The sequence below is a fragment of the Pelophylax lessonae genome, assembly GCF_965119305.1.
Source record: "Pelophylax lessonae genome assembly, chromosome: 1".
NCBI classification, from domain to species: Eukaryota; Metazoa; Chordata; class Amphibia; order Anura; family Ranidae; genus Pelophylax; species Pelophylax lessonae.
The window spans coordinates 381,294,571-381,366,659 of record NC_138768.1 but is presented as its reverse complement, the minus strand read 5'-3'; the positions used below and the strand labels follow the sequence as shown (position 1 = coordinate 381,366,659).

Below are 72,089 nucleotides of genomic sequence, written 5' to 3'. Positions count from 1 at the left end.
TTTAAAAAAATTATTATTTTTTTTTTGCTCATGAACGGAAGATGGAAATCAGCAGAGCTTCACCTCATTCACTAAGCTCTAGGGATAATTCCCTTGCAAAGTAAACAGTCTTTTTGCCTTTATTAAATCAACCCCTAAAAGTATCTAAAGTGCTGGGATCATTCATTATCCCACAGATCATACTATTAAACTCAAAAAGGCAAATCAGGTAGATGAAGTCTATCTTTTTTGGTTCTCTGTGTGGATAGGGACCTACCACTATCTACAGCCTAAAGTTTAAAAATGATTATAGGGTCCCAAAGCTGTCAGGTACAAGTACGTACATAAGGTAATTGATCTGTAGTCCATGCAGAAGCACAGGATACCATTCTTCCAAGATAACTGGCACATACTACAGGCTCCTTAGAACAGAAGACATATTATGGTTTAATTTTCACACTGGGAACATATATTGATAGAATGAATAATCACTTTGGAGCAACTATAATTTTTGCAGTGATGCTTCTGGCTCATTTCTGGGTCTGTTTCAGGAAGGCCTGAATTAATATAGCTGTTGGTAAAAGCACTGGAAGCCTGAGGATTTCTCCTTGATCCTGGCTAGCTGTGTGTAGCACCCTCTGGTGTGTGCTACTAGTAGTGGCAGTGTAAGTAAAAGTATTTCTCTGGCTCTAGGACTAAACCTGAGTCAATCAATTGGGTCAGGGTTGTTAGAGGCCATGGCTGGGTGACTCATCCTGGCAGCTCTCTGGTGCCTCCCCCTGGTATCTGGAATATTGGGGAAAAATCTAGAACTAGAGGGCGGGTGAGGAGGAGTTGCCTTGAATATTTAGAGGCATTTAGCCAATTCACAGGTTGGGGGCCTGGCAGGGAACAAAAAAACCTTTAGCCATGCCAGCAGTGAGTTCTGGTGGAAGATGGTAAAGCAGTTTTGAGGGAGTTGTCAGTGGGCCTTGAGGGACCTCTTACCGAGGGGGGGTTTCCTCAGGCTGGAAGCTCAGGAAAGCTGGCCTGGAAGGATCTTACCACAGGAGGCAGTGGAGGGATTCAGCCCGGAGAGGCAGTGGGAAGGAGCAAGCAGAGACAATGAGTAGATCAGCATGGTGCAGGGACGGACAAGGGGAGAGACTCCCAGTTATAGCAGGTCTCTCTTGAAGACCCCGGTGTACCAAGTCTTCATCTAACCTTGCCCTGGGGGATAGGTGATATCCATGTGTAGTGTGCCAGTCGGCAGGACTGGGGAAGTGTGCCAGTCAGGAGGACTGGGGAAAGTAGACAGCCAAGTGGCCTGGTATTTTCTGCAGCGGTAGAACTAGGGTGACCACGTGTCCCGCATTGCCCGGGGACAGTCCCGCATTTTGTAGGTTGGTGCCAGGCACCTTCATTCCAGGACAATACAGTGTCCTGGAATAAAACTGAGACAGCCGATGCAGCCGTTTGCAATTCTGCATCGATGCAGAGAACGGCTGCATTGATTGCTGATGACCTCATACCAGCGCATGGCTCGGCACCCTGCCTCTCCTGGAGAAACACAGCAAGAGGTTCCCCTTCCCCTTCCGTGTTGGGCGATTTCACAAAGGAGGAGCCCTGGAGCCACTGACTTCACCCCCAGCTGCTGGTGTTCAGTGTGTCTTACAGCCGTGGAGCCCCGAGCTTCCTGACTCCTGGACGGAATACTGGATACTGCAGTGCTCAGTCCTCCTCCTCAGTGTGTTACAGACATTAAGTACATTAGGTACTAGCAGTTCACTATGGGTATTAGCTTTGTGCATTCACTGCATTGTGCATGGAGTTGTACATATCAGGTAGGGGAAGCTCATTTTAGATTTGTCTTGAGGCATTTTTTTTTTTATATGCAACTTTAGATATAAAGAGCATTTGTTTAATGTATGTTAGCTTAACAGTGAAAAAACAATTACACGCTTTGAATCTAAGCGGCTGCCTGAAACTGCAGTGTTAGACTAACATGCCATAAAGAAATGCTTTATTCTTTTTTTCTTTTTAAGGCACTAAAGCTGCATATAAACCCCGCTCCGCTCTTGAGCATGGCCACCCGCCAACTGCATTGTAAGCCGACTGACGGCTTCACTCTTAATTAAATAGGTAAGGGGCGGAGCCACCTAGTGACATCACACAGCTGCATCGCCCCCTTGTGAAGTCACCGACTGCTGCATGTGAAGTCACCGACTGCTGCATGCTACTTTATCCACAAAGAGACAGGATGTTCCTAGCCTGTAATGGGCTGTTGCTGAATTATTTAAAGAGACTGTTTGTGGAGTGAATCAGCAGGAGCTATATACAGGAACCCGGTGTGTGCATGCGGAAAGAAAGAGAAGACCTTTGTAAATAGGGAGGAAGTTGTCCCCTTTTGTTTATTGTTCTGGACATTTTTAAGTTGGGCACCCCATAAGTCCCTACCTCATCCAAGTTATCTACCCCTAATAAAACATCAAAAAAACAATCTAAGGACTGTTTCTGTGTTTGAGTGCATGAAGAAAATGCTATAAGCCTTGCCCTGCAGTAGTGGGGAACCCTAAATCTGCAGCTCTCACAAGGGGTGTGTTACAATTGGGGTGCTTGTCCGGGTTTTGCCCATTGTAAAGCACACCTGTTGCCCCTAGCACCCGGAAACCATCAAGCCAGAGACTGTTTTTGATGTCTAAGTCTGCAAGGGGATTGATGACGGGGAGCAGGAGTTATACATTGCTGACATGTGTGCTACATTTGGGGTGCTTGTCTAGGTTTTGCCCGTTGTAACGCACGCCCATTACCCCTAGCAAACAGAAACTATCAAGCCAGAGACTGTTTTTGCTGTCTAAGTCTGCAAGGGGCTGATGACGGGGAGTCGGAGTCATACATTGCCGAACTGTAAATGCCAAATTGGTGTCCAAGTGCCATAGTCCATAGCAACCATAGGGAGGTTGCTGCCAACCAGCTATACTGCATGCCCAATGAACAAAAATGATTCTGGTTGGCCGCACGTCCTCCAAAATCACCTTTAGTTTAGCAAGTCCATAAAAACAAATCCAAAAACACAAATAGAGGGGAACAGCATCACCAGCTAACGCATTTTATGTTTCCTTAGTGCTTGTGAGCTATGACTAAGCGATAAGGAAGCGTGAAACGCTTTAGCTGGTGATGTTTTTCCCCTCTATTTGTAGTTTTGGATTTTTTTTTTATGGACTTGCTAAAATAAAGGGGATTTTACTGGATGCACGGCTAACCAGAATTATTTTTGCTCAATGGAATTTGTGATGGATGGGGCCAGCACCTGGTCTGTGTGTTAGTGAAAGTGGAGATGGGAGACTGGCCTAGAGCTGTGTTCACACACATCTATTCTGCATGCCCAGTTGCCCCAACTGTGGCTGGGATGGCTACTTGTGATACACCAGAGACTGACTTGATCAGTGAGGATTGTATTGTGTGCTGTTGTCCGCGGCAACCAAGGCGGGCGATCAAAGCCAATGATTACAAAATACAGCTGTCTGATCATGTCTGGGGAAAGTAACTGTGAGTCGGAACATCCTGCTGAAGCCAGGGGAAAGTGCATGGATGTGTCCGTTGTCACCCATGGCAACCAGGGTAAACCCGTGGGAACCGGCAGGGTTGTGTCTTTCAGCTATGAAACCACAGCTGAAATAAAAGACTGTCAAGATCCTGCTAAAATCAGTATGGTATGCACTGTTGCCCTTAGCAACCGATACAGATGGTTATTGCTGCTTGCGCTCAGCCATCCAGCCCTGGATGAGGTTGCAGGGCATGTTGCAACAAGTTCTGCACAAGGGAAAGGGGTTTTTTGGTCTCTGTAGGGCCCAGTAGTCGTTTTTTTGCCACCGTCCCGTGATACGATACTAAGGTTTGTTGGGTGCCTCAAACCCAAAAGTTGGGACTTTAAGGGCAAAGGTGAAACTATTTTTTGTAAAAAGTAAACACTTTGTTGAACTATTTACAATATAATACAAATTAGCAAGTGATATGGGTATTGTCCCATTACATGAGCATTTTAGTGACATGGATTGAGACCCATGGTGACAGGTGAAAGAAAAAGTATAGAAGTTTGTGACAAGTGAGAAGAGTGACTTTTGTCAGACTTTTGTTCTCTCTGTTGTTCCGTAAATTGGGAACTGTGTTCAGAAAGAGGTCTGTAGTGTTATCCTACGCGTTTAGGCCAGGTATGGCCTTTTTCAAGGATTAGTCACCAATTATCTTATTTTGAGTCCGTTCCATGCGTATATGTATGCCTTTTCCAGTGTTATTAGATTGCAGCAGGAACTCTAGCTGCTCCCATGCGGGTGGTGTAGTGACGGTGTGTTCTTAGACCTCTTTTATCCAGCAGTTTGGCTTTTAACTGCGGTGGTATATTACCGGTTGTGCCTTCCCTTAGGCTGTAAATCCCGGGGAAGTCTGTAGGCTTGGAGTTGTTAGCTTTAGATTTGCGGTCTGGAAATGTAGTCCGGATGGGTTGCTGCAACGTCTCTCACAGTCCTGTCCTCCGGCTCCAGCAGAGGGAGAGGACAGGACTGTGAGAGACGCTGCAGCAACCCATCCGGACTATATTTCCAGACCGCAAATCTAAAGCTAACAACTCCAAGCCTACAGACTTCCCCGGGATTTACAGCCTAAGGGAATGCACAACCGGTAATATACCGCCGCAGTTAAAAGCCAAACTGCTGGATAAAAAAGAGGTCTAAGAACACACCGTCACTACACCACCTGCATGGGAGCAGCTAGAGTTCCTGCTGCAATCTAATAACACTGGAAAAGGCATACATATACGCATGGAACGGACTCAAAATAAGATAATTAGTGACTAATCCTTGAAAAAGCCATACCTGGCCGAAACGCGTAGGATAACACTACAGACCTCTTTCTGAACACAGTTCCCAATTTACGGTACAACAGAGAGAAGTCACTCTTCTCACTTGTCACAAACTTCTATACTTTTTCTTTCACCTGTCACCATGGGTCTCAACCCATGTCACTAAAATGCTCATGTAATGGGACAATATCCATATCACTTGCTAATTTGTATTATATTGTAAATAGTTCAATAAAGTGTTTACTTTGTACAAAAAATTGTTTCACCTTTGCCCTTAAAGTCCCAACTTTCGGGTTTGAGGCACCCAACAAACCTTAGTACAAGTTCTGCACATAACAGTGCATGTGAAGTGACTGTATGGATGATGTCTGTGCCTGCAAAGTTCAGTTCAGTCAATAAGGAGTTACAGAGCGTGTGGAAACAAGCCTGCTTATCAGAGCTGCTGGTGCCAACTTGTATGGAAGCTTGGGGTTGAGCCACGCTCTAGAGGAAACCCAGCGCAACCAGCATCTTAAAGCAGAGGAGGAGTGCATAATGGAAAGTCATCTAAAGCCCTGCAACCCATTTATAAGCCTTCCTGATATGCAGATACCAGGCGGCTGGTACCAGATGGTGGACACTGGGAAACGGCTAGAGCACCAAGGAGGGATTAGCTCTCAGCGTGATCAACGGGATAGAAAAGCTATGCCTGTTGTGTTCTGGGTGCAGGAAACCTACAGCAGCAGCCAGAGCCTGACTGAAGTGTGGGCACTGTAAAGAGCCTTTAACTATGCTAATGCCCAGCGACCTGCCACCAGCGACTTATGTTGTGAACCTGTCATAAGGACTATGCTTGGAGTGGAGAGAGGAACCCTGGCCGGCCGGAAAGAATTCAGGGGTGAGCGACATACAGGTCTGTGGTCTGTTAGGAATCTGCCACTACTCCTATGGGAGAGGCCAGAAAGTTGCAGCGGTTCAGAGCGTGAGGGAGGAAGAGCCACGGCAGGATGTGAGAGATCCAGGCCAAGCTCAGGATGTCCCAGCAGAGAGGCTAGCTGCTGAAGTTCACCCTGTCAGCCCCACCTGGAAGGAGCCAGCAGTTGAGAACCGAAAATCTTCAGATGAGCCAGAGAGGAGTGGCAGTGGGGTCTCCCAGACTGGAGGTTTGGCCCCTAGAAGTTGAGACTGAGTGGTCCTGAAAGTGACTCAGAGAAAGGGTGGACTTGGGGGGATGCTCAGGAGGCTGAAGATCTGCCAACAGGAGTTCCAAAGGGTTCCCCCGAAGGAACAGAGTGGGTGGTGGGGAAACAGCAACCTGCATCTCCCTGAAGAGCTGAACAGCTACCACCTTCACAACAACCCCGTTGTGCCCCTGCCATATTCCCAATCCCCACAGAACCAGCTGTCACCAGGGGAAGTTACAGGCACGAGACAAGTGGATTGCCTGGTCCCCACAGGCCTGTATTTTACCCAGCAAAGGAAAGCCCAGGGAGCTCCCCAGGTTCTCCTGGTTTCAAAGGGAGGTGCAGAGAAAGATTGCTCTGTAGTGGGGATTGGACTTTCCCTATATGCCGCACGATGTCAAGGACATCACTGAGGTCTCCCGTGCCAGCTGGGAAGAGGAACTAGTTTGGGACTATCTGCATGTACCTAAAGCCCAGGGGGGACCTCACAACAAAGATGCTTTGGACAGGTTCCAGGTTATCCGGAGGGAGTGGAGCCTGGAAAGAGCCATCTTTCGGGATTGAGTGGTCATTGTGAAAGCTGGACGGCCCGGAAGAAGTTACTCGATTGTTATCAGACTGACAAATCCAGACATGTACTGGTGAGTCAAGAGGCTGTTGTAGGAATCCAGCCTGAAGAAGGGCAGCTGATATATTTAAGGGAATTTTTCCCTACTCTTGTGAACGGACTAGGCCGAACCCTATCACCACCCTTTCCAGATGTGGACTTTGGAGAAGATAGTGGTGGTAAGGCCTAGTGTGCTATTGAAAAAAGACTGACAATGTGGAGGGGCTTCTCCATTCAGAGACTCTTTGAAAAGCTGTTCTTTGTTTGTTTCTGCCAGCGGACTTATAACCCTCTACTGACAGAACGTACATATGGAATGTTAGCATGAGGATTGTTTTTTGTTTTTCCTCTGTTTGCTTTGTTGCAAGTATCTTCAAGGACAGCTGTCCTCCTGCTTGATTACAAAAGATTATATGGAAACTTTTTCCCTACCATTGTCGGGAGGGCTTCCCTTTAGGGGGAGGTGCTCTGGGCAGCAAATGTTTTTAGGTGACATGTGTAAAGAGGGTATGTCTTGCTAGCTGCAGGGACCTGTAGTTAGGCTGTACATTTTGCTGTGTATATATTGAAACTTTTGTTGTACATACTGTATATATTTCTTAAACCTTTAACGTATTTGTGCACAGCCCTGTCCAAGTTTGTTCCCTTTTCCCTTTCCTTTATTTTTCTTATGGGATGTCCTTTTGCTCCTGGGCACAGGAGCCATTTTTTTTTTCACATTTTTCACATTTTTCGGGACATAGCTGATTTTTAGAGGGAGGTGAGTGTAGCACCCTCTAATGTGTGCTACTAGTAGTGGCAGTGTAGTTAAACGCATTTCTCTGGATCTAGAACTAAACCTAAGTCAATTAATTGGGTCAGGGTTTTTAGAGGCAATGGCTGGATGACTCATCCTGGCAGCTCTCTTGTGCCTCCCCCTGGTATCTGGAATATTGGAGAATATTTTGGAACTAGAGGGCGAGGTGAGGAGGAGTTGCCTTGAATATTTAGAGGCCAGCAGGGAGTTCAGGTGGATGATGGAGAAGCAGTGCTAAGGAAGGCTGTCGGTTGCCCTTGAGGGACTCCTTACGAGAAGGGGGGCTACCACAGGCTGGTAGCTGAGGAAAACTAGCCTGAAAGGATTCTACCACAGGAGGCGTTGGTGGGATTCAGACCCAAGAGGCAGCAGGTAAGAGCACACACAGACAGTGAGTAGATCAGCACAGTGCATGGACAGACAAGGGGAGAGACTGTCAGCTGTAGCAGGTCCTTCTTGTAGACTGTGGTCTTTATCTAACCTTGCCCTGGGAGATCTTCATGTGTTTTGTGCCAGTCGGGCATGACTGGGGAAGTGTGGCAGTCAGGAGGACTGGGGAAAGTAAGCAGCCAGGTGGGCTGGTATCTTCTGCAGTGGTAGAACTGGGCTCAGAGTCTACAGGAAGGCAGAAGTTGTTACTTTTCACTCCACAATGTGCTACTTTATCCACAAAGAGACAGGAAGTTCCCAGACTGTAATGGGCTGTTGCTGAATTAACTAAAGAGACTGTTAATTCCCCTGGAGTGAATTATCAGGAGATGTATACTGGAGCCAAATGTGTGCAGGTGGAAGGAAGAAGAAAACCTTTGTAAATAGGGAGGAAGTTGTCCCCTCTTGTTCTTTGTTCAAGACATTTTCAAGTTGGGCATCCCATAATTCCCTACCCCATCCAAGCTATCTACCCCAAGGACCGTTTCTGTGTTTGAGTGCATGAAGAAAATGCTGTGTGTGCCTGGCCATGTAGTAGTGGGAAACCATAACTCTTGCAGCTCCTACGAGGGGTGTGCTACAAGTGTAAAGGAGGACAACATATTTCCTTCATTGTGATCATGTTAACACCTCCCTGGGAAATATGACATGCACTGTCTCCACACTCACAGTAACGGTGACCTCTCATCTCAGCCCTACTGCCAGTAGTATGTGGTGTTCTTATTATCGCTGTAGCACCATAATGGTTGGCACAAGCATTATGCTGATTTTTGAGCCTTGATGAGGCACAGATGATGACAGAGAAACTGCTGTTCTTTACAAAGAACGCTATACTGTCCCTGCATCCTTAGGCTAAGAGTGTTGGCAATAATCCATCTAAAGTCTTTCAGAACATTTATCTCAAAGATTGCTGCTTGTCGGGAGTTGAACTTTTCTTCACCACTCTCCCTGTGTTGCTCAATCTCTGCCTGAACAAATTAATGTATTTTCAGTAAACAGTAGTAAGCTGTATTGCGCTGCTCAGTATTGTGAACTAAATAATCACCTACAACACATATGGTAAATAATGAAAAAAAAAAAAAATCCACAGTTTCTTATGTTAACAGAAATATAAGTGAATCAAACTAATATCAGACAATACAATTAGTTCCAAAGTTGCTAAAATCTATAGTGTATTAAATCAAAAAGAGTCCACTATGATTGTACATCCATTCATCCGGTAAAGATCAGTCTTTAATTACATGCTCCACCACAAATCCTCTCACCTGGATCTTGGACCTATATAATAGACAGGCCCGAAGCAAAAAAAAATAAATAAAAATAAGCGTAGTGCCTCATAATAGAGGAGACAGGGACACTGTTAACTTAAGGGGTTAACTAGCTGGGATCATGGGGAGGCCAGTTCCTGGGATTGGGCAGTATAAGTGTAGGTGGGGCTATAGACAGGGTAATACAAAGGTCGGCATATTGTATTTCAGCAGACCCTCATGGAATGTGGAGTGAAGAAGCATCCCCCCGCCCTGGTGTGTGTGCAATGGTTGTTTTATATGAAAAAAAAAAAAATCATCGCTGGTTTGGCGGTTGGGGTCTTTGGAGGCGTTTAACAGTTTTTGGTAAAGTTTATAGGGGGACCCATCTAAGGTATGCCACACTCTAGTGTATCCTGGTTAATGGTGGATTAACAGGAAAGTGGTAACAAGGAGGTATCAGTGGTGAAGTGTGTGTGTCCCCGAGCTGGTGTTGCGCAGCTGGGGACCGTTTGAGTATTGACGCTGATACACAGTTTTAATTTGTTTTTGTGCCTCCCAAGACCAGCAACCTTTATGTGGCACTGGATTATATTTGTAAGGAATATACTTTGGTTTATGCCCCGCGCCCGGTGTTCAGAAATAAATATGTGAATAGATATGTGAGTATAAACTAATTTAGTGAATGATTTAAATAAATAATTTAAATAAATACAAAATTGTGCGTTTGTAGCAGCTGCTATAGAAATATGGTAAACGTGTTGTAGGTAAGTAGTCTAAAATGGTTACCTATAGAGCTTGCTATAATTAATAGATTGCAATAAATATAAATAAAGATTAAAAAGTGTTATACATAAAATTCATATATACATTTCATAAGGTGATAATAGTGACAATATGGTGATAAATACAAATGATTCCGTATATAAAAAACTCATATAAAAAATTCCATAAGGTGACCGTAGTGAATTATTGGGGAAAAAGAAGTCCAAAAGAATGTTTTCAAGGTTTAAAATCCAATAAATAATCCAATAAATAAATACAGTGAGTCTCTTGTGCAAACAGTGGTTATTTCCAAACAGTAGGTGCAAGTGCTCAGCGTAGTGATTTCTCAACCCGCTCTGTAGTGCTCAGTGCAGCTTTTATTTCCACCGTGACAAATGGTAAGATTGAATCACTTACCAAATAGCGTGGGTCATGTATGCCTTATGGCACCAAGACCAACCAAGCTTGGGTAGCCTTCCAGGCTACGATGGAGTCTCCTCGTGGCTTGCTATGGGTGGGTAGGATGGCGGGCTCCCCCTCTCTCTCCTCTCACCTCAGGCCAGGTATGAAGGAAGACAAAAAAATAGCTCCGGATAGTGTAGTATCTTGCTCGTTGTCTTTCTCCCCCTGAATGGACTGCACTCTTCTCTCCAGCAGTACTGCACTCTTCTCCCTGGGAAGATTCAACAGCTTTATCTCCAACACACCAGACCTGTCTGCTCCCCAGGATGCAGAGCTCATGAGCAATCCCGCCAGGAAGCCCTCACTGCACACTACCAATCATAGGCACAGAGGCAGCTGCACATACACACGCTGCCTGTGATTGGACTACAATCCGCACATCCCTGAGTCCATCCCTAGACCTGGTTGAGCTGTTTCCATCAGTGTGCTTCAGATTCTGCTGGCGATTACATCTCTTGGCTTGGACTTCCCTGTTCTTTCTATGCAGGTCTCTCCGCTCCCCAAGTGGGGTCTTACCCCTTTTTATATACAATACAGAGTGGAGGGCAGAGCCAAGAAAAGCCCAGGAAAACACAGTCAGCCAAACCCCTTCCCATCCAAGTAGCCTCCAAAACTACAGCTTCTCCAACCCCAACACCTGTAAAAACCTGCTTACACATATGTATAGGTTTGCATCTCTGATATATGCTAGGTATGTTCTTTCTCTTCAAACACAGCATAATGCCTGTACACAGTTTCCTTTGTGCATAGCATTGTCATACTGGAAAAGACCTCCTACAAACTGTTGCCATAAAGTCAAAAGCATGACTTTGTTTGCCCGGGTGAACGATATACTGAGGAATATATATGGAGGAACTTACAGCAGCCCTTAGAAACAGGACCTCAGATTTAAACAAAGTTTATATGTGAACAAAGTTCATGTTTATATATAAAGGGAGTGCCTGCTGCAGATGTCACATCTGGTGTGCAGCATGGAGCAGCAGGAAGGTGAGCGGGGATCAGATCAGTTCAAAGAAACTAGCTGATGGCACATGTGGGGAACTACGGAGCAATGCGGTAACGCTATAGTGGAAGGTGAATGGGCACCGAGGAGAGAGGATTGAACTGGGTATCTGCAGGGCTACTAATAAGCTGGGGGTACCAGTGACTTGGGGTTCTACTGGACCCCTTTAAAACAAATATAAAATCAACACAATCAGGGCATCATTAGTGCTTCAAAAACGCATTACAAAAATATCAAAACCACATAAAGATGCAGGTTGTTTTCTGTGATTTTTAAATCTGTGGGGGAGATTTACTAAAATTGGAAGTGCAAAATATGGTGCAGCTCTGCATAGAAACCAATCAACATCCAAGTTTTATTGTCAAAGCTTAAAAGGATTGTAAAGGCAGAAGGTTTTTTTTTATCTTAATGCATTCTAAGCAACCCCCCTCAGCCCCTCTAATGCTTACCTGAGCCCATCTCTATCCAGCGATGGTGCAGGAGTGTCTCAGCTGCCCTGGACTCTTTATTGGCTAAGACAGGAGTGCGGTGCGATTGGCTCCTGCTGCTGTCAATCAAAGTCAGTCAGCCAGTCAGGAGATAAAGTGGAGGGTCCAGGTCGCGCTGTCAAGTGGCTTGCTGTGGGGGCACTCAATAGGAGGGAGGGGCCAGGAGCACAGAAGAGGGACCCGAGAAGACCCGAGAAGAGGAGGATCTGGTCTACTCTGTGCAAAACCAACAGAGCAGGTAAGTATAACATGTTTGTTTGTAAATATATATATATATATATATATATATATATATATACATATATATATATATATATATATATATATATATATATATATATATATATATATATAAATCACTTCAATTGAACAAGCTGAAGTTAGAAGCTGATTGGTTACTATGCACAGCTTCAACAGATTCTGAGTGTTCCAGTTTTAATAAATCTCTCCCCGTCCCCCTGTGTTATGATTCTATGTAGTATTGATGGTATGGTTTATTAGAGTATAGTATTCATTTAGTTTTATTTGGCAAAAAATTGCTGCTGTTGGTAATTTTATGGTTGTTATTGTGCTTTGTTGTCATTCGTTATTGTGATTTTGTGTCGTGTTCTGTAAATCTAACCGTATTTTAACCACTTGCCGACTGCCTAACGCCGATCTACGTCGGCAGTCAGCCCCTCACAGGCAAAGTGACGTAGGGCTACGTCACTAGCTTGTGAGGGTCTAGGGAGCGAGCGCGCGCCCCCGGAGGCGCGCTCCCGCTCCCGCGTGGTCACGGACCCCCCCGCGCGTGTCACTCTGTCGGGTGACACTCTGTCACCGTGTCGGGTCCGCCGGTCACTCTGCGATCGGCGGGGGAGAGGGAGAATGTCAGGCAGCTTGTGTAAACAAGCCACCTGTCATTCTCCTTGCTGTTAGGATACTGATCACTCGGATCTAGTATGTAGATCCGTTGATCAGTGTCCATACAGCTCAAGCCCCAGCCAATCACAGTAGAAAGCACGCCCCTAGGGATACACACAGCCCCTCCCTCCCAAATAAAGTTAACCCCTTCACTACCAGTGTATTTTTACAGTAACAGTGCATATATATAGCACTGATTACTGTAGAAATGTCACTGGTAACCCCAAAAGTGTCAAAAATGTCAGTCAAGGGTCCGATCTGTCCGCCCCAATGTCGCAGTACCGCAAAAAAAATTGCAGATCGCCGCCATTACACGTTAAAAAAAAAAACAACAAAAATGACAGGAATCTTTCCCTTTGTTAGTAAACGCGATAACTTTTGCGCAAACCAATCAAAATACGCTTTTTTCGATTTTTTTTTACCAAACATAGGTAGCATAAAACAAATTGGCCGAAAAAGTAAAAAAATTTTGATTTTTAAATTTTTTTTTGGGGAATTTCATATAAAAAAATGTGAAAAATATTGCTATTTTTGCAAAATTGACGCTCTTTTTTTGTTTATAGCGCGTGATCAAAAAATCGCACAGGTGATCAAATACCACCAAAAGAAAGCTCTGTTTGTGGGAAAAAAAGGACGCCAAATTCGTTTAGGTACAGCGTCGCACGACCGCGCAATTGTCCGTTAAAGTCACGCAGTGCCGAATCGCAAAATACCCCCTGGTCGGAATGGGGGTAAAATCTTCCGGGGCTTAAGTGGTTAATAATCTTCCAATGGGAAATAATAAAGTATTCTAAATCTGAATATTAAAGCAGTATGCTCTTTAAAGGACAAGTTCACCTTTGGGAACATGTTATACGTTTCACCCATTTCCCAGTACTGCAGCTGTCGCCTGCTGACCCCCTCCCTGTAACAGGAGTATGAGGAGAAGTTCCCTGTATTAGCTACCACTATTTGAAAACAGCGCGGTCGTGTGGGGCTCCACCCATATGGCCGCGTCATTCTGATACACAGTTTTAGGTGTCTGAATGAACTACAAGCCCTGACATCCTTAGCAGCTGTTGGCTTGTAGCTCTCAATGAACTGTGGAGCACATGGTAGTTCATTGAGTCTTCCTGTCAGCGAGAAAGCTGAAACACTGACAGTGTGCAGGAGACCTACATGGCATCAGAGATCTGCTAGATTTAAAGCCGCAACCGGCTGAATTTTGTTCCATCTATGCCCAGGTTAAGGATTGAAAGGTAAAGTTGAAAAGTAGCCTAGAGCGTCACACATTTCCTGGAAATGAAAATACCAAATATTCAAATGCCGTATATTATATTTATTTAACGAAATAAATGAAAAAAACATTTAAACATTTTTTTTTTTAGTCATGACATAATAAATAAAAATGAGAAAAAAAAAACACTATATTGCCTTTATAATATTGCTTGCTATAAAAACTAACACTGTATTACTGAAGGTGCACTTGAGTAGGTTGCAGCTCTGTTTGCATATTTGTCGATGTCTTATATTTAGGAAAAAATACAGAAATAACTACACACGTGATATTTTAAACTCGTATTCTACTTTTGGATCTCCGTAGTGGTGTAAGTCAAGATTTTCACCTTTAACACAAAGCCAGAGGTTTTGGTTATCTTTGCAGCAAAATTGATATGTTTCATTGCCAGCATATTTCAGAATGAAGAGATGTGTGCTGTCATTTTGCTGGTCTTGAATTTTCTGAAGAAGAAAAAAATATATATTAATACTAATGGCACAAATGATTATTCATCCAATAAGACATTACATACAGTGCCTTAAAAAAGTATTCATACTTCTTGAAATTTTCCACATTTTGTCATGTTACAACCAAATATGTAAATGTATTTTATTGGGATTTTATGTGATAGACCAACACAAAGTGGCACATAATTGTGAAGTGGAAGGAAAATGATAAATGGTTTTCCAAATTTTTTACAAACAGACATCTGAAAAGTGTGGCGTGCATTTGTATTCAGCCCCCCTGAGTCAATATTAGTAGAACCACCTTTCATTGCAATTACAGCTGCAAGTCTTTTTGGGGTATGTCTCTACCAGCTTTGCACATCTAGAGAGTCACATTTTTGCCCATTCTTCTTTGCAATAAAGCTAATATCTGTCAGATTGGATGAGAGCGTCTGCAAAGAGCAATTTTTAAGTCTTGGGACAAATTCTCAATTGGATTAAGGTCTGGACTGGGCCATTCAAAAACATGAATATGCTTTCATCTAAACCATTTGACTGTAGCTCTGGCTGTATGTTTAGGATCGTTGTCCTGCTGGAAGGTGAACCTTCGCCCTAGTCTCAAGTCTTTTACAGATTCTAACAGGATTTCTTCTAAGATTGCCCTGTATTTGGCTCCATCCATCTTGCCATCAACTCTGATCAGCTTCCCTGTCCCTTTTGAAGAAAAGCATCCCCACAACGTGATGCTGCCACCACCATGTTTCACGGTGGGGGATGGTGTGTTCAGGGTGATGTGCAGTGTTAGGTTTCTGCCACACAACATTTTGCTTTTAGGCCAAAAAGTGAAATTTTTGTCTCATCTGACCAGAGCACCTTCTTCCACATGTTTGCTGTGTCCCCCACATGGCTTCTCACAAACTGCAAAGGGGACTTATTATGGCTTTCTTTCAGCAATGGCTTTCTACCTGACACGCTTCCATAAAGGCCAGATTTGTGGAGTGCATGACTAATAGTTGCCCCGGGGACAGATTCACCCACCTGAGCTGTGGATCTCCTCAGCTCCTCAAAAGTTACCATGGGCCTCTTGGCTGCTTCTCGGATTAATGCTCTCCTTGCCCGGTCTGTCAGTTTAGGTGGATGGCCATGTCTTGGTAGGTTTGCAGTTGTGCCATACTCTTTCCATTTTTGGATGATGGATTGAACAGTGCTCCCTGAGATGTTCAAAGCTTGGGATATTATTTTATAACCTAACCCTGCTTCAAACCTCTGCACAACTTTATCCCTGACCTGTCTGGTGTGTTCCTTGGCTTTCAAGATGCTGTTTGTTCATTCTAACAATCCCCTGAGGGCTTCACATAGCAGCTGTATTTATACTGAGATTAAATTACACACAGGTGCACTCTATTTACTAATTAGGTGACTTCTGAAGGCAATTGGTTCCACTAGATTTTACTTAGGGGTATACAGTAAGTAGTAAAGGGGAATGAATACAAATGTACGCCACATATTTCAGATGTTTGTAAAAATTTTGAAAACCATTTATTATTTTTCTTCCATTTCAGAGTAATGTGCCACTTTGTGTTGGTCTATCACATAAAATCCTAATAAAATACATTTACATTTTTGGTTGTAACATGACAAAATGTGGAAAATTTCAAGGGATATGAATACTTTTTCAAGGCACCGTAAATGCATATACAAAATATGCAGGACTCAAATCCAATTGTAGTTCTTGGTTGTGAGTATCTCGATCTGCAACAGTTAGCCAGTACATAATTAAAGTAGCTCTTAACCCCATCTCTAAAATATAAGGTAAGATTTGACATAATGTAATTTCAAATTTTATTTAAATCTTTTCAAATTTACATTTTTCATCAAAGAATACTGATCATGCCATGGCACTTCCTTTTATCAAGTGATATCAAGTGATATTTGTCTCCCATTTTATCTCCTGCATTCCCATCCTGTCAAAAGTGTTCTTGGTTGAAATCAAAACAGCTGCCGGTGATTACATCTCTTGGCTTGACCTCCCTGTTCTTTCTATGCAGGCTGCTCAGCTCCCCAGGCGGGGCTTTCCCCCTTTTTATATACAATACAGGGTGGAGGGCAGAGCCCAGAAAATCCCGGGAAAACACAGAGTCCGCTTAACCCCTTCCAATCCAGGTAGCCTCCAAAACTACAGCTGCCTTAAACCCAACACCTGTAAGCACCTGCTTACACATTTGTATAGGTTTGCATCTCTGATATACATTTACAGTCTAGGTTTGTTCTTTCCCTTTTGGATTATTTTTGAAAAATAAGAATATTGTTTAGTGTAATTTTAACATGCAAGCACATTTTTGCCAGTGAATCAAATGCAAGCAGTCTGTTTTTTAATTTATTTTTGGTATTCGTGACTATAAACACAACCTCTTATATTTGCTCCAAGTTTCATGAACCAGCATCAATGTTTTTAGAGCCGTAAAGACATTAATGTGGATACAAAAACCTCTGGTAAATATACTGTATATAGACGTTGCAGAAAATCACCGATTGAAACTGTACCTTGAGGTGCACTCCTTTTGGGGATTCTGTGTAGGCTAGTTGGAATGCATCGTTGCTGGTATTGAAAAGCAAGGCTACTACATTGTCTCTCAGTCCAGTGGGGTCTGCATAATAGATTATGTCACATTTACCTGGATAACATGAATAATATCCATTATTTTTGGATATGGTTTTACCAGCACAAAATATCAAAGAGATCTGTTTTGTATAAATTCTAGGTTCCTGCCAATCAATGCTTGCAAAAGAAAAAAATACCTTTGGAATCAATCTACATAGAATTCACAGTTATGTATAGTACTGTATATAAATGTCATCATTCATGTAGAGAGGCTGGTGTTGGCGAAATAATCTTGTTAGATGCCTGATAACTCCCCTGTTAATGCCTTTTTCTGCTTTTTGTTATCAGATGGATTGTACCATCTTTGTTCAGGCATCATCCAAGGTTTAGCATTTACTTCCTTGATTCATGCACTGGCTGAGAAATGACACAATGATGTGAATACCAGTTCCTGTATTTTTTCTCAAAAGCCTGGCATAGATCAGCCCTCAGTGCTTCCTTTCAACTGTTACAAAATTACAGTGTGATAACTTTTCTCTAATCAATCACTGCCACCAGCTATAGCCAGCAACACTGATAATTGTACTCTGATGGCTGGGAAGGCTCCCATGCTGGTAGAATTCAATACCACAGTGGAAGGATTCTCCCATCCACACTGTCAAGACACAGGGTCAGGGGTCCTGCAGCCTCATAGGACAGTCAGAGTAGAATGAAAATTCCTCCTACAAGCTTTATCCAGACACTGATAGAAGTCACAAGCCTGCTATATACTGCTTATGAGAAAAGGTATTTAGATATTCACTAAAATAATCATAGGCGTGCGCACGGGGTGTGCCGGGTGTGCCCAGGCACACCCTAATCACCCTCAAGCCCCCCGTGGCCGCCGCCCCACCACTTTGTCTGCTCTGCCCCTGGCTCACTGGCTGGCTTCGGCTTGGCGGCTCGGCCGCTCAGCTCCAGACTGAATCCGATCCAGCCGGAGCCGCCCACTGCGGAGTGGTGGGGGGAGAAAGGCGTGCGGTGCGGACTGATCACTTGGTGAGGGACTGTCTGGGGGAGGGACTTGCAGCGGCCGCCCAGCGCAGCGCGGGAGAGAACAAGGCCAGCAGAGAACCAGCAGAAGAAGCCGGCGAGGTGAGGACGACGACAGGACATCACACTAGGACAGCAATTCAGCAAAGAAGGGGGGGGGGGGGGGGAGAGGCCAGAGAGCCTGAAGTTTGGTGACGCCGGTCTGTGGTGCTGCAAGAAAACCTTGCCTCAATGCCTGGGGACAGGTGAAAAAAAAGGTAAGAGTAGTAGTACTGACTGTACTGTACTAGTGACTGAGAAGTAAAGGGGATCTATTTTATGGGGAACCTGCCCTTGCCTCTCCTGCTGTAAGGGGGGATCTATATGGGGGACCAGGTCCTCCATATAGATCCCCCCTTACAGCAGGCCAGGGTGACGTGAGGTCCCCCATATAGATCCCCCACCTCATCCTGGCCTGCTGTAAGGGGGATCTATATGGGGGACCTCACCCGGGCCTGCTGTAAAGGAGGATCTATAAAGGAACCTGCCCTGGCCTGCTCTAAAAAGGATCTATGGGGACCCTGCTCTAAAGGGGATCTACACAAAAACGCAGCCAGGTGACCCATGGTGGCCATCTTGGGTCAGCTTTTGAAGTCCCCGTTCCCCAGGTTTTGGCGCACAATTGTGAGTGGGTAGTGTAGGGACAGGTACCCCATATGTTAGGGACAGTACTAGCAGCAGGGAAAGGTCCCCCATGAGTAAAAGTAGCAGAATGAGTTTTGGGGTGTAATTCCACATATGCCCATGGCATGTGTAAAAAATTTCTCATTAAAGTGACAACTTTGTATAAAAAAAGAAAGCCTTTTTTTTGTAATTGTACAAAAACTTTATGGACTCGACATGCCCTCTGCAAATACCCTGGGGTGTCTACTTTCCAAAAAGGGGTCATTTGAGGGGGGGGGGGGGTCTGAACTGTCCTTGCATTTTAGGGCCTCCAAAACTGTAATAGGTAGTCGGGAAGTGAAATGAGGAAATTACACCATATGAAAACTTGAAGGTGGTCATTGGTTTTGGGTCCCCGTATGCAGCTAGGCTCTGAAAGAGACTCACACATGTGGTATCCCCATACTCGGGAGAAGTAGCAGAACGTGTTTAGGGGTGTAATTCCACATATACCCAATGCATGCGTGAGAAATATCTCATTAAATTTCTAGCTCAAACTTGTAGGCAGGTGCAATCCGCTGCTTCCACTGTAGGTGGTTCCCTACCAGAGCAACATCACAACTTGGAGAAGAAGTCAGGGGAAACTTGGTTTTTCTGTAGTTTCCTGGTTCCTGGAGACAGTGTTTTGGTTGGCTACACTGCATCCAGATGACTCTTGTCCCTGCTCCCTAGGTTTTGGCGCACAATTGAAAGTGGGTAGTGTAGGGACAGGTACCTCGTCTGTCAGGGACAGGTACCTCGTCTGTCAGGGACAGTACTAGCAGCAGGGAAAGGTCCATGAGGAGAAGTAGCAGAATGTGTTTTCGGGTGTAATTCCACATATACCCATGGCATGTGTGACAACTTTGTGTAAAAGGAAACTTTTTTTTTTTTTAATTTTGCAAAAACTTCCATGGACTCGACATGTCTCTCAGACAATACCTTGGGGTGTCTACTTTCCAGAAAGGGGTCATTTGTTTGGGGGGGATTTCGTACTGCCTTGGAATTTTAGCACCTCAAGAAATATGATAGGCTGTCAGAAATTAAAAGCTTTCAGTATACTGTATATACCATAGTTTGTAGATAATATATCTTTAGCGCAAACCAATAAATGTACACTTATTGGGGTTTTTTTTTTTATTTACATGCAGCAGAATACATTGTGGCCTAAATTCATGAAGAAATTAGATTTTCTTGGATATGCTTTATAATAGAAAGTAGAGAAAACATTGTGGTTTTATTTTTCAACATTTCAGCCTATTTTTTGTTTATACTGTATCTCAAAAAATAAAAACTACCAAAAGAATGCTCTATTTGTGTGAAGAAAAAAGATAAAAATTAAATTTGCATATAGTGTTGCATGACCTCGCAGTTGCCAGTTCAAATAGTGGAGTGCTGGATAGCAAAAAATGTTCTCGTCATGAAGGGGTAAAACCTTCCTGAGATTAAGTGATTAAAAAACAGTTTGATATCACTTTAGATAAGCTGACAATATTTACTGATGACTGTAGAGATTTTCTAAGCTCACTGCAATATAAAACAGGAAAATCAACGTATTTAACAAGACCATTTCTCGTTTTAAATACATCAATCAGTCTAGGCTAGCTGTATCTAGTTTCAAGAATTTAGAGCAACTGACCTAAATCAAACATGTAAAAAGTTATTGTTGCATATAGGTTGTGATTCTTTAGCTCTATTTGTTTCATGTTTTATTTATTTATTTTATTTTATTTATGTTTACTTTATGTTATGTTTGTACAGGGATTAAAGTGATTGTAAACCCTCACCTTGTAAAACAACCCATTCTGTTTAAAGCAGAAATGAAAGGCAACATTTTTGTGTATACATATAAAAACCTTTAGAAATACCATTTTCCTTTTTTTTTTTGATAAGGCCTCTTTCACACTAGAGCGACTTGTCCCGTGATTTTGGGCCGCAAAATCGCATGACAAGTCGTTTTCCATTATTTTCAATGAGCCCCATTCATATCAGTGCATTTTGAAGTCGCACCGACTTCAAAGTAGTTCCTGCACTACTTTGCCACGATTTTAATGCATTTTGAGGCATATAGCCTTGCCCATGCTTTCAAAATCGCGGCAAAAATCGCGCCGCGAAATCGCGGCAAAATTGCGTTGCAATAGTGTGAAAGGGGCCTAAGTGATCACATTTTCTCTGTTCTCTGGAGAAAAACAGAAGAAGTACACTGAGTTTCCCAGTCAAAGTTTCTGCGGGACATGTCAGGACAAGTCTGATCATTGGAGCAGCGCAAGCTGAGTTCCAAGCATAGCTAGAGTTTTTTTTATAGGACAGCAGAGGGACTGACAGAAACACCAGGGATTTCACACTAAGGAAGCAATACAAAGAAAATAAGATACTTTTTCATACAAGTACATGGTACAGTATCAGGAATATGAAATTATGGGTTTACTGTACATACACTTTAACCACTTAAGCCCTGGAAGATTTTACCCCCTTCCTGACCAGGTCCTATTTTGCCATAACGGACAATTGCGTGGTCGTGCGACGCTGTACCCAAATTAAATTGAAGTCCTTTTTTTCCCATAAACAGAGCTTTCTTTTGGTGGTATTTGATCACCTGTGCAATTTTTACTTTTTGCGCTATAAACAAAAAAAGAGCGACAATTTTGAAAAAATAACAATATTTTTCACATTTTCTTATATGAAATCCCCCCCCCCCCCCAAAAAAAAATGTAAAAATCTAAATTTTTTAACATTTTAGGCCAATTTGTTTTCTGCTACATATGTTTGGTAAAAAAAAATTGCAATAAGCGTATTTTGATTGGTTTGCGCAAAAGTTATTGCGTTTACTAAGGGAAAGATTTTTGTCATTTTTATTGTTTTTTTTTAACGAGTAATGGCGGCGATCTGCGATTTTTTTTTGCGGGACTGCGACATTGCGGCGGACAGATCGGACCCTCGACTGACATTTTTGACACTTTTGGGGGTACCAGTGACATTACTACAGTAATCAGTGCTATACATATGCACTGTTACTGTAAAATTGACACTGGCAGGGAAGGGGTTAACTTTATTAGTGATCAAGGGGTTAAGTTTGTCCCTAGGGGCGTGCTTCTTACTGTAAAGGGGTGTGGCTAGTGATGTAACCACAGAGACATACGATCCTACATAGCAGGATCGTATGATCTCTGCAGTTAGATCAGGGAGAATGACAGGCGGCTTTGTTTACATCAGCTGCCTGCCTTTCTCCCTCTGCACCGGGTGGACATCGGGTCCGCCGGTCACACGCGCAGACATGTTAGGGAACGAGCAGGGGCGGGAGCGCGCCTCCGGTGGCACGCGCGCGCTCGCCCCCTACAGGCTCACAGGCTAGCGACGTAGTACTACGTCACTTTGCCTGTACGGGGCTGACCGCCGCAGTAAATGTACTTGCGGCGGTCGGCAAGTGGTTAAAGAAGAACTATAGGCAAAGCTTTTTTTATTTGGATAAAGCAAGTGAGGGTTATAACCCCTGTCAAATTTTTATGCCATCTGTGTCCCATTGCAAGATTTCCCTTCATTTCCTGTCCCATAGCCAAACAGGAAGTGAGAGGAAATCACTGCAAATTAAGGAAATTCCTTGGGAACCCCCAGGTCACCAGAACTAGTGTCCTCTTTGGAAGATTTCCCCTCTATTACTTTTCTAGGGACAACACAAAATTGGGGATTTTCTTTTACTTTCACTTTGAATGAGGATGGTAAACAGGAAAAAAAGAGAGGGAGAATCTAACTAACGGGGGCACCGACGACAATAAAAACCTGACAAGTGTTCTAATCCCTCTCCACTCTATCCAAAACTAAAAAAAAGTTTTGCCTTTAGTTATACTTTAAGGCATTTCCAAGTTCTCAAAAAACTTTAAGATGGTTGGTGGTGACAAAAGGAAAGAAGACCTAATAAATATTTTATTTAACACTGGTATTAAATTGGAACAAGGAGGGAGTTTGCTCGTGGCAGGTGATCCAAGGAAAAGTGCCACATCCCTAATAAGAATACACAGGAAAAATTCCCCTGGATTTGGGATTTTTTAGGCACACAAATGTAATTGATTCAAAGATCTATGCAAAAATTATATTATTTATTAAAGTGAAAAAACATATGAGTGTATAAACAATAAAAGCATTACAGGCGTTATATAACCATCAAGAAAATAACCATGAAACCATCAAGAAAATAACCATGACCATAAGATGACAGGAACCAATGCCCAATATATTTCGGAAAGTCAATTTCCTTCTTCAGGGGAGGTTCAAATTGGAAAGTGTTCTGACAACAAAAAACAACAGAAAAACAGAAAAACACTTACATGGTTAATCTTGCGATAGGTGTAAAGCCTGTAGGGTAGCTAAAAACAAAGCTGGTTCACCGCAAATGTGGATTCACTGTCATGAACAGATATGTCCCATAGGTCAGACAAGACCACTATATTGGAATAAACCGTGGTATGATTTCAAATGTAGACCCCCTGTCTCCAGGTCAGTGTGGCCACCTGAAGTCCCAAAAGGAAGGCCGTAACGCCAGAAGACTGACAATATGGACCAACTAAAAAGGGAAATATATAGTAAATAGGGGATATATTAATTGTAAAGTGAGTGGGAGGCATCCTTCCTAGATGATGAGACCTTGTCTCTGTACACGGACCACATCTCCATGTGGACGCGTTACATTGATGACGTGTTCCTCATCTGGGAGGGTCCCCTTGAATTATTATACACATGCCTGGAAAGAATGAACAGGAACGATTTCAACCTACTCTTCACTATGAATTGGGATGCTAACCGCGTCACGTTCCTAGATGTTGAGATTTTCAAAGGAGAGGATGGTACCCTACACAGTAGCCTTTATCGATGGTATTCCCCGCCTACGGCGGGGAATACCATCCTCCATGGCTCAAGTTTTCATCCTGAGCCATTAATCCGATCGATTTCAATTAGCCAATACTTGCGCTTAAGACGCAATTGCAGCGACTTGCAAAAATTCCAACTCGCTGCAAATGATTTGCGCGAAAGACTAACACGAAGAGGCTACTCTAAAATGTCTCTCAAGAAAGCGTATAAAAGGGCTCTCCTTAGTGATAGACGGGAACTTTTAAATCCTTGTAAACGTAACAACACCAATGATAGTAATAACATCAGGATAATCACCCCTTACATGTACCAACACAAGAAAATCAAAAAATTAGTGACCAAACACTGGCACTTATTAACTTCTGATCCTATTTTAGGACAATATCTTCCCAGCACACCAGGTTTTACTTACAAAAGAGCTCCGGCGCTCCGTGACAAGCTTGTCCGGAGTGAATATAATAGCAGGGACACAACGTGTTGTAAGTATAAGGGTACCTATATATGTGGTTCATGCCACTACTGTGGCTACATGTTGACCAAAAAATTTCCCAGTCTACCTAATGGCCAAATCTTTAAGGCACGACATTTTGCGAACTGTCGCACGATCGGTGTTGTCTATTTACTCCTATGTACATGCGGATGCTTTTACATAGGAAAAACTAAACAGGAGTTCTGGCGACGCGCATATCGTCATATTCTCAGTATGCGCAAGCCAGACCCTGAGCTCCCTCTGGGACGTCACGTTGCTTGTGTTCATGGGGGACAATTCCCCAAAATTAAATTCCTAATTTTGGATCGTATCCATCCCAGCTCCAGAGGAGGAGACTGGAACAAAAGTCTCCTCCAACTTGAGCTGAGATGGATACACTCCTTAAGAGCCACTGAGCCCCCTGGTTTGAATGAAGCAATGTCGTTCAAACCATTCTTAGAGGGATTCACTTCGGTGGGGGATGGAGACATAGACTTAGTCCACCCTCATCTGTACTTTATGTCACCATCAGTATTTCATCATTTCTATATTTCTATATATACCATCTTTTCATTATTAAGTGTCTACTACATTCACCCTATGTATCTTTCTCTATGTATATACTTGTCAAAGGAGTAGTTAATTCCGTTTCACTGCATAGGAACATTCACTGTCAGACAATTAATATCTAGATTCCACTGAAGTATCCACTTATTCTTACTCATTTTTGTTAATCTTATCTTCCGGATATTTTTGGGACTGTATTTTGCCAAGATATTCGGTATGAATCTAATCTAATGCCAAAGTTACAATTAACCATTATTGGATGATTTTTATATGTGCACCCCCTTTTCTCTCCTCCTCTGTGGCCCCCCCGGCACGGGGAGACAGAGCGCCATTGGCGCTCGTTGTCTTTGGCTGGTCCTGCCCACTGCACATCACTGCAGACATGGGTTGAGCCAGCCAAGCGGAAACCGGATGCAGATCTCTGCTTCCGGTTCCGTGACCCGTGCCGGTGGAGCGCGGATGCCATTTCCGGTTCCACCAGCGCTATGACGCCAGTCATGCGCACTCCTCATGGCGGGGCTGTCCTGGGGTCCACGGTCCGGGAAGCCCCGTAGGCTGAGCGCCAGCTGATGACAATCCGGCCAAGATAAAGGTACTATATAAATACATTCATTTTCCCTTCATTTCCATACTCCTTGGACTGCGCTGGCTGATCCCCAGGTGTGGTGTCCGCTTTGTCATTGTCGCACAGGTAACCTTTATCCCCTACATTTCCCTATGGGACACACTGGACTCCATCTTTTTGATGACCCAGGTGTCTGACTTTGGAGCTTTGAAACTCACTTTACAATTAATATATCCCCTATTTACTATATATTTCCCTTTTTAGTTGGTCCATATTGTCAGTCTTCTGGCGTTACGGCCTTCCTTTTGGGACTTCAGGTGGCCACACTGACCTGGAGACAGGGGGTCTACATTTGAAATCATCCCACGGTTTATTCCAATATAGTGGTCTTGTCTGACCTATGGGACATATCTGTTCATGACAGTGAATCCACATTTGCGGTGAACCAGCTTTGTTTTTAGCTACCCTACAGGCTTTACACCTATCGCAAGATTAACCATGTAAGTGTTTTTCTGTTTCAACATAGACAGATATACAAGCTATTTCAAAATAAACATATAACAATGTATGTATATGATGCTATGCTAATATTTGTGCTGTGTATTATACCTTCACAATGTATAAAGACATAATTATATTGCTGTTGTTTTTTGTTGTCAGAACACTTTCCAATTTGAACCTCCCCTGAAGAAGGAAATTGACTTTCCGAAATATATTGGGCATTGGTTCCTGTCATCTTATGGTCATGGTTATTTTCTTGATGGTTATATAATGCCTGTAATGCTTTTATTGTTTATACACTCATATGTTTTTTCACTTTAATAAATAATAAAAAATTTTGCATAGATCTTTGAATCAATTACATTTGTGTGCCTAAAAAATCCCAAATCCAGGGGAATTTTTCCTGTGTAAATTGGAATAAGGTGGTGCTTGTGACATTTACACAATTTTAACCGGTTGCCGACCGCCGCAAGTACATATACTGCGGCGGTCAGCCCCGGCCAGGCAAAGTGACATATGGGTACGTCACTAGCCTGTCACTGGCTTGTGAGCCAATAGCGGGCGAGCGCGCACCCGCGGAGGCGTGCGCCCGCCCCGGCTCGTTCCCTAAGAAGTTAGTGCGTGTGACCGGCAGACCCGATGTCCGCCGGTCACTCGCGATCGTGCGCCGTGAAGGGAGAAAGGCAAGCGGCTAATGTAAACAAAGCCGCCTGTCATTCTCCCCTGTGTAAAAATGGAGATCAAACGGTTCTACTATGTAGGACCATTGATCTCTGTTCTTACACCAGTAGCCATGTCCAATGACAGTTAGAAATAGAAACACGCCCCTAGGGACATATTTAACCCATCCTTCCCCAATAAAGTTAACCCCTTCCCTGCCAGTGTCGTTTTTACAGTAACAGTGCATATTTATTGCACTGATTACTGTAGTAATGTCACTGGTACCCCCAAAATTGTCAAAAATGTCAGTCAAGGGTCCGATCTGTCCGCCGCAATGTCGCAGTCCCGCAAAAAAAAATTGCAGATCGCCGCCATTACTCGTTTAAAAAAAAAAAAACAACAAAAATTACAAAAATCTTTCCCTTAGTTAGTAAACGCAATAACTTTTGCGCAAACCAATCAAAATACGCTTATTGTGATTTTTTTTACCAAGCATTGGTAGCAGAAAACAAATTTACCAAAAATGTTAAAAAATTTAGATTTTTACATTTTTTGGGGGGGGGGGGGGGAATTTCATATAAAAAAATGTGAAAAATATTGTTATTTTTGCAAAATTTTCGCTCTTTTTTTGTTTATAGCGCATGATCAAAAAATCGCACAGGTGATAAAATACCACCAAAAGAAAGCTCTGTTTGTGGGGACGTCAAATTCGTTTAGGTACAGCATCGCACGACCGCGCAATTGTCCGTTAAAGTCACGCAGTGCCGAATTGCAAAATACCCCCCGGTCGGAATGGGGGTAAAATCTTCCGGTGCTTAAGTGGTTAAATGCGTCACCGTAGCTTTACATTGATGTATTCCAGAAACAAATATGAAAAAGCACCTGGAGTCCCTAAAGAGTTTGCCTCAGTCTTTTCTAAGCCTTTGTTTCTAATTTCAGGCCCGATTCACATATACAGCTGCGCTCATAGATTTACATACCCTTGCAGAATTTATGGTTTCTTGGCCAATTTTCCGAGAATATGAATGATAACAGAGGACTACATCATGGATTTACGGTAGTTGGCTTCTGACACAGGTTATAATGAAACTGGCCTGATAGAACAGTACTGACTAGGCCTATCCGAGACCTTAAAAGATGAACTAGCCAGAGTTGGGGTACCCACTTCCTTGGAAGGTCTGATCCTTCTGGTCACCCAATTAGATTGCTGCTTCCATGAATGAAGAAGTGAGAGACAGTTTCCAGCTAATTTACGGTCCTTGGGTCTCTCAGGTCTTGTGGCTTCTGCCCCACCTTCCACCTCCTCCTCCTCTGAGGAACCCATGCAAATAGGCATGGTCCTTCGTCCACTAACTGAGGAGGAATGCAAGAGACGTCACTCTCAAGGACTTTGTCTCTACTGTTGGAAAGCCGATCACCAACTACAATCATGGCCGGTCCGACCCGCAACCTCACCTGGGAAGGAATCCATAGCCCCTTCTTCCTGGACGTCCACTGTTCCATCCGCCTCCTCTTATTTATTTGTTCCTCTCTCTCTCCAGTGGGGAAGTAGAAATCACCAGATAACAGTCATCATCGACTCAGGGGCCAGTGGCTGTTTCATAGATCAGACCTTGGTACGATCCCATCATCTGCCTATGCAACTAAAGTCACACCCTTTATCACTGTATGTGGTAGATTGGACTCCTATCAAGACAGGACCTGTACTACATGAAACAGGCCCCATCTGCCTCCTCCTTGGTCACCACAAAGAGACTATCAGCTTGGATATTGTACCTTCACTAATGTTTCCACTTATCCTTGGCCTTCCCTGGCTCTGCATCCACAACCCGGCCATAGACTAGATTAAACGCACACTCACCATCTCTTCCACCTTTTGCACCACCACTTGCTTAAAGGAGACACCTATGCATCTGCTCACGATGAATCCCGACCCTCCAGTCGCCTTACCAGACAAATATAAGGAATTCCAAGATGTCTTCAACAAGAAGAATGCGGATCGATTACCCCAGAGACATCCATATGACTGTCCAATCGACCTGCTCTCAGGCGCTCCTATCCCCTATGGATGCACATTCCCTTTCTCAGAAGCTGAGCTCACACACCTTAAGGAGTATATCTCTGATAGCCTCAAACCTTCCACATCCCCACCAGGAGCAGGCATATCCTTTGTTGGTAAGAAAGTTGGAGGTCTTCGCCCATGCATTGATTACCGTGCCCTGAATCGCATCACTATTAAGAACCGATATCCCCTACCTCTGATACCCGAGCTCCTAGATAGATTAAAGAAAGCGAAAATATTCTCGAAATTAGATCTACGAGGTGCATATAATCTGGTTTGTATTCGTAAAGGAGATGAGTGGAAGACGGCATTCAGGACACGTTACGTGTTACGTGTTACACTTTGAATACCTTGTCATGCCCTTTGGGCTCTTGTCACGGAACCATGAACCAGACGTACAACAACAGATAAGTGAAAATAAGAAAGCTTTATTGAAAAACAAGCTGTAAAGCAAAAGTCCAAACGGATAGCGAAACTGATGCAGAGTCTTTTGCGAAGCCAGGGGTCAGGAACCAGCAGGGTAGTCAGACGAAGCCAGGATCAGGAACCAGCAGGGTAGTCAGACGAAGCCAGGATCAGGAACCAGCAGGGTAGTCAGACGAAGCCAGGATCAGGAACCAGCAGCAGCAGCAGTCTTAGAAGCATGTGAACACAGGAGGACCAAGCAGGGAACTGAAGCCACAGACCTCCTATATATATGAGCTAGGCATCCAGCTCCTCCCAGTGGGAAGGAGGAGCCGCAGGGTAGGAGGCTACAAGAAACCCAGAAACCAAGATGGCCGCCAGCACATGTCAAACGAAGGAGAACAGCAAGAAGGTAAGACCATGACAGTACCTCCCCCTCAAGGGCCCCTCCTCCGCGGAGTAAAGAACGGTTTCTGAGGGAAGCGTGCGTGGAAGGCTCGGAGCAAGGCAGGAGCATGGACATCTGCGGAGGGAACCCAGGAACGCTCCTCTGGACCATAACCACGCCAATGAACCAAAAACTGCACCCGACCGCGGACCAGGCGTGAGTCCAGGATATTGCTCACCTCATACTCCTCACGATTGCCCACTCGGACTGGACGAGGCCGAGGAACCGAGGAAGTGAAACGATTACACACCAGTGGCTTCAACAGGGAGACATGAAACACGTTGGAGATCCGCATGCCAGGAGGAAGCGCAAGGGCATAGGCTACCGGGTTTACCCTGCGAAGCACTCGGAAGGGACCAACAAAGCGAGGCGCCAGCTTGGGAGTGGGCACTCGAAGGTTGAGGTTGCGGGTAGACAACCATACACGGTCTCCGACCTGGTAGGAAGGAGCAGGCGCTCGTCTGCGATCAGCCTGGAGTCTCTGGCGCTGCGCAGAGACCTCAAGGGACCTCTGGATCTGTACCCAAGAAGCACGTAGGACGGAAAGGTGATCCTCCACAGCCGGAATATCCTGGGGAGAGAATACCTCCGGTAACACGGCAGGTTGGAACCCATAGTTGGCCATGAAGGGAGACGTCCCAGAGGAAGAGTTCACCGCCGTGTTCCTGGCAAACTCAGCCCAAGGCAGGAGGTCAACCCAATTGTCTTGGTGATCGGAGACATAGCAACGAAGGAATTGCTCCAAGGCCTGATTGGATCGTTCTGCGGCCCCATTGGACTGAGGGTGGTAGGCCGAGGAGAAGGAGAGATGAATCCCCAACTGGGAGCAAAAGGCGCGCCAGAACCTGGACACAAACTGACTCCCCCGATCCGACACAATCTCCTTGGGCAAACCGTGCAACCGGAAGACCACTGGGCTGGGGCCACTGTAAGACAGCCGAAACCTTCTCAGGATCCATGGAGAACCCCTCAGCGGAAATGATGTAACCTAAGAAGGTTACCTGGGATCGGTGAAATTCGCATTTCTCAAGCTTACCGAACAGCTTGTTCTCTCGTAACCGTTGCAACACTCGTTTGACATCCAGAATGTGGGTCTCCATGGACTCAGAATATACCAAGATGTCATCCAAATAGACCACCACACACTGCTGCAACAGGTCACGGAAAACATCGTTGATGAATTCCTGAAAGACTGCGGGCGCATTGCATAGCCCAAAGGGCATAACCAAGGATTCATAATGACCGGTCCTGGTGTTAAACGCGGTCTTCCACTCATCGCCCGCCTTGATCCTTACGAGGTTATAGGCCGCCCTCAGGTCGAGTTTGGTAAAGACCGTGGCCCCTTTAAGGCGATCGAACAGCTCGGAAATCAAGGGTATCGGGTAAGCGTTCTTGATCGTGATGCGATTGAGACCCCTGTAATCGATGCAAGGCCTCAACTCACCGCCCTTCTTTTTCACAAAGAAAAATCCAGCCCCTGCCGGGGACGAGGATTTGCGAATGTGTCCGCGTGAAAGCGCCTCCCTCACGTACTCCTCCATGGCCTCATTCTCCGCTACCGACAGTGGATAGACTTTGCCACGGGGAGGAACGGCACCAGATTGTAACTCGATGGCACAATCGTATGGGCGGTGCGGAGGTAGGGCAACCGCGCGCACCTTATCGAATACATCCCGGTACTCCTCGTATTCAGGGGGCAACAGAGAGTCCGAGGAAGTACACAGCAACTTGACAGGCCCATGGATGCAACTAGCCCCACACTGCGGTGACCACGAGAGGATCTCGGCCGATCTCCAATCGAAAATCGGATTATGCTTCTGGAGCCAGGGGTACCCCAAGACCACCGAGTAGTGTGGAGACGAAATAACCTGGAAGCAGACCGACTCTCTGTGAACAGCACCAATGGCTAACCCCACTGGAAGGGTCTCATGAGTCACGTGTGGCGGCAGAAGGGGTCTGCCGTCTATCGCCTCAAGAGCCAGAGGAGAACCTCGAGCCTGCAGAGGAATGGAATTGGCGGCAGCGAATACACTATCAATGAACAAACCACCAGCACCAGAGTCCACCAACGCCTGGGTCGTCACCGAGCCCCCGACCCAGGAGAGGACAACAGTGATCAGTGGTTTGTCAACACGGGAAACCGGGGGCGAGGAGACTCCACCCAAGATCTGCCCCCGACAGGATCTCAGGTGCGAGCGTTTCCCGGACGGTTCGGACATGCCAACCGAAAATGCCCACCGAGACCACAGTACATGCATCGGCCCTCGCGTCTCCGGAGTACCCTCTCCCCCTCGGACAGGCGAGCAAACCCCAGCTGCATGGGTTCACCCCCAGACAAGTCATCCCCAGGAGGCGTGGGAGGAGAGGGAGGCACGGGTGGGACAACAAAGGTAGGCGCCAATCTGTTAGGAGGCCTCCGCAGACTCTCCTTAAAGGAAGGTCTCTCCCTGAGTCTGGTGTCAATCAAAATCAGGAAAGAAATAAGAGACTCGAGCTCCACTGGTAGGTCCTTAGCTGCAACCTCATCCTTCAAGGCATCCGAGAGACCATGAGAGAAAGCAGCGACCAGAGCCTCATTATTCCAGCCCACCTCTGCTGCCAGGGTACGAAACTCAATGGCGTATTCAGCTACGGATCGTGAACCCTGTCTGATGGACATAAGGAGCTTTGCAGCAGAGGCAGCACGAGCCGGCACATCGAATACCTTCCGAAGAGAAGCAACTAAACCGGAAAACTCGGCAACCACCGGATTGTTGTTCTCCCATAAAGGGCTGGCCCAGGCCAAGGCCTTGTCCGAGAGCAGCGAGATTAAGAAGCCCACCTTTGATCTCTCAGTAGGAAAGGCATGTGGCAGCAACTCGAAATAAATGCCCACCTGGTTAAGGAAACCTCGGCACTGAGTTGGCTCTCCCCCAAAGCGCTGTGGAAGGGGGGCAGAACCGGACATACCCCGAAACACCGCAGGCGCAACAACAGGTGTCGGGGTAGACTCTGGCGCAACAACCGGAGCGGCAGTAGGAGCGGGCCCAGGAGCGACAACCGACCCATCGCCAACGGGAGCGAAATGAGCCGTGCGTTCAAGCAGGGTTTGCAACGCCACGGCGAACTGACCCAACAGGTGATCCTGCTGATCAAGTCTGGCAACCAGCGAGGGTAGTGAGGATGGCCCTGTACCGTCAGAATTCATGGCCTGTGGTACCGTGCGTTCAAGCAGGGTTTGCAACGCCACGGCGAACCGACCCAACAGGTGATCCTGCTGATCAAGTCTGGCAACCAGCGTGGGTAGCGAGGATGGCCCTGTACCGTCAGAATTCATGGCTTGGTCCTAATGTCACGGAACCATGAACCAGACGTACAACAACAGATAAGTGAAAATAAGAAAGCTTTATTGAAAAACAAGCTGTAAAGCAAAAGTCCAAACGGATGGCGAAACTGATGCAGAGTCTTTTGCGAAGCCAGGGGTCAGGAACCAGCAGGGTAGTCAGACGAAGCCAGGATCAGGAACCAGCAGGGTAGTCAGACGAAGCCAGGATCAGGAACCAGCAGGGTAGTCAGACGAAGCCAGGATCAGGAACCAGCAGCAGCAGCAGTCTTAGAAGCATGTGAACACAGGAGGACCAAGCAGGGAACTGAAGCCACAGACCTCCTATATATATGAGCTAGGCATCCAGCTCCTCCCAGTGGGAAGGAGGAGCCGCAGGGTAGGAGGCTACAAGAAACCCAGAAACCAAGATGGCCGCCAGCACATGTCAAACGAAGGAGAACAGCAAGAAGGTAAGACCATGACAGCTCTGCAATGCTCTGGCTACATTCCAACACTTTCTGAATGATGTCTTCCATGATATACTAGATTCTTTCATTGTAATATATCTAGATGACATCCTGGCCTTCTCCTGCTGAACACAATGAGTACATGAGGCAAGTGCTTCTCCTTCTTCATGAGCACAGACTCTATGCTAAATTGGAGGAATGTGTTTTTGATACTGAACCAGTGGAATTCCTGGGGTACATAATACAAATGGATCCCCATAAGATCACAGCTATCCTGGAATGGCCTATACCCAAAGACAAGAAGTCTGTACAGCAATTCGTGGGATTCGCCATCTTTTTTAGGCGTTTTTTCAGAGGTTTTTCCCAGGTATGTTCCCTCATAACAGCCTTGACTAAGAAACACGACCAGTTCACATGGACCAGCCAAGCTCAAGAAGCCTTTGAGAAACTAAAGAGACTGTTTACCCAAGCTCCTATCCTCATTCAGCCCGATACCACAAGGGCCTTCTTCTTTGAAGTAGATGCCGCCAATATTGCCATTGGAGGTATCCTGTCCCAAAGAGGAGAGAAGGATGACCGGCTCCATTCCGTAGCATTCTACTCTTGGAAACTCCTGCCCGCTGAAAAGAACTACGATGTGGGCAAAAGGGAACTTCTTGAGGTCAAGGGCACTCTAGAAAAATGGCGCCATCTATTTAAAGGAGCACCCTTACCTATAACCATATTTACAGACCACCGTAATCTAGAGTATCTACGTGCTGCCAAAAGACTACATTCCTGTTAAGCCTGCTGGGCCTTGTTCTTCTCCAGATTCAACTTGCAGATCACCTACCGCCCTGGGTCAAAGAATCCATAAGCGGATGCCCTGTCACACATGTATGAAAAAACAGACTCAATAGATCACACCCAAAAAAACATTCTACCCCCACACAATTCCTAACAATACAGGTCTCACTCCTAGGTCGTATACGCAACTCAGCGGTCCAACCGCCGGTTACTGTACCTCCTCTGACCCAGAAACAAGGATTGTGGTACCACAACGAACAGCTGTATGTACCACCCTCACTCCAGTCTGAGGTAATTGGCCAGTTCCATGATACCCTCTCAGTGGGCCATGGAGGAGTTACCCAGACACTTGAAAACATTAGCCGTTATTTTTGGTGGCCTTCTATCAAGACGGACATCAGGGATTACGCCCTCTCATGCAATGTACTGTATGTGCCCGGTCAAAGACCCCAAAGATAAAACCAGTGGGCCTTCTACAACCTCCGGCAGTTCCTCAAGGGCCATGGACTGACATAGCCATTGACTTTATTGTGGGTCTACCCCTATCACACAAACACCACACCATCATGGTGGTAGTGGATAGATTCACAAAGATGGCACATTTCATTCCTTCCATAGGACTCCCATCTGCCGGCAAGTCCGTCTCCTTGTTCCTGCAAAACATATTTTGCCTACATGGATTGCCCCAAACCATAATCACTGATTGAGGTTCTCAATTCACCTCCTGTTTCTGGTTCCATTTTTGTTGTCACCTAAAGATTCAGCGCTGTTAATCTTCAGATTATCATCCTCAGATTAACGGACAAACAGAACGTACCAACCAGATGTTAGAACAATACCTTCGCTGTTCACCACGCATCTTCAAGACGATTAGCCATCTTTGCTTCCCGCAGCAGAGTTCTCCTATAACAACCACATGCACCACTCCAGCAAAATTACACCTTTTTATGCCAACTATGGGTTCCATCTATGTGCCTTTTCTTACCTGCCTTGTCCTAATACAGTACCCGATGTAGCCTCAAGTCTGAACAAACTCAGACAACAAAGGCATATGTTGTAATGGACCCTGAAAATAGCACAACAACACTACAAAGGATATGCCGACAAGAAAAGGTCCCCAGCACCCACCTATGTGCCAGGGGACAAAGTCTGGCTGTCTACACAGCATATGCATTTGTCCTGCCCCTCATGGTAGTTGGGACCACGCTACATAGGGCCTTTCACTGTAACCGAGATCATATCTCCGGTGGCTGTCCGTCTAGATCTCCCTTCCACCTACCGGCTACACCCGGTTTTCCATGTGTTCCTCCTAATACCATGGAAACCCAACAGATTCCCTTCCCGTATTGTTGCTCTACCCACTCCAGTGGTTGTAAATGGCTCTGAAGAATTTGAAGTCCAGGAGATCCTCAACTACAGACTTCATAGGGGAAATCTGGAGTATCTCATCCACTGGAAGGGTGTCATGGGTCTGACCCCTGCTACTGTTTACCTGCTTCTGTGAATTGATCTCCTTTACGACCCGGCTTGACTTTTGGACTTCCCTTGCCTTCTGCCTGCACCTGACCTCGGCTCACCTCTGACCTTGAACCTGCCTGCTCCTTTGGATTCCATGCCGCTCGCCTGTTGTTGACCCGGCCTGTGAACTGATCCGTTTGCCTGTGAGCCCCAGCATGAGAGTGGACTCGGGCATTCCAGCCTTCAGCCTGCCTGCTGTTTGGATCCTCCTACCTGCTGGTTGTCTCCTCTAAAGTATCTGGGACCTAGGAGCTGCCCGCCAGGCCCTCATACCATTCTGCCCCCCCCTGTGCCACCTGTCTGTTCTACCAGGGGCAGCGAGTCTGATACGTAAGGGAGGCCTTCCTCTGCACTATCGGGCTCATCAGTCAGGTACGTGAGAAAGTGACACAGGGGTATGACCCATAGGTTAGAGCTTTCCACAGGAGACACCCGGGTCGGCCAACCCTATTTCACACCCTGAGGTCACGTCTAGAGAGGGGGCACTGTCACGCCACTGCTGTGTACTTATCCACTCCTGGGCACCCGTGGCGTCCTCGTGGCGGAGTCAAGGCACTTGCGGCTCTCAGAGACCTCTCTCCTGGGTATGCGGCAGTTCCCTCTCTCCCTCTCGCCGCCGAGGTCTGCGGAAATAAAACGCTGTCGCGGCAAGATAATGGTCGCCATGTGGACCCGTCTTCCTCCACAGGGAGGAGGTGGAGGGCTGCTGGTCTGGTAGGGGAAGGAAGGTCAGGGACTATGGTGCAAATCAAAATGGCACCGGGTCCCTGACTTCCCTTTAAAGCTCCTGTGTGCCCCACCTACTGGTGGGAGGTGGTCGGTCATTTGATCTATTTAAACCAAGCACCCCTTCCAGTCAGTGCTTGGTTATTTTCCTTGCTCTAGTATACCTGCCTTTTGTCCTGTTTCTTAGCCCCTGTTCCTGGTGCCTGACCCTTGATATTCTGTTTGACTCTCCTTGCCTGCCACCTGACTTCTTTTGCCAGCCAATTGCCCTGACTTCGGATTGACTGACCTCGCTTTCTGCTTCTTCCAATTAAAGGCCTCCGTGCCACCACAGACCCTTCGGGACCCTGTCCCCACTTCCAAGTGCTCCTGAGGGTCGTGGTTGTAAAGGAATGCTGTTCCATTGCAATTGGGTTCCGTCACTGCTGCAAGACTCCAGGAAGGTTGTGACAACTACTATTACAAAATGTTGTGGTGAAACCTATGAACAAGACTGTATCATGGATATATTTTATGAAATGTTGTGTGGCATATTAGCATGTTTTATATTTATCTACAATATAGGGATTTTATGTAATAGTTGTGCCTCAAAAATCCCATCCTTTACATTACAATACAGAATAAACAATTTAGTTGTGGACTTCAGGTCAAAAAAAAAGTTTGCTATGTAACTTAATAAAATGCTGAAAGAGCTCTTAAATTATTCAGGGACATTTATGACCTCAGTTCAGTTGCATATCCAGGGTATAGCATGTATGGCACATGCCCATGGCGCTTTTTGAATGGGAACACCATTTGACTCAGCAGTAGGGATGGCCAGGGCTGTACTAGGCCCTGACCCTGTCTGCCCCCAAAGAATCTTGTGACACCTGTAAACTGTCTGTGACATGAGTAGTTACTATGAAGGAAGGCTGTCTGTGAGTTAGAAGACAGCTCAGTATGTGACCGAGGATGGGCTGAGACTGTACTCTGTGATCTGATGCTGTACTACAAGGAGGGTGAGCTGATCAGGAGGACTGAAAGGAAAGACAGAAAGTAGAGAATAGTGGATTCTAATTTAGAATGGGGGGGGGGGGGCTCTGATGTATAGGTGGCCTCTGATGTTTATGGTGGGTGCAGATAGGGGGGCTACGATATGAGGGGAGCTGCGATGTGAATGTAATAAAAGCGGAGTTCCGGCCTCAAATACCTTTTTAACTAAAAATACTCCTATAATACTAATCCATTGCCCTTTACAGAACCGCTATTCTCATACTTACAAGGTATTGGATTTTAGTCAAAATCTTACTTTTAAAAACGCTGTCTGAGCGCGGCCATCTTAGATGTGGGCATCTGAAGCCGCAGTTTAATCTGCTGTGTCTTTCTTCCTGATTCCAGGGAGTGTTCGGGGAGTTCTTCCTGATTCCAGCCTCCTGGGAGTGATGACAAACAGCTCCCAGGACGCAATGCAAAGGCGGAAGTGATGTCGGCGGCCGCAGAGAGGGGGAGAAGGAATCAAAAATGCCCTGAAAATAAGGTAAGGGACCCCCAAAACATCCAAACAGAAGTGCACCCTGTCATTGATCTTTAGGACTATATGTCCAATGATTCTGTGTGCGCTGCCATACTGTGAATGTAGGCAGTCGCCTACTGGAGTATGTGGTACCTTACTTTCTGTTGAGATATGGTTTGGTATGGGTTAAGAGTTGTGTAAGCACTTTAATGTGCTAGCAGGCTGCCCAGGGGGCTAGGAAGGGACTAGAGCTCTGCCCCCTTGTGGAGGGCTATAAATACAAGGGGAGGCAACCTATCAGGGTCTTTTTGGCCTTCCACGTGGGAATGTACAGGAAGGAATGCTGCAGAATGTAGTTCTACTCTTGACATGTGTCCTCCCTTTTATGGATACCCAGTTGGTGTACCTGAAGTGGACTCCTCTCAGATGGACTTTTGCTGTACGGACTTTTAACATTGCATTAATGTATCAGATGAGAAGCCTGAGTTAGGAGGAGTTGGGATTATGTTCCAAGAGAACGTCTGGTCTGACGTTCCTGGGAAAAGACGTACATGTAAAGAGTACAAAAGAGCAGGGGGGGGGAAAGGAGTTCAAGAGAACACTATAAAGGGTTAACAAGTGGTGAAAGCTGAAAAGTAAAAGGCTATATTGCCGTTTCCATGAGTAACCGGAGGAGTATTGGGTGCTATAGCTGCCAGCCAGCAGAATAGTGTGACTTAGCAGAGATAATGGAGAGTTTTGGTAGTGAGGGAGTTTCTGAGCTTAACACCCTCCCTAGCGACCGGTGACCCATACACAGGACCCACATCATGGCATGGAGCCACTGTGTATCTAGCCTGTATGTCACATAAGAGAGAGAGGATTCCTGGAAATACAGAAGCTCAGAAACATGCAGAGAGTTCACGCTTAATGAATACAGCTAAGAAAGTATGAATCACTGTAAAGTGCATTGTACACAACGAGTCAATTACATGGAGGAGAACTTGCTCGCTTCTATCTTGGAGTGCCGTATTAATGCTGATTTCATGAATGTGGCCTCTGCCTGTAAGCACAGGCATTAGCGAGCACAGTTTACCCCGCCCACATGCATGCCCCTTTACACAGCACCAGAGTTCTGCCTGTAGTGCTGTATTCGGGCACATGCGCAGTACAGGCAGCACTCTGGTGATGTGTTTTTTCTCTCAGTCCAAGTCTATTAGTTCCTCACAATCTACAAATTTGTATAAAAAATTCTAATCATTAAATATGGACCAGCAAATAGGAAAAGCTGTAAAACCCGTATCAAATTTGAGATTAAGGTAAATATTACAAATATGACTCAGACTGTAGTTCCTGAAGGTGCACTATAATCTCTTTTTATATAAGAATGATAATAAAAATGCACTTATTTGGTTTGTCATTGTGTCATTGTCATTGTGTCATTCATAAGGACTCTTTGTTGGACAGAACTCCCCTAAGACACTCTTCATCCCTCTTTTACTCATTTTTTACTGATAGGGAGATTAAAAGTGAGCCACTGTTTCTAAAACATTGAGAAGATGACCAAGGAATTGTGTTCTCCCAAGCTCAAAAAGACAGTATAGTCCTTTTCTCGCATCCATTGCTTGTAAATATCAAGAAAGTAGCTAAAAATTTCAGACTAGATAGTACAGGACACCCAATGTCCTTCATCAGATGTTCCCACAAGTGTCAGACCATTGTTGGAGATGCCTAGGGGCTGAAGGAACCCTTTCACATATCCATTGGGAATGTCCCAAGTTGAGGGAATTCTGGGATTCTCTAGAACTCAATGCCTCTGGAAATATCCCCAGCAGCTTACCTACTGTATGATACCCCTCTTTCCATTAGGAAATACAAGGGTTCATTGCTCAAACACCTCCTGAATGCTGCGAAGGCCTGAATCCCAGCAATGTGGAAACAAATCTTGCACCCTATTATCTCACAGTGGCAAGCTAGGGTCACAGAATTACAACAAATGAAGGAGCTCACCATGGCTCTGAGGGAGCAAGAAGAAAACGTCTAAAAAATTGGAGACCCTGGTGGCTTTTATCGATGTAGCCAGGGCAGACGATCCCTCCACTCATCTGACTGCTCCCCCCAGCTGGTGTCGGCTTGTGATCCTCTGCCATCCTACACCAGTTTAGTACACAGCTGCGGGTATATGTATATGCAGACTTTCTCCTCACCGCTGCTGACAGGAGCAGCTGTGAAGCACTGAAGCATGTACCTGTGTCCCCGCATGGGAGCGGGCTTTATAATTATCCCTCCCTCTTCTCTCTGGGTAAAAAAACTAGGAAGGAGACTCAACACAGTAGTCCTCTGGCACCAAGTCCTCTATTACAAGACACTGAAAAATAAATCAATCCTTCACAGGTGAGGGATTAATTTATATTTTTGATGGGAATTATAGTTCTTGAAAGGGGTGCTGCATCATCTTTGTTAATGGAGACTATGACTGCCGGACATCAGTTCCCACAGTTTCCTGTTTGGAGAGAAGGAGAGTTTTCACTGATTTCCCAGGCAAAAATTGAGGTGAGAGATAGCATCACTGTATCTTCAAGGTCTGATCTGAGAGACTGTGGCCTATGAGGATTCAGGACCTGATCACTGCAGTTGCCGATAGCCAAGCCCTTAGGACCTGCCAGGAAGCGGTGAGCTAAACCATGCATCCTAAATGCCCGCCACACACTGTTAGTCCAAATAGAGATTGCCCTACTTGGCAACCAGTCCCTTATCATTCTGCCCCACTCCTAAATGGACAGTGCATCACCTAAAGAAGGGCCTCACCAAGAACCAGCCAATGTTGAATTCCAGGCGCCAGGGACTTTCAGGCACCTTCAAGGGTACCCCATCCACTAAATACTCATACACCCACTTACTGTTGGGGTTGTATGCACAAAGTGTACACCAGTACCCTTTATAAATCTTCTGAATTGGTTGAGATTCTTTAGAGACTCTCCTTATCCAGCTGTAGTTTAGTTTAGTCTTGCTATAACTTTTGAGTGTCAGCTAATGGGTAATTAACCATTTCACCCTTCATAGTGTTCTTAAGCCTATATAAATACATTTTTTAATTATCCTTTTATTGTTTACTTTGCTTTAATACATTTTTTTAATTATCCCCATGCAGTTTGGGGCCTTTTTCCTGTGCATTCTTAGTGCAGTAGCCCATTACCCATAAGTCCACAGGTGTAAATGGCTTTAAATCTAAGACCAAGTGTGTCAATGGGGACCGAGCGCTTAAGAGAGTTGGGGCAGAACAGAGGATCCATCATCACCAGCAGCTCCTGCAGCGGTAGCGCTAAATTGAGGTCAAACTCCATTAACTTCTTTACCGGAAACTCCATCCTGAGCCCTAGCACTTTTAGGTATCCACTGAGTTAGCTGCTTGGATAATGAGGGTGGAAGGGGAAGTATCTGGACGAGCCTCTTCTCCCCTGCTCTCTTTCCCCCCAACCCAACCCAATCCCTACCTGTGGAATTCTGCTGGTTTTCTCCTAAGCTCTTTCCCTTTCTTTCCCTTCCCTAACCCTGTCTATCCGTATCTTAGCTTTACTCATTTTTCTAAGATACATTCTAGCCCTTTCAAATATTTAAAAAAGATAACTTAAGAGGGAAGACAGCTATATTCGTATCTCGTATAGCTTACAGTACCTTGTATGGATACCTTATGATGTCCTGCTCTACGTGTCTGTAACACGTTACACATGTCTACATTTTGATATGTTCTTTCCTATTGAATAAAGGATTTAAAGACTTTTTGTTGGCATCAGCTGGCAAATGCAGAACCAAGCAGCAGGTAATGACAAGTTAGAGTTACCTAATCACGGCAAACATTGGTCAAAACGTTCTGGTAATCTTGATTCACAATGATTACCGCAATACTCGCACTTTGTTTACTCAGGTATCATTATTAATGTCACTATCAAACACCGCCTTTGTTTGCTCCAGATCTCCTTAGCATTTCCCACAAAACAGTAATTCTATAGGAACATTTCCTTTTCTAACATGTAAACTAATTTCACTCCAGATATTTAAGTGTAAGTGATACACAAGTCATTTAGAAGTTACCTTCATCACTTTCCTCCTCCAGGTAACACACCTTTGCTTGTAAATAGTACGGATTTGCAATAACCCACTGCTGGTTGATTGCAGTTTGTATATAGCAGGTCTTGCGTTCAACTGAAATAAAAAGAAATCCGATGGTAATAAGCCAAGCTAGATATGATCCATGGCAGAGCAATAAACACTCATGATGATTAACTTTACATAACATCACTGTGGAAATAACTTGCTTATGTTGACTAAAGCAGGTCATACATTAGTAGGAAAAAAAAAAAAAGGATCAGATTCCTCCATGCACTTAATATCCCCTCCCCATTCGGGCCTTGTTATCTGACAGCGGGACCTGGCGCTGCCAATGATGCAATTCAAATGGCAATGCAGCCAGTGATTGACCAAACTTTTTCATATGACAGAAGTCAACTTCTGTTTGACAAAAGTCAATCTAACAAATAACTCCCTGTTTGACTTCTGTCAAACAGGGATGACCACACACTGATCAAAATTTGGCCAGTCTCTGCTGAACCACCTGAATTTCGATATGCTATTGGCTACTTTCAGCAGAATTCAGCTTTTAGTAGCTTAAAATGGGTAGACTACTGAAACACAATTTTTGATTAATTAGTCTGGGCAACAGCACCTCACTAATACTTGCACTGTTATGGTACCAAAAAATATATTCAACTTTTACAGGTGTTGTAGGTGGGTAAAAAAATGTCCTAGTCTTAGACTGCTGGAATTGCTTGGCAGGAGATAATAAAGAATCTAACACTTCCAGAACCCATGGTACCCCATTCACCGGTTTGATCTACGGGCATCTACATCACCACTGAGTGCTGTTGTGGCATAGGGGCTGGCAGGGCCCTAAAAGGCTTACAGTTGGAGACAAGGACAATCCTGGAAATGTCAGATTCTGCATATTCTTCATTCGTGGTTTCTTTTCAACACAGCAGACATTGGTGGCAGAGGAACAGGTAAGCATTAAAGTGTTTTTCTGGTCAATTCGTTTTTTTGGTGTAGCACCCTACAGGTAGGTGCTAGGTCAAATATAGTGGGCTTTGTCTGCCTAACAGCAGAGCCATGCTTTCCTTTGTGCAGGTAGGTTGTCATGGCTACCAAGTGTGTCTGCTGAGAGGGGAGTCTCCTCACTGGCCGTGAGGAGGCGGATGTCTCGGGGTGTCACTTGAGAATCCAGAGAGTGCTGAGCTGAGCTGAGGGGATCCGGTGTTCCGAGAGCCTGCTGAGCGTGAGAGGGGTCCAGTCCCAGGAAAGCCTACACAGGTCGTGAGTACTGCGGATTGCCCCTGGGGGTTTGCCAGAGTCAGAGGGGACAACTCTGGAAGAGGTTCTGGGATCCAGTGCCAGCTAGCTGAAAGGGGGTACCTAAGTTGAGGACCCTGAAGTTACAGAGGGGGTTGCATAGTCAGTGAACCCCAAAGAATTCCAAGAATTTTTTGGAAGATTTTTTCCAGGATTAAGTCCCAAGTGTAATTAGTTAAGCCTAAAGGAGTATCCCACTCATTCCCTTCTCCCATCCCCTTTTCTACAATAAAAACCACAAAACCAAGATGCCAGAGTCGTCCATGTCTCAGTACTCACACCCAGGGTCGCAGCTAACATGGGCTGGAGATGTAACCGGTAACAATGGCAGACCCACATCATGCCACAGGCCTAGAGAACCTGCTACATTGGTTTTGTTTTTTTGGATTGAGTGGGGAAGGGTTAGCTCTCCTGTCAAGCTTTTATTGCTGCCTGAATTGTACCATTGTCATCAAAACAGAATATGAGAGCAAATATAAAATGTAGGAGTTGTCCCCAGAACAAGAGGTGAGGGGAAATCTTCCAACGGGGGATCCTGTAACAGAGACAACAGTCTAAGAAGGGAATTTCCCTCACTGTAAGAGATTTCTACTATTTTCCTGCTGTGTCTCTGGGACAGGAAATGACAGGAAATTTTCCTAGGGGTATACACAGCAAAAATAAGTTGGCAGGGGGTTTAACCCTTCTCTACTCGATCCAAAACGAAATAAAGGTTTGGCTATACATTTAAGTGTTTTTTTTTTTTTTTTTTGCATGTTTATTATAGAGACAGTTACTTTTAATAGATCCATATAATTATCTGCATTCTTGTTTATTTTGGCTCCAAAGGATATGAAGAAGAGCATTTCGGATGTTTTTGTGAAATAGGGAGCCATCTGTCTGCACTTGTAATGTAATTTCTCATTGTACTATATGAAGCAATAAAATTTAACAAAAGCCATGACCTGTTGTACCTAGTGTTTGGCCGGTCACACTTGCCTGTCAACCACTCACTTAGGTATTAAGCCAACTGGATTAGTAAACCATTTCCTTCTGAAAGCTTAGATAGAGAACAGAGCAATATTTCATACTTTTATATTGTGGGCTCCAACCACAGATATGAACATGTTTCCATGTATATTACTCCTACAAAAGCTTTGTTTTCTTGTGATGAGAGTCATCCTGGAACAGTTTCTCAACCATCTAGTGTTTAGTGAATAGCTTTTACGTGCCAAGCATATTTTAGCTTCAATTGTTTACAACACTAATTAGTTAAGATGTAATATACTGTATATAAATAAATCAACAAAAATATTATAGCTGCTTCTCATCACCCTATATAGTAACACATTGTACACATTACGCTTTTACCTAATATTTAGAGCTGTGGTTTTACTTGCTAAAGCCACCTGCAAAGTATGTCCCAACCAGAAGATTCTCTCAAAGACCCATGTAGGGATAGACTTAGACCCTTAAATACACTGTGTAAAGGCAGTTGGGTTTTTTCTTTTTTTTTTTTTTTAAATGGAAGGGTCTGGAATAGCTGTTTAATTTATCCTGGGCATGAGCATGACCCAAACTGACTCTCCTCCACAACTCAAAGTTCAAAAATACTAAGATAGATACTGTCATTGCAACATTATTAATATTATTATTATTATTATTATTATATAGGATTTATTTAGAGCCAACGGTTTGTGCAGTGCTTTACAATGTGAGGGCAGAGAGTACAATTCAATACTTGAGGAATCAGAGGGACCTGCTTGTTAGAGATTACAATCTAAAAAAGAGGGTCAGATGCAGTGGCGTCACTAGGGTTGGTGTCACCCAGTGCGGTAACTCACGGTGTCACCCCAACCCCTTTTAATAATGTTTTTTTTTTTTTTTTTCGTAAATCATAGCAAATAACACTAAATGTAATGGAAATAGTGACATTAACAACTAGGAGAATTAAAATGACCTTTACATTACAATATCATATCCCATAGCCAGTGGCGTAACTACAACCTTCAGGGCCCCGGTGCACAAAACATGAAGGGCCCCCCTGACCTCCCCCTGAAGGCTGTGGACATGGTACAGGGGGAGATGGTTAGAGGCTGTGGACATGGTACAGGGGGAGATGGTCAGAGGCTGCAGACATGGTACAGGGGAAGATGGTCAGAGGCTGCAGACATGGTACATGGGAGATGGTCAGAGGCTGCAGACATGGTACAGGGGGAGATGGTCAGAGGCTGTGGACATGGTACAGGGGGAGATGGTCAGAGGCTGCAGACATGGTACAGGGGGAGGTGGAGGGGTCTTACCTGGCCGTGATGAGAGGTGCGCTCCACTGCTGGGCCACTGCAGTAATTTGCTTTAGATTTAAAAATGGCGCCCCGCCGGCGCCATTACGTCACTGTTGACAGAGAAGAGGCGGGACCGATTACTTAGCTGAGACTGAGAGGAGACAGGACAGAGAGGAGGTGGGGCGGAGGCGGGATGAAGTGCTTAGCTGGGAGGAGGCGGGACGGAGAGAAGACATCCTCGGGTCTGAGAGGAGGCGGAGCGGAGGCAGGACGAACTGCTTAGCTGGGAGGAGGCGGGACGGAGGTCGAGCATAATTGTAATAGTGCAGAGCTAGCTGATTTAGTCTGCCCCCGTTCCGTCTCCTCCCAGCTAAGCAATCCGTCCCGCCTCCTCTCAGACCCGAGGATGTCTTCTCTCCGTCCCACCTCCTCTCAGCTAAGCAACCAGTCCTGAATTCTCCCGATTGGCCAATCCGGGCCTGGGTGTCACCCTCCCCCCGGTGGACACCCTGGTGCGGTCCGCCCCCTCCGAACCCCCCTTGTTACGCCCCTAGTCAGATGATACAAAAGATAATATTGGTGGGGGATGAGCTGATGGAGAAAATAAAGTACAGTTATTAGGTGGGGGTAGGATAGGCTTCTATGAAGATGTGGGTTTTCAGGGATAGTTTAAAGCAGATGTGGAGTAGGAGACATTCAGACAGATTGGGGTAGTGAATGCCATCAGATTAGAGAGGCTCGAGAGAAATCCTGGAGGCAAGCATTGGAGGAAGTGACAAGGGAACTAGAGAGCAAGAGATCTTAGGAGCAACAATGACAGCGATTAGGTTGGTATTTTGAAACAAGGTTAGTGATGTAGCTGGGGCCGAGTTGTCGATGGCTTTGTAAGTTTTTGTTAGTATTTTGAATTTAATTTGTTGGATGCGCTGATGCCAGTGGAGGGATTGGCAGAGAGGAAAAGCAGACACTGAACAGCTGGTAAGGTGGATGAGTCTGGTAGCAGCATTCATGATGGACTAAAGGGGATAGCCTATGTAAAAGTAAGTCAATGAGGAGGGAGTTGCAGTAGTCAAGGTGGGAGATGACCAGGGAGTGATTTAGGAGATTTGTGGTGTCATAGGTTAGGAAGAGGCGTATTTTGGAGATGTTGTGTAGGTTGAAACAGCAAGTTTTGGACAGTGATTGGATGTGGGGCCAAAAGGAGAATTCAGAGTCCAGGATTACACCTAGCACCCTGGCACGGGGGAAAGGGTTGATAGTTGTGCCATCGATCTTGACAGAGAAGTCAGGAGAAGAGGCACGTGGGAGAGGAAATATTATGAGCTTGGTTTTGGATAGATTCAATTTGAGGAAGTGGTGTGACATCCAGACTGATATGTCTGTTAGTAAATTAGAGATACACATGGAGACTGATGGAATAAGCTGTGGCCTGTGGGGTAGAGAGATTTAGATGTCATCAGCATAGAAATTGTATTGGATTTCATGGGAGTATATCAACTAACCCAGAGAGAAGGTGTAGATCGAGAATAAGAGAGGTCCAAGAATAGAACATCCACTCTAATAGCTACTGTATACTGCTACAACCTGATATACCTGTTGCCGTCTTTAGTAAGTGACACATTCTTCCTAGGATCCATGTAGGTGATAAACATATATAAACGGTGTCAAAATATAGCTAAATCACAACACACCCCAAGTGAAATTTAAAAAAAACTATTTTTGTTATAATGTGTCTATCAAAAAATAAAGTGGCATCACAAAAAAACTTGCATTGAGCAGTATTGCGAGCCGTGCCAGCTGTGAACAGCATGAAATACATTCCTCCGCCTCGCAGTCATCAGTGTAGTAATGGACGTGGGTGAGATTCAGATGTCAGCTCCTGCCTCCAGACGCATATCGTCTTCAATAGACTTCTTCAGTGGGGTCAATAGACTAAGGGTGGGTTCCCACTAATGCATGTTCCCCACATCCAATATGCATTACAGGAGAGTGTGACTGACTCTCAATGGAGCCGATTCACAAAGCTCCAGGGCGGCCGCGGTCTGCACTGGAAAAGGGTCCTGTGCGTCTTCTGGTCGGTTTCAGCCACAAATTCAGACCTGATTAGCACCTGAAACTGAGAACAGGGATGCACCGGATCCTCTGCTGTGAACCGCGGTCGAAGCTAGTGTGAACCCAGCCTTACAGTATATTATAAGAACAATGGCTGGTTCACACCAGATGCAGTCCAGCCGTTTTTAGTCTGCATCAAACACATACAAAGTGTTTGCAATGTGTTGCATGTAAACGCAAGGGAACACATCTAAACGCACCAAAAAATGCACCAGAAAGCACATTGTCCTGAGCATTGGCTTTGTTAGCGGGGAAGCCGATGCGGGTGTCAGGCAGCTCCGATTGCCGCCTGACACGCACGATTTCTCCCTGCTGAGAGAGACGGACGGTTGGCTGATGTAAACACAGCCGACCGTCCTTCTCCCTGAAATGATCACAGAGTTCATGTGATCCTGCTATGTAGGGTCGCATGTCTCTGTGATCATTTCACAAGCCCAACCCCCATACAGTTAGAATCACTCCCCTATGGTCACATTTAACCCCTTGATCACCTATACTGTTAACCCCTTCCCTGCCAGTGTCATTATTACAGTAACAGTGCATATGTTTAGCACTGATTACTGTAGTAATGTCACTGGTATCCCCAAAAGTGTAAAAAATGTCATTTAGGGTCCGATCTGTCCGCCGCAATGTCGCAGTCCTGCCAAAAATCGCATATCGCCGCCATTACTAGTAAAAAAACAAAAAACAAAACATTAAAAATTACATAAATCTTTCCCGTAGTTAGTAGACGTGATAACTTTTGCACAAACCAATCAAAATACGCTTATTGCAATTTTTTTTAACCAAAATTAAGTAGCAGAAAACAAATTGGCCTAAAATGTTAAAAAATTTGGATTTTTAAATTTTTTTTTTGAGAATGTCATATAGCAGAATGTGAAAAATATTATTTTTGTTTTAATTGTCTCTCTTTTTTTGTTTATAGCGCAAAAAATAAAAATCATACATGTGATCAAATACCACCAAAAGAAAGCTCTATTTGTGGGGAAAAAAGGACGTAAAATTTGTTTGGGTACAGCGTTGCATGATTGCGCAATTGTCCGTTAAATTAACGCAGTGCCGAATCGCAAAATAGGGCCTGGTCATTAAGGGGGCAAATCCTTCCGGTCCAGAAGTGGTTAAAAAATGGCATGGGCACCCTCCACCACAATCAATACCAGACCCTTATCCACTCATGCAGCACAGCAAGTCAGAAAAGGGAGGGGGGGTGACTGTGCCCCCCCCCCCAAAGCACCTTGTCTCCATGTTGATGGGGACAAGGGCTTCTTTCCCACAACCCTGGCCGTTGGTTGTGGGGGTCTGCAGGAGGGGGGTTTGTTGGAATCTGGAAGCTCCCTTTAACAAGAGGGCCCCCAGTGTAAAAAAATGACAGTAGGCAGTCCTTTATAAAAAAAAAGGCCCCTAAAGTAAATGCATTGTCAATCACGACGTCCGCCACCACCACTGACCCGAAAAAAAAAAGTCAGTTCCCGTTGTCTGCCAGCTCCGCCGTCTTACAGTTCTTAAATAACTAACACCCGGTAATGTAGCCAGGTAACCATGCCCCCTTGTGATGTTGTCAGCCAGGGGCATGCTGGGCAACAACATCACAAGGAGGCGGGGTCACCTGCTGACAGCTGATGACTCATTGGATGTTAAGGATGCGGCGGCCACCTGCTCCTTAACAACCGACTATTTACAGTTTGTTATGGAAGAAAAGAAAAAAAGAACAACTCATTGAAAACTACATAAAAAATGTAAAGCTTGTGTTTTTTGGTGCAAATCCATGTAAGTCTATTACACGTGTAGCACTGCCCCCTAGAGGGTTGCTGGATATAGTCTCTTCTGGATTCCCCTGGGCTACCCGTAGCAACAGTCTGTGGAAACGTATCACTTTAAATACTTGGCTCAGACAATGAACAGTCCAGGGGATGTTGTTTTGTAGTTTGGGATGAGTGGGATACTCCATCTGGCAACTATTCACAATGGTGAGGACAACTGACTTTAGAATGGGGCAAGGCAGCCGCTTCACCCTGCCACTGAAGTGAAGACAGATTAAGTGTTCCTGCTTGAATTTCTCTTCAGGGTTCTAACTTGGCACCCCCTTTCTCTCTTACTGTGTGTGCTGACACCTGCCACTGACTCTTGACTGGAGTGGTCCCCTTCCTGGGCAGACCCCTGGGAAGCTTCCTGGTACTTACGGACACTGTTTTTACCAGAGCTGCTCTACCACCAACTTCACCAGTCAGCTTTCATGGACCTCCGGTTTCAGCCCCACACTCCTGGCTCACCAGGCCGACTGCCTGTGTCCACCATACACAGCAGCAGAAGGAGAGACAACTGTCACCCTCCTTCTGGGACCTGGCTTCCCATTCAAAGACCTCTGCCTCATGTGCTCCTGGCTTTTATACCCTATCCCATGATGCACCACTTTCTGTGCCAAACCCATGGGACGGTATCTAAGCCTGTGTATCATTGGCTGGGTTTCCTCCACTGTCCAACGTACCTCTCCATTGGATACAGTGGGGACACTCCCTCAGCCCATATGAATCACACATGGAACACATGAGCAGGCCTAACTAATGATCAGGCTCCCCCGTTAAGCAGATAAAGGTACTAGGCTTTACCTAACTAGCACCTATCTAGGAGGGTGCTATACATGCAAAATGCAATCTGCTGCAAGATAAAAAATTCCCTAACCCTTTCCAAAAGTGCAGCGGCTGAAAAACGCATAGATGTGAAAGCGTACCATCAGAAACCATGGTAAAACACTGTAGTGCGTGTCTGCAAACTGCAAAATGCATTTAAAAAAAAAACGCATAAGTGTAAACCTAAGGTAAGAGCACAGAAAAACACTTGTTGATCTGCCAGAAATGCACTCAGCTCCTAAGCCCTGAGATGAATTGGCAACACACAGCATATTATGTGTAGAGTGTTGTTGTCAGCGTTGTTCAGTTGTCCTTTCTAAACTACTCAACATATTGTCCTCTTTTATCTCTGCAACATAGACACTAAACCACTGGAGTGTGCAAAATCTGGTGCAACTCTGCTTCTAAGGTTTTATTGCCAAAGCCTAATTGAACAAACTCAAGTTAGAAGCTGATTGGCTACCATGCACATTAGATTCTGAGTGCTCCAGTTCAATAAATCTACTCCACATTTTCTGTAGTCAAAGAAAAGCACCAGGAGGGCTGGTTGAATCTCGGCAGGAACTCACAGGAAAGCCTCTAGCAATAATCACTGTGTTCTCCTGGCACTGTGTTCTACTGTGTTCTCCTCTTAGCTAGCTGAGAGCCTAAGCCATCCACCAGCTCTCTGCTCAGAGTGGTGAGGAGAACTGAGCGATCAGTTGTGTTTGATCGCTCAGTTCTCAGCCTTAGAGACAATGAGGGACAGATGCAGCATTACATTGATCCTGCATCCACCTAGGTAAGTATGATTTTAACCACTTTACAACCGGAGGATTTTGCTGTCTTACGTCCAGACCACTTTTTGTGCTTCGGCACTGTGCGACTTTAACTGACAATTGTGCGGTCATGCAATGTGGTACCCAAACAAAATTTACGTCCTTTTTTTCCCACAAACAGAGCTTTCTTTTGGTGGTATTTGATCACCTCTGCGCTTTTTATTTTTTGCGATATTAATAAAAAAAGAGCGAAAATTTTGCAAAAAAATGAAATTTTCAACTTTGTCTTTTAAAAAATATCCAATATACTCAATTTATGTCATATTTTTTGGCCAAAATATATTTAGCTACATGTCTTTGACAAAAAAAAATTCAATGAGCGTATTTTTATTGGTTTGCGCAAAAGTTATAGCGTCTACAAACTATGGTGTAAATACTGAAATTTTACGCAGCTTTAATTTCTGACTGCCTATCTCAATTCATGAAGTGCTAAAATGGCAGGGCAGTACAAGACCCCCCCAAATTACCACTTTTTGGAAAGTAGACATCCTAAGGAATGTTCTGAGATGCATGTTGAGCTCATTGAATATTTAATTTTTTTGTCACAGGTGTTTGAAAAATGAATAAAAAAAAAAAAAATTTTTTTTTTAACACAAAGTTGTCACTAAAAGATAAATTTCTCACACATGCCATGGGTATATGTGTAATTACACCCCAAAATATATTCTGCTGCTTCTCCTGAGTACAGGGATACCACATATGTGAGACTTTTTGGGAGCCTAGCTGTGTACGGGACCCCGAAAATCAATCTCCATCTTTAGGTTTTCTAATGGCGTAAATTGCTGATTTTACTCCTCACTACCCATCACAGTTTCGGAGGCCCTGAAATTTCAAGATAGCACAAAACCCCCCAAATGACCCCATTTTGCAAAGTAGACACCCCAAGCTATTTGCTGAGAGGCATGGTGAGTCCATGGAATATTTTATATTTTGCCACAAGTTTTGGGAAAATTACAATTTTTTTTTTTTTTTTTTTTTAACACAAAGTTGTCACTAAAAGATAAATTTCTCACACATGACATGGGTATATGTGGAATGACACCCCAAAATACATTCTGCCGCTTCTCCTCAGTATGGGGATACCCCATGTGTGAGACTTTTTGGGAGCCTAGCTGTGTACGGGACCCCGAAAATGAATCTCCATCTTTAGGTTTTCTAATGGCGTAAATTGTTGATTTCACTCCTGACTACCCATCACAGTTTCGGAGGCCCTGAAATTTAAACATAGCACAAAACCCCCCCAAATGACCCCATTTTGCAAAGTAGACACCCCAAGCTATTTGCTGAGAGGCATGGTGAGTCCATGGAATATTTTATATTTTGCCACAAGTTCCGGGAAATATATTATTATTATTTTTTTTTTTGTTTTTTTACACAAAGTTGTCACTAAATGATATATTGCTCACACATGCCATGGGTATATGTGAAATGACACCCCAAAATACATTCTGCTGCTTCTCCTGAGTACAGGGATACCACATGTGTGAGACTTTTTTGCAGTCTAGCCGAGTACAGGTCCTCGAAAGCCAACCCCCACTTTCAGGCTTTCCAAGGGCGTAAATTGTTGATTTCACTCCTGACTACCTATCACAGTTTCGGAGGCCATGAAATGCCAAGACAGCACAACCCCCCTCCAAATGACCCCTTTTCGGAAAGTAGACACCCTAAGCTATTTGCAGAGAGGCATGTTGGGTGTTTTGCAGATCTCACTTTTTGTCACAAAGTTTTGGAATTTGAAAAAAGAGGAAAAAAAATGCATTTTCCTGTTTTTTCTTCATTTTCCAAAAAAAATGAGAGATGCAAAATACTCACCATGCCTCTCAGCAAATAGATTAGAGTGTCTACTTTGCAAAATGAGGTCATTTTGGGGGGTTTTGTGCCATCTTGGCGTTTCATGGCCTTCAAAAGTGTGATAGGTAGTAAGGAGTGAGATCAACAATTTACGCCCTTAGAAAGCCTGAAGGTGGGGAGTGGTTTTCCGGGTCCTGTACGCGGCTAGACTGCAAAAAAGTCTCACACATGGGGTATCCTTGTACTCAGGAGAAGCAGCAGAATGTATTTTGGGGTGTCATTTCACATATACCCATGGCATGTGTGAGCATTATATCATTTACTGACAACTTTGTGTAAAAAAAAAAAAAAAAAAAGAAAAATAATAATTTTCCTGAAACTTGTGGCAAAATATAAAATATTCCATGGACTCATCATGCCTCTCATCTAATAGCTTGGAGTGTCTACTTTGCAAAATGGGGTCATTTGGGGGGGTTTTGTGCCATTTTGGCATTTCATGGCCTTCAAAAGTGTGATAGGTAGTAAGGAGTGAGATCAACAATTTACGCCCTTAGAAAGCCTGAAGGTGGGGAGTGGTTTTCCGGGTCCTGTACGCGGCTAGACTGCAAAAAAGTCTCACACATGGGGTATCCTTGTACTCAGGAGAAGCAGCAGAATGTATTTTGGGGTGTCATTTCACATATACCCATGGCTTGTGTGAGCATTATATCATTTACTGACAACTTTGTGTAAAAAAAAAAAAAAAAAAATAATAATAATTTTCCTGAAACTTGTGGCAAAATATAACATATTCCATGGACTCATCATGCCTCTCATCTAATAGCTTGGAGAGTCTACTTTGCAAAATGGGGTCATTTGGGGGGGTTTTGTGCCATTTTGGCATTTCATGGCCTTCAAAAGTGTGATAGGTAGTAAGGAGTGAGATCAACAATTTACGCCCTTAGAAAGCCAGAAGGTGCGGATTGGTTTTCCGGGTCCTGTATGCGGCTAGACTGACAAAAAGTCTCACACATGGGGTATCCCTGTACTCCGGAGAAGCAGCAGAATGTATTTTGGGGTGTCATTTCACATATACCCATGGCATGCGTGAGCAATACATTATTTAGTGACAACTTTGTGTAAAAAAAAAAAAAAAAAAAAAACAAATTGTCATTTTCCTGAAACTTAGGGCAAAATATAAAATACTCCATGGACTCAATATGCCTCTCAGCAAATAGCTTTGGGTGTCTACTTTCCAAAAAGGGGTAATTTGGGGGGTGTTTGAACAGTCCTGGCATTTTATGCTCAATTTTAGCAACACATCACCCACTCTTCTAACCACTTGAAAACCAAGCCTTTTCTGTGAGTTTTTGTTTACATGAAAAAATATTTTTTTTTCACAAGAAAATTACTTTGAACCCCCAAACATTATATATTTTTTTAAAGCAGAGGCCCTACAGAACAAAATGGTGGATGTTGCAATTTTTTTTGTTACACGGTATTTGCGCACACATTTTCCAAACGCAATTTTTGCGTAAAAAAACACTTTTTTTATTTTTTAATGCAGAAATACACTATATAATTCCAAATTGTTTGGTAAAATTTAAAAGATGATCTTATGCCGAGTTCATAGACACCTAACATGACATGCTTTAAAAATTGCGCACGCCCGTGCCGCGGCAACAAACTACGTACGGTTTTAAAAGCCTTTAAAAGTCTTTACAGGTTACCACTTTGGACTTACAGAGGAGGTCTACCACAACAATTACTGCCCTCGACCTGGCGTTCACGGCGATACCTCACATGCATGCTGAAATTGCGGTTTACATATGACACTAGACCAACGCTTGTGCGCGCATTTGCGCGCAAGCACGGGGGGACAGGGGGGCTTGATTTTTTTTTTTGTTTTTTTTTTTTTTTAATTTGCTTTCTTATGTTATTTTGACACCTTTTCTTTCATTTTTTTTTCTTTAATCATTTTTATTGTTATCACGGTGAATTTAAATTTCCTCTATGATAGCAATCTGTAGTGACAGGTACTCTTTTTAAAAAAAATTGGGGTCTTTTATACTCTAGATCTTTCCTCTGACCTTAACGCATCTGACCATACCAAAATTGGTGTGATAAAATACTTTCCCAATTTCCCAATGGCGCTGTTTATTTCTGGCGAAACAGAAGTTATGAAATGCTCGTAGCCTCCGGCATCTTAGGCCATAGAGATGATTGGAGCCATTCTCATCTCCAATCAGCTCTATGGTTAGATAATTGAACCACCGGCTGCACTCTCGGGTTAACCGGTGGGACAGGAGAGCCCGAGAAAAACCGTGGAAGGCAGCGGAAGGCGGCAGGAGGGGGGGGGGGAGTCCCCTCCCACTGCATGTAAAAGCAGTCTAGCGGCCAATTATCCGCTAGGATTGCTTTTACATGTAAGCCGACCGCTTGCTGTAAAAAACGATACCAAGATGATGCCTAAATCTACAGGCATCATCCTGGTATAACCACTCAAAGTCCAGCAACGTACCAGTACATTGCTGGTCTTTGTTTGGCATATAGGTTTTTTTTTTTTCATGCAGCCTGTGGGCTGAACGAAAAAAAAGAGAACCTATCAGAAATCAGCACAGGAATAATGCGTAGTATTACTCATCATTAACCGCCCAAACAACCACCCACTGAATTTAATGATGGGTATACACGACACTATCCACGTATACCAAAATAGGATTTTAACTGCAGTGCTGAAATCAGAAAATCACCACAGCTGCTATCAGCAAAGGTATCCATATATGCTGAGCGCAAACGCTGTTTGTGTCAGAATATATAAAATCAATGCATGGTAGCCGACGAGGGACCTGCAAGAGAAACAGGTCACAAAAGAATGAAAAAACAAACAAAGTACATTAAAAAAAAGTACATTAGGAAGAGTAGGACATATAAAATGACTGACACAACAAAAGTTTTTGGATTCTCATCATTAACCGCCCAAACAACCACCCACTGAATTTAATGATGGGTATACACGGCGCTATCCACGTATACCAAAATAGGATTTTAACTGCAGTGCTGAAATCAGAAAATCACCACAGCTGCTATCAGCAAAGGTATCCATGTATGCTGAGCGCAAACACTGTTTGTGTCAGAATATATGAAATCAATGCGTGGTAGCCGACGAGTACCTGCTAGAGAAACAGGTCACAAAAGAATGAAAAACAAACAAAGTACATTAAAAGTACATAGGAAGTGTAGAAGAACATAAAAAATGACTGAGACGACAACTATTTTTGGCTTTTATGTATTTTTTTTTTTTTCTTCAAACGTCGAGTTCCAGGTTCCAGGTTCGGGTCTCTCAAAATGACGATAGCCATCGAACATCTTTTGAGACCCTGTGTAAATGTGCCCTAAACTGTGCCGTGCTGTACCCTATGCTAATAATCCACTAGTGTGTGGTAGCGACGGAAACAGTCACCGTGGCAAAGACCAGGTCGGTCAGGACAGTCGGGACAATAATTCCGGGTGTCACGCCTAAATCCGCGCTTGCTGCAGACACGGCATCTTTTTTGGGGGTATCGTTTGGTATCGGTACTCGGGAGGTATTGCGGAAAATGCCTCTCATGCAGCCGCCTCACTGCATCTGGTTGGGGAAGTTGGGCAGGAGCACCAGCTGAATACACAAGGGCTCTGATTATCTCTTCTTGGAATTGAAAGAAGGATAATGTTCCAGCAGAAGCTTTGTATAAGACAAAAGCGTTGTAAACAGCCAATTGAAATAGGTATACAGACACTTTTTTGTACCAGCGTCTGGCCTTACGGGCAATTAAGTACGGTCCCATCATCTGGTCGTTGAAGTCCACCCCTCCCATTTTACGGTTATAGTCGTGGACACAGAGGGGTTTCTCAACAACAACACCGGTGACCGTAGTAATTTGGACTGCCGTGTCTGGGTGAATGGAGGACAGCACGTAAACGTTTCGTTTGTCCCTCCACTTCACTGCAAGCAATTCCTCGCACCTCAAGCAGGCTCTCTCCCCCGAGCTCAGTGGGGCATTCACTAGCCGCTGGGGGAAGCCCCGGCGATTAGATCGCACGGTGCCACAAGCGCCAATTTGCAATTGATAGAGGTGTCTAAAAAGTGGCACGCTTGAATAGAAATTGTCCACGTACAAGTGGTACCCCTTTCCGAATAAGGGTGACACCAAGTCCCAAACTATCTTGCCGCTGCTCCCTATGTAGCCTGGGCAGTCGGGGGGCTCCACAGTGCTATCTTTTCCCTCATAGACACGGAAATTAACTGTATAGCCTGTGGCCCTGTCACAAAGCTTATACAACTTGACCCCGTATCTGGCACGCTTGCTGGGGAGGTACTGTTTGATAGCAAGGCGACCAGTAAACTTAATCAGGGACTCGTCAACGCAGACATCTTGTTGGGGGGTAAACAAGGCTGCGAACCGCTGATTGAAGTGGTCTATGAGGGGCCGAATTTTGTGGAGCCGATCATATTCAGGGTCTCCCCGAGGACGACAGAGTTCATTGTCGTTGAAATGCATGAACCGAAATATTTGTTGGTATCGAGCCCTGGACATAGCAGCAGAGAACACGTACATTTGATGAATTGGGTCAGTGGACCAATATAACCGCAATTCATTCTTTCTTGTAATGCCCGTGTTGAAGGAAAGGCCCAGAAAGGTTTTAAACTCCTGAATCGTAATAGGATTCCAGGCGAATGGTCTGGCAAGGGGTGAATTTGGGTTGGCGGCGATGAATTGTTGAGTGTACAAATTTGATTGGTCCACAATAGATCTGAAAAGATCTTCAGTGAAAAACAGCTCAAAAAAGTTTATGGGATTAAAACCAGCTGTTTCCACTTGGATTCCGGGTTGGGCGGTGAATGGGGGAAGTACTGGCGCTGTGGAATCTGTGGGCTGCCAATTAGGATATGCCAGCGCTTCAGGGAGGACACTATGGGCTCTACGGGCCTGTCTTCGGATACGCGGTGGCTGCGGGCCACTACTCGTGCTAGCCACCGCACCAGCTTCAACTGCACTCAGGTGACTCGCCACGTCACCAGGTGATACTGCAGTGCTGGTTGAAGGTCCAGGGTGTACTAGGCCGCTCGTGCTTGCCAGTTCACGAGAAGTGTGAGCGGCACTAGTACTGGCACTCTGCTGCATACCAGAAACCTCCAGTTCTTGCAAGTCAACAACTCCAGAATGGGGTCGGGTACGCCTGACCCTAGCAGGGACCCCTCTGTCGGAGCTATCTGTCAGGGAGCCGCTGCTGTCATCTGGTTCGTATATTGACCCTGATTCTGACAGTGAGGCTTCCCCATCGCTCTCACTTGACATGGCCATTATACTGTATATAGCATCATCACTGAGCGAACGTTTTGTCATTTTGGTAGCTAAATTTACTCGTACAGTGATGCGACTACTAGGTAATAAAAGCACCTGGTTGTCGAGGACTATTTGGTCGCTACAAAGAAAAACTGCTAGTGCTAACAGAGATCAGGCCTGACTCTGCTAACGCAGCGGTTTTGTGTGATTTGTGTTTTTTGGAAGTGTCAGTAATCTATTGATTACTACACTTGCCTGGGTAAGGTGGTCTGGGCAGGGGGGCTAAACGCAGGTGCTAGCAGGAATCAGTGCTGATTGTGCAAACACTGCGTTTGGGGAACACTAAATTATGAGGACGCTAGTATAGTTCTGATCAGATCAGATATTGATCTGTTCAAACACTATACTAGTAACGGTGGTGTGTGTGTGTTAGTGTACTTGACTCTAACTGACGCTAAGTAACGGTGGTGTAATGGGACCCTGACGCTAACTAGCTAGCCTAAGTTGTGTCACCCGTGACGCTAATACAGTGATCGGTAATCACTGTATATAGTGAACACTGTGACAGGGAAGTGAAGGGGTTAAACTGGGGGAGATCAAGGGGTTAAACCTTTATAGAGGATAGATGGCGGGTGGCCTAAACCTATTCGGGCCTAGCGCAAGCGCAAATTAGGGTCACCAGTGACACTAAATACAGTGATCAGTAGTTATCTGATATACTGTATATATTAGTGCACTGATTTATATGGAGTGAAGGGGTTAACTGGGGAAGATCAAGCGGTTAAAAGTTTATTAGGGAATAGGTGGCGGGTGCCCTAACCCTATATGGGCTTAGCGCAAGCGCAAATTAGGGTCACTAGTGACACTAAATACAGTGATCAGTATTTACCTATATACTGTATTTAGTGCACAGAGTAATAGGTAGTGAAGGGGTTAACTGGGGCTGATCAAGGGGTAAAAACTTTATTAGGGGATAGGTGGCGGGTACCCTAACCCTATTTGGGCCTAACGCAGGCGCAAACTACGCTCACAAGTGACACTTATACAGTGATCAGTAAAATATCTGTATACCACTGTATATAGTGTTCACTGTGAGGGGTTTTGGGGGTGATCAGGGGGTGATCAGAGGTGATGAAGGGGTTAAATGTACCTATGTGAGGTGTGTCAGTGTGCTGCTTGGTGGAACTCACGTTTTTGGTGTGTCTCTGTCTCTCTCCTGGAACCGAAAGGACTCCAGGAAGGACAGTGACATCACTTCCCCTGTCTGTGTTTACATTACACAGACAGGGGACAGATTGCCATTGGTGGGGACCGATCTACAGACACTGACCAAAAATCATTGGTCAGTATCTGATGACTGATCGGTTCCCTACCGAATGACATCGGGATCGGGACCCGCGGCGCGCGGGAGCGCGCTCTGGAGCCGTGATCGCGCATCACGTTAATACTACGTGGCTGAGCGGTATCGTGCCGCTCTGCCGCAGTAGTATTACCGTGAGCGGTATTAAAGTGGTTAAAAAAACAAACCCATACTTCTTTTTTAATTTACAGTAGAGTAAAAATAAATGGACTGCCTTTTGGCAGTCCATTTATTTGTGGACAACACATATTAATGTGTAATATGATGGTCAACATCACAAGTGAATTAGCACAATGCAGAGAAGTGTGAATGGCCCCTAAATTTCTAAACTGATTAAGAAGTATTTTATACGCATCAAAAACACATTCAATGGTGTAATTCACAGACCAAAAGACAGTAAATAAGAGAAGTTCACTGCAAAAATGATTATAAAATGATCAATAAACTAGCAGATGTCAAGCAAACGAATTGTCCAACAGGATGGAATACCGTTCTCATCAATATCCTTAGTAGTAGAAAGAGTAGGGGCAATAAAATCTGGTCATAAATTCAGAATCATCTTAATCCTAAATGATTGTAATAATTTTCTGTAAAATTGTTCATATTTTCAGTAATAATTAGCTTAGTGAGAATATTGTTACGTAAAAGATTGAGACTTTTCTGGGTTGGAAAACATTTCTTGAGTCCTGGTTCACATTGATGCAGTGCAGGATATGCAGTAATTGCTATGCATTTCCCGCACCGCACCACAATCACTCTTCGTACATGCAAACCGCTGCAGGTGTCAATATTATGGTAATGACACCCCAAAAAGGGTCGCAAAATGCAGTGCGATTGGCTAAATTGGATCGTATGCGTGTTCAAACCCGATTCCAGTGCGTTAAAAATGGTGCATGCACCTGTTTCGTGCAGGTGCGGTGTGATTTGTGCCATGCAAAATGAAAGGGTTCAAATCGCACTGCAGAGAATCGCATGTGATTTGAACAGGAATGTGTTGCAATTCCTGTCCAAATCACATGCTGTTTCCCACACCACATCAGTGTGAACCAGCACTCAATCTATGGAAGTCTTAGCAAAACTGTGTGTTTTACTAATGAAAGATTGAAGACCTTTTTTTCAGATTTAAACCTCTAGCCTAAATGATAAACTTTCGTTTAGAATACTATGCTTTGATAGCAAACAGATACCTTTCCTAATAACAGAGCACAAAATAACAGTGCACAAGAATCAACATAAATCACAAATCAGCTTTTGTACTGAAGATCCATTGAAAAGTTAAACATTATCTGGGTACTGCAAACTACTGGTCCTTTGCACTGTGTTAGTGAATTTACTACTGTCATTTTTTTTTTTTTTTTTGTTTAAACAAACCAATGTTGAAAAGGTACTTAACTGTATGTAAAAACTGAAATACAAAAGCAGTACTTACATTGGCGGGCCATATTTAGATTTAAACAATTGGGATAGGTAATTCCTCTTTCTGCATTCAAGGAAAAAAATATATATCACATACAGTATATTGATGAAAACATTTTTTTTATGATGGTATCTTGCTGTATTGCTATGTAAATACATACGTTATTGAAACAGGTCAAAAACGCTTCCAATAAAAGCTACTGGCACTTGGTGTTCTTATTTATACTTGGAGGTGGTGTGATAAAACTGATACCTTTATGCACTTACGCAAAGTTTTTTTTGGTCATGCATCCTCCACCCACTTCACATTTTAATCTTTAACACAACCTTATCTTACAAAGTTTTGCACAATGCATTTACTGTATATTGCTGTATGTAATACCGGAAAGGATACCAGGAAACTGAGGAGTGACTTCAAAGAAAACGTATATACTGATAATCTTGGGATACTATGCGAGTGCATGCATTTCTGGTGATAAGTGCAGGAAAAGGAGCTTTCTAAACTAATCACTTTCAGCAGGTGACAAGATACGTGCTGGTTTGAAGATGGTATTCTCTAGTACAATTTTCCTTTAGCTTTACCGAAACCAGATAATATGAGGTCAAACCTAAACGCTTTCAATTTAAATGCCATCAGGCAGGCCATTGCACTACATAGTAAATCTAAAGGAAATTGAACAATAAAATTGCATAATGTATGACCAGCCTTAGGGTAGGGTTTACTTTGCTATAGCTGGCCATATACAGTGCCTTGATAAAGTATTCATACCCCTTGAAATTTTCCACATTTTGTCATGTTACAACCAAAAATGTAAATGTATTTTATCGTAATTTTATGTGATAGACCATTCGATTGTAAGCTCTTCTGAGCAGGGCCCTCTTAATCCTCTTGTATCTTATTGTATTGTAACTGTATTGTCTCCCTGTTATATTGTAAAGCTCTGTGTAAACTGCTGGTGCTATATAAATCATGAATAATAATAATAGACCAACACAAAGTGGCACATAATTGTGAAGTAGAAGGAAAATAATAAATGGTTTTCAATTTTTTTACAGATAAATATCTAAAAAGTTGTGGCGTACATTTGTATTCAGCCCCCCTGAGTCATTACTTTGTAGAACCCCATTTTTCTGCAATTAAAGCTGCAAAACTTTTTGGGTATGTCTCTACCAGCTTTGCACACCTAGAGAGTGACATTTTGGCTCATTCTTCTTTGCAAAATAGCTCAAGCTCTGTCAGATCAGATGGAGAGCGTCTGTGAACAGCAATTTTCAAATTTTGCCAGAGATTCTCAGTTGGATTTAGGTCTGGACTTTGACTGGGTCATTCTAACACATGAATATGGTTTGATGTAAGCCATTCCATTGTAGCTCTGGCTGTATGTTTAGGGTTGTTGTCCTGCTGGAAGGTAAACCTCTGTCTCAGTATCAAGTCTTTTGCAGACTCTAACAGGTTTTCTTCTAAGATTGCCTTGTATTTGGCTCCATCCATCTTCCTATCAACTCTGACCAGCTTCCTGTCCCTGCTGAAGAAAAGCATCCCCACAACATGATACTGCCACCACCATGTTTCACAGTGGGAATGGTGTGTTCAGGGTGATGTGCAGTGTTAGTTTTCCACCACATATAGCGTTTTGCTTTTAGGCCAAAAAGTTAAATTTTAGTCTCGACCAAAGCACCTTCTTCAATATGTTTTCTGTGTCCCCCACATGGCTTCTCACAAACTGCAAATGGGACTTCTTATGGCTTTCTTTCAACAATGGCTTTCTTCTTGACATTCTTCCATAAAGGCCAGATTTGTGGAGTGCACGACTAATAGTTGTCCTGTGGACAGATTCTCCCACCTGAGTTGTGGATCTCTGCAGCTCACCCAGAGTTACCATGGGCCTCTTGGCTGCTTCTCTGATTAATGCTCTCCTTGCCTGGCCTGTCAGTTTAGGTGGACAGCCATGTCTTGGTGGTTTGCAGTTGTGATACTCTTTCCATTTTTGGATGATGGAATGAACAGTGCTCTCTGAGATGTTCAAAGCTTGGGATTTTTTTATAACCCATTCCTGCTTTAAGCTTCTCCACAAGTTTATTCCTGGTGTGTTCCTTGGCCTTCATGATGTTGTTTGTTCACTTAGGTTTGTCTAACAAACCTCTGAGGGCTTCACAGAACAACTGTATTTATACTGAGATCAAATTACACACACAGGTGGATTTTATTAACTAATTAGGTGACTTCTGAAGGCAATTGGTTCCACTAGATTTTACTTAGGGGTATCAGAGTAAAGGGGGCTAAATACAATTGCACGCCACACTTTTCAGATATTTATTTTTAAACCTTTTTTAAAACCATTTATCATTTTCCTTCCACTTCACAATTATATGCCACTTTTTGATGGTCTATCACATAAAATCCCAATAAAATACATTTACGTTTTTGGTTGCAACATGACAAAATGAGGAAAATTTCAAGGGGTATGAATACTTTTTTAAGGCACTATAAATGCATATACGAAGTATGCAGGACTCAAATCCAATTGTAGTTCTTGGTTGTGAGTATCTGGATCTGCAGCAGTTAATCGGTACACAATTAAAGTAGATTTAAACCCCATCTCTAAAATATAAGATAAAATGTGGTACATGTCAAGGGGTATGAATACTTTTTCAAGGCACTGTATGTGTAAAATTTCAAAGGAAAATTCTTAGGAAAAAATCTTCTAAGGAAGGTTTACATTACTAATCTGGCCATAGATGTATAGAATTTCAAATAAATTTAAAATGAAAATTCCTACAGTTTGTTAATTTTTATAATCATAGTGGGTCAAATCGATACATGGGTTGATTTACTAAAGCCTAGTACACACGCAACGATTATCGGCCGACCGATCGTCCGTCTTTTGTCCAGAGTGGTGTTTTGTTGGTTGGAATGTGCCTAGACTGCACATGAATTTTCTCGCCCAACAAAATTCTACTTCAGAAGTGATGTCATGTGTTGGTTTGCTTTCTGTGTTCTTTCTTCTCTGAGCATGCCCAGACTTGCTCATTAGATTTTTCCCTGTCGAAATCTGTACTGACTGCATGAAAATCGGGCGTGTTTTGACAGCGGACAAAAATTTTATAGCCTGCACACCAGATTTTTTTCGGCCGAAAAGTCGGAGTTGGTTGTCGGAAGCATCATACTAACAAGCCGAAAATCGGCAGATCAGTCGTTGGAGGAAAATTCCCTGCCGCTTTTCGACGTGTGTGTACGAGGCTTAAGACTAGAGGCTGCAAAATTCTGTGCAGCTCTGCATAGAACCCACAGCTTCCAGGGTTTTATTGCCAAAGCTGAATCGAACAAGCTCAAGTTAGAAGCTGATTGGCTACCATGCACAGCTCCACCAGATTTTTCACTCTCCAGTTTTAGTAAATCAACCCCACAGTGACATAAAAATTCAACGAAGCAGGATGGAAAAATGTTCTCGAACAGACAAACAAATTTCTAACAGTAAACAATAAACCTTCATTGGCACTTGGTGTTCCTATTTATACTGGGAGATGGTGTGATAAATCTTGCAAAAAACTGATACCTTTTTCGAACCACTTAAAATATGTTTGTCATGCATCCTCCACCCACTTCACATGCTTTCATCTTTAAGACAATCTCCATAGTGTAAAGCCGCTTAAACTATATTTTATTTGAATTCAGTAATGCACTTACATGTTAAAAGACATTCAGTCGCTTGTACAAACAGCTCAGGAGTTCCAGGTCGCTCTGCATTCCACGGACAGAAACCGGAAGTTGCGCAATGATGCTAGACTCCGCTCTTTGCGTTTCGTCACTCTGACGTCATCTGGGCCGCTCTGAATGACGTCAGAGTGATGAAACGCATAGGGCGGAGTCTAGCGTCATTGCGCAACTTCCAGTTTCTGTCCGTGGAACGCAGGGCGACCCAGACTTCCCGAGCTGTTTGTACAAGCGACTGAATGTCTTTTAACATGTAAGTACATTACTGAATTCAAATAAAATATACTTTAAGCAGTTTTACACTATGGAGATTTTCTCTTCCACATTCTATTGAGCTGTTCACGGGGATACACCGGTACTACATGGATGCAAGGGAAAGAAAATAGGAGATTAAGGAGGCGCTCTTAAGCCAGATATATAAAGTTGGATACCCCTGCAGAAGGGGATTGATATCTGGTGAGTGTTACCTCAGGTGGGGGACACGAGTAAAGACACTGGGGCTTATCGCCACTACGTGGGTGTAATCTGGGTATAACATCACAGCTGCTTGTTGTTTTCACCGAAGTACTACAAGGAGCAGCAATACTCTGGAATAGTGGAACTAAAGGGCACTAATGCACTTTTATGAACTTCATATATTTTATAAAGTAGGCAATTGGTTTTTGCACATATTATTTTGCACACAGGCACTTTGTTATTGCACTCGCACTTTTAGGGTGGATAACATCAATTGTGGTTTGCACAGGTTGTATATATTTATTGTTCATTGTTAATTTATTGTATGTGTATTGCACATTCAAAGCATAGTTTGCACATGCACTATTTGCACACATTTTTATTAGAGCACAGTGACAAGCATAGATTTGTATTTTTAGTGTGGTGACACACATCATTTTTTAATATGATGACACATGCATTTATTTAACTAGTTTTACAGGTTGTTAGAAGCCTATCTGAAGAGCAGTGCAAATACCCACTCCCATTCAGCACATTCCTTTTAGATGCCACTCAGGGACCAGTCTTAGTGGTGGCAGCAGCCACATTAATACTTGCTTTAGATCCATAGCGCGGAATCATATCTATTTTTTCATCTTTAAAACAACCTTATCTTACAAAGTTTTGCACAATTTATTTTTATTGCTGAATGTAATGTAAAGGATACCAGAAAGTGTAAAGGATACCAGGAAACTGAGGAGTGACTTCAAAGAAAAAGAGTACATACTGATAATCTTGGGATACTATGCAAGCACATAAGTGCAGGAAGGGGAGCGTCTTAAATTAATTACTTTCCGCAGATATCAAGGTATGTGCTGGTTGGAAGGTGTTATTTAGTGTTAGGGTTGGGTTTAAAGCTGGCCATAGATGTGTAGAATTTCAAATGAAAATTCTTAGTAAAAAAAATGTTCTAAAAAAGTTTGCTCATTTTTTAAATCATAGTGGGGCAAATTTCCCCCATAGTGACAAGAAAATTTGAAGAAGCAGGATGGAAAATGTTTCTCAACCTAACAGTGTATGTGGTTTTCGTTCTGTAAAGTCCATTTATTCCAAAATCAAATGTGAAAAGCAAACAAAATCTTTTGAGCGACACTCAAACGTTCTGAGAATTTTCGCATACATTTTCAAAAGATTTTTCCTAAGTATTTTCATTCAAAATTCTATTCATCTTTGGTCAGCTTAAATAGGGATGAATGAAAATTGAGAGTTTTTATTTCCCCATTTTGGCAAAATGCTTTAGAATCCAAGATGAGTGGAAAATTAGGGTGGTTTGGGTGTGTTTTTTTATAATTAGGGATTGCCTTTAAATGGTTCCTGAGGGTTACAGAATCTCCTTTGTGCTATCTTGGATCTGTTTATGCCCAAAAAACATTCTCATTATATTACATTTTTCAAAGGAAGGAAAAAAAGAGCAAGAGGAAGAAACAAAAGAACTAAAGTACACAAATAACAATAACAAAAATACAAATACAAAGAACATTAAATGCAATAAACAAACCACTTGTGTTAATGACTGTCTAAAGAAATGCTAGGTTGTCCTACCTTTTCTAGTTGCGACCTTACCTTTCCAGGACCTGACAATTCACTGACATACCACAGCTATTTATTTGGCTTCACTGAACAAGCCCTGTAGGGGAAGTGCTGAGTAAATAGAATTGACAAAATAAATAAAGCCACAATGAAGCAAATAGCATGCGCTTCTATCAGTTGGCTAAGAATGGCCCTGCCAGAAATATTAGGTGATAGAGAAAGGGATGATTCTTTGGGCAACAAAAACAGTCACAGAGGTGAGAATCACTAAAAAATAATAGAATGCAGTCAAAAATATTGCCTACTGCGCCTAGGCCCTAAATAAATCAGTGGAATAATAAATGCCAACAGTGACCCCCTTTAAAATGTTTGTTACCCCAGTATTTTTATATTTCTGATATGTGCCTGCTGTACCATTTACTTGTATGAAAAAGTATCCTGGTCTTTTTGTATTGCTTCCTTTGTGTGAAATCCCTGGTGATCCTGCCAGTCCCTCTGCTTTCCTATTAAAACTGACCATACTAAGCAGAAGAGCACAGTGTGGTCAGCTCAATAGCTGTGCTGGAAACTCAGTGTGCTCTTCTCCAATTATCACACTTGTCCTGACACCCCCCTCCACACATCCTTTCAATGGGAAGATCAGTGTTCTGTTGTTTCTCTTTCCCCCAGCTCTTTTGCAGCTGAGAACAGAGGCAGTGGAATCACTTATAAAAAAAGGGAAAAAATATATTTATAATTTTTTTATATCTATACACAAATGTTTTGCCTTTTAATTTTTAGTTTTAAACTAAATGGGTTGTTTTAAAGAAAATCGTTTACAATCACTTTAATTTGTCGTGAGATCACTCGACCTTCAAATTAAGGTATTTGTAATTGAAGGGTGGAGAAATATTCACAAAGTATCCTAGAATAACTGAAGATGAAAGGATGAGGAGGTCCCCCTTAAAGAGTGTTCCACTGGCAGCAGCCACTTTCAGTAACAAGCAGGTTGAGCACACACCACCATACTGCTCTCCAGGGCGGCCGACCATTCTTAAATTTATGGACAGTTTGTAAATATCAGCCAATTTACAAATTGTCCGTAAATATCCATTGCGGACAGCGGCTGCCAGTAATAATTATAGCCAAGCTTGGAGCAGTGCATGTGTGGTTCTGAAGCTGGCTGAGCTCAAGTGGGGGCAGGGGAGGTCGCTCGGTGACGTCATGGCGATGCTTGGCACCTTTTATGAATTGTAGCAGGGCTGGCTGGGGGAGCCAGGAGTCAGGACTGGAAAGGAGAGGACTGGTGCGGTGGTGGTGGAGAAGAGGACACAGTGCAAAGCAGACTGAGGTGGTAAAAACTAAAAGCAGAGGAAGAGTGAGACTCCCAGGTCTCACTCACTGAGGAAGTCAATGTGACAGAGTTATTTCAGCCTCGTAGGTCGCCACACTGTCTCTGTGGGGGTAGGATCACTGATGTAAGAGGGAAGTGAATACACTAAGGTAAGGGGTGATACAGTAACCCCCACTCCTTACCTTAGTGTATTTACTCTGCAATGGGTGGTCTCTGCCTCTGCCCCCCCCACATGAGTTACCGGGGTCCCCCCTAAATCAGTGTCCTTAGAGTTCCCCTTTACATCAGAGTCTGCGGGTTTCCCCTTTATAGTGCAAGGGAGAACTCTGTGGACCCTGATGTAAGGTGGAACTCTGCTTTTAAGGGGAATGCTGATGTAAAGGGTAATGCTGCAGACTCTGATGAAAGGGGGGAGGCTCTGGTGACCTGAGACCCCCTTCCCTTTACGAAGCACTCCCCCTTAAATCACAGTCTGCAGCGTTCCCGTTTACATCAGAGTTTCCCATTACAACAGGGTTCTCAGAGTTCCCCTTGCACTGAAGGAGGAATCCTGCAGATTGGTGTAAGTGGGAACTTTGTGGAATCATGTGTAAGGAAGAGGGGGCTCTAGTGACCAGAGACAACCTTACATCAGAGTTCCCCTTCACACCATTGACGGTCTGCAGCATTCCCCTTTAAATCAGGGTTCACAGTGTTCCCCTTTACATTACAGTCTGCAGAGTTCCCCCTTACACTGTAAGGAGGAATCCTGCAGACTCTGATGTACAGGGGAACTCGATGGACGCTGGTGTAAGGGAGAACTTTGTGGACTGTGATGTAAAGGGGGACTCTGGAGTCTGATGTAAAGGGGAACTCTATGGACTCTTGTATAGGGGGGGGGGTTCTGATGACCAGAGACTCCCTTACATCAGCGTTTCCCTTTACACCAGAGTCTGCAGCATTCCCCCTACATTAGAGTTCTCAGGATTCTCCTTTTCATCAGGGTCCAAACGGTTCTCTTTTACATCAGGGTCCGCAGAGTTTTCTCTTGCCGTGTAAAGGGGAACCCTGCAGACTCTGATGTAAGGAGGAACTCTGTGTTGGGTTATATTACCCTGACCTTCATGTTAAAGGAGAAATATTTTTTTTGCCTTTTGTTATACCTTAATCACATTGCTAACTGCACTAACTACGTGTTTGTAACTTAAATATCGAAATTTGTACTAAAAAAGGTAATGTTGACTAACTTTTGGAACTGTCACTAAAAAAATTGCCTCTGTCAGTAGGGGAGTGCTTGGCCCTCAGTTGCCTTCCTGATTAGTCCTAACAACATTGTTTGGAAATAGTATGTGGAAATGCATAGATAATATATTATTTGGTATAAAAAAAAAATGCATGTATAATATTTATATAATGAATCGTTCTTTTTTTAGCTAGGTTCTGTTCTCTTATTGGATCCCAAGATAAGATCCTGAAGAAGCTATCTATGAGAAACATGTTGACCTTATAGGTCTTAATAATATGAGCTATGTACATTGTGCATGCAATGCAATGTTGTATTGATGAAGTTTCAGAGACTTGTATTGAACCTTGTGGAAATATTTCTTCTTTTTATGAACATGGTTTTTAACATACAGTTGCAGGGTGGGGAATGCCTCTGCTGCCTATGATTGGCTGTCACCTGTCAGCTTTGACAGTTTTCCAAAGATAGCTCAGGCAGGTTTGGAATCATGCCCTAACACACCTGAGCTCATCGCTAGTCACCAGTACAAATACAGAAGTGATTATCCCTAACAGGGACAAATAGCAGTGTGGACCACTGCCAAAAAATGTAAAGGTAAAGTATATATAAACCCTCACCTTGTAAATTAACCCATTCTGTTTAAAATAGATATGAAAGGCAAAACATTTGTGTATACATAAAAAAAACATTATACACACAGTTTTTCCCCTGTTTATAAGTGATCACATACCCTCTGTTCTCAGCTGCATAGGGAGCTCAGGGAGGAGAAACTTCCCCGCGAATAGCTGTGGGGGGGGGGGGGGTGTATCAGCACAAGTCTGATCATTGGATTAGCTCCCAGCACAGCTAGAAAACTGATAAGAAAACTCTATTGTCTAGTGTGGCCGTTTTTAATAGGGAAGCAGAGGGACTGGCAGGAACACCATTGGTTTCACACAAACAAAGCAATACAAAGAGAACAGGACACTTTTTTTTTTATACAAGTACATGTATAAGTGCAGGCACATAACAGGAATATGAAATGTTGGGTTTACATAGGCTTCCACAGATCAATATCTGGGTTGAGATGCTAGGTGGAACAGGATAAAATATCATCAACAGTTGAAAGCAGGGCTTTTTTTCAGTGGAAACTTGGAAGAACGCAGTTTCGGCACCTCCAGCATGAAATATATTTAATGGCAAGGGGTATTAGAGTTTGCTCTAGGGTCTATTGATGCTGGCTGCTGGATGATCTATGGTTGCTGGGAGGTTTATTGCTGCTGGTGGAAGATCTATTGTTGCTGGGGGTAGTCATTGATAGGGGGAATCTACCGTTGAAGGAGGAGTTTGTTTTTGCTGGCTGCTGGGATATCTATTGTTGCTAGTGGTGGTATTGTTTGTGGAGGCTCTACTATTGCTGGGGGGCATCTATTGTTGCTGAGGGGATATATTATTGATTGGGGGATCTATTGTTGGCTGCAGGGGATCTATTTTATTGCTTTTTGTGTTATCAGTATCAAATTCCATAAAAATTGCCTGGTTCGGTCTTCTCTAAAATGGGTGGTACTGGAAGGTGGGTAGGGGGTGGAAAAAAGGGACGGTGCTTTGAAGTGGGTAGGGGGCAGGGACAAGGGGTGATATGGAAGGAGGGAGTACCTGCACCTATTCCCTGAGAAAAAAAAAAGCCTGGTTGGAAGTATACCAAAATAGAGCTGGAAGTAATCTGACTCCAGGAAAATGCAAGCAGATACAAGTGGATACACAGTGTCTGTGATTCTGACAGCCTACTGACTATGCTGTGATAGTGTTATATAAATGCAGAACCTGTATTTAGTGGCTGGGGCCAGGTAAAATTCATTTTTTCTTCTTGCTGTGGGATAAAAGTCCAGTACAAGAATGTTTCCACAAGTTTAGTGTTTCATGCAATTTGCTGGACACTGGCTTCCCCATGACTGGTGGACCAGCACAGACATCTGTGACAGATCCGGGGTATGATTCTGTCTGTCAGCATCTGTGGGATCTCAGTTATCTACAAATTTCAGGAATCAGCAGTTTCCTTTCTTAGGATATAGAGTGTTACCATGTTCTCTCTTCTCGTTTAACTGTTCCTGAATTATCCCCTTTTGTGCTGAGTTAGGCAGGAGGGTTTAACTGTTTCATTCCTATCTTTTTTCTCAGAAAGATTCCACCTTATATTCATCAGCTTTTATCTTGGTCCATATTGCCTTAGTTTAGGCAGGTATAATAAATTAATAAACAAATAACTTTATTAGGATTGAAGTTATAATATGAAATATCCCAAATAATTTACATTAGTATATACAATGCTGTAAATATGGTGGGTTATAACAGGATATTTGGACTATACTTTTCCACAAAATGTATAAATAATAATGGTTTAGAAACTATTACAATCTATTAATGGTGGGGGGGGGGGGGATTTGTTTAGTGGGGAAAAGGATAATGAAGATCTAAAAATTATATCGAGACTAATGAAAACATGCAAGGGCTGTATAAAAGGTGTAATAATATGAGTACATTCAGACCCCAAGGTCTCAATGTGTTTACATTTTAAATCCACTTGGTTTCTGATTTCGATATGGTTTCACGAAGTCCCCCACCTCTAGGGTCTTTTAGTCCCTCAGAAATTGGATCCCTGAAAATCACTACTGTGTTCCTCTTTGTAGTGATCATAGAGGGGGTGTTTCCTTTAACTTTACAGAATCCCATAGATGTATTCCCTTAATTTTATTTTAAACGTTTTTTTAGTCTGGCCTATATATTTTAGCATATGTGCGCATTGTATGCAATATATTACTCCCTTTGTTGGTAATACCCTCTGTGCTGTATGTAATAAACCATCAACATATAAACTTTATACAATTACATTTTATTTTGATCCTATTGCTGTGGAGTCACTTATTTATTATAAGCACTAGCATCTGTCATCTGGATCACATTGTTGAGAACCACTAACTGAACTGCACTATATGGTTTTAAAAGTAAGTTTAAGGACCCTTTTGAAGGACTATATTCATTCTGCACTAAACATTTTGCTTGGAGGAAGTTATACATGCAAAAGCACTTTAATGATATTGTATGCAAGTCATGGTATAAGCCCCTGTTCACATTGGGCAGATTTGACATGCAATTTAACATATCAAATCCCATGCCAAATCTGAGCTTATTGCCGGCAATGGCACAACTA

The 72,089-nt window shown here is 43.8% G+C and overlaps 1 long non-coding RNA gene across 1 annotated transcript; it reads right to left on the bottom strand.

The window, feature by feature from the left end:
* Positions 1 to 14,183: 14,183 nt before the first annotated feature.
* Positions 14,184 to 41,713, bottom strand: LOC309544343. Its single transcript, XR_014224849.1, has 3 exons — positions 41,603 to 41,713; positions 16,928 to 17,058; positions 14,184 to 14,398 (listed from the first exon to the last, which is right to left on the bottom strand). It is a non-coding gene; the product is annotated as an uncharacterized lncRNA (long non-coding RNA).
* Between the last annotated feature and the right edge of the window lie 30,376 nt (positions 41,714 to 72,089).